Source organism: Cydia splendana, chromosome 14, assembly GCF_910591565.1.
Source record: "Cydia splendana chromosome 14, ilCydSple1.2, whole genome shotgun sequence".
In the NCBI taxonomy this organism is placed as follows: domain Eukaryota; kingdom Metazoa; phylum Arthropoda; class Insecta; order Lepidoptera; family Tortricidae; genus Cydia; species Cydia splendana.
This window is the reverse complement of record NC_085973.1, coordinates 17,666,358-17,738,446: the sequence shown is the minus strand read 5'-3', so window position 1 is coordinate 17,738,446 and position 72,089 is coordinate 17,666,358. Positions and strand designations below refer to the sequence as shown.

Here is a 72,089-nt window from a genome sequence, read left to right as displayed (position 1 = left end):
GATCCTGCCCATCGACTACACGCCCACATCCCCGAGGCCTGCTGAAAGTGGTCCCGGTCATAGTCGAGGGTCCTGACGGCGCGTTCGAGACAACAGCAATGCTAGACGACGGCAGCGTCTCATCTCTCATCGACGCCGAAGTGGCAAAACGCATCGGCGCGAAGCCAACCCGCTCGGAGCGTCTTCGCATTGAAGGTGTTTGTAATATGACAGCGGAACTTAACGTAAGTTATGTTGATTTTTACGTACGTGGTCGCGACCGACCCGATCGTTACCTGATTGAACACGCGCGAGCCGTGGAACCCTTAGGGCTTCGCGCACGATATCCAGACACGATTAATATCATGGATTACGATCATCTGTCAGGTCTAGCAAACGAACTTTCACATGACATTGCTTATCCCACCGTCCTAATCGGCGCGCCTGACTGGTATATATCCATAAGTCGCGAAGTGCGGTGCGGAAAAAAGAACGACCCTGTTGCCTCCAAAACCCTATTAGGTTGGGTACTCCATGGCGCACACTCTTTGTCGTCGAAGCCATTTGAATTTGTCAATCACGTCACGGAAGATCTGGATACACTTATAAAATGCCAATACGACATCGACGCCTTGGGTATCACAAAAAAGGTCCCACGTCAAAACAGCGAGGATCAACGGGCCGTAGACATCATAGAATCATCCACTCACCAACTTGACGATAGCCATTTTGAAGTCGGCCTGCCTTGGAAGGAGGAGCTACCGAAAATTATACCAGATAGCTACCCACAGGCACTCTCACGCTTCAAGGCCCTCGAGCGACAGATGTCAAAGGACCCAGCGTTCGCCGCATCCTTTCAACAATTCATAGATGACATAATCAGCAAGAACTATGCCGAAGAGTGTGATTCGAAGACTTACCACCATCGACCCGCACCAAATGCCTCTTGCGTCAACGCAGATGGCTCCATTCGCTGGTACCTGCCTATCTTTGGCGTCTATCATCCTCAGAAAAAGAAGCTGAGAGCAGTCCATGACGCGGCTGCCACAACAAAAGGCGTAAGCCTCAACAGTCTGCTTCTGCAAGGTCCTGACTTATTGTCGCCTCTACTTGACATCCTGTTCCGTTTCAGAGAAGGTGCGGTGGCCTTGAATGGCGACATCAAGGAGATGTTTCCCCAGATCAAGATTGCCGCAAGGGACAGGGATGCTCAACGTTTTCTCTGGCGTGACAAGAACGGCGACCTCAAGGAATACCGCATGTCGTCAATGATTTTTGGCGCAGTTTCGAGTCCTTTCATCGCCCTCTATATAAAAAACAAAAACGCGAAGATGCACGAAGTCGACTATGCCGCTGCCTGCAAAGCAATCATTGACGACCACTATATGGACGACTACCTTGGGAGCCACACAAACGTTGCTGACGCAGCTCAACTTGCCGCCGACGTTGTCACAGTGCACAAGAATTGTGGTTTCGAGATGCGAGCGTGGACGTCTAACCATCCAGAGGCACTCTCTCTTGTCCCGAAGGAACTTCGTAGCGACGCAACTTCTGACGTTTACCTGCCTCCCAGTAGTGACGTCGGCGTCTTGGGTGTTAAATGGAACCCACGTCAAGACTTCTTAGGGTTTCGTGCCGTACCCCAGATACCGACCGGCACTATGACAAAACGCATTCTTTTATCGAACGTCATGAAAGTTTATGACCCTCTTGGTTTTTTGATGCCGGTCGTCATCTGGGGTCGTATTTTGATTCAAAGATTATGGCGGGCAGGCGTTGGCTGGGACACAGACTTACCTGAAATGTACGTAAGCGAATCTAAAGACTGGTTTGCACAGCTGCAGATTGCAGCCAATATAAAAATCCCTCGCTGGTACATGGTCAGGTCAAACGTGTCCGATGTCCAGCTGCACGTAATCGCCGACGGTGGCGAACAAGCCTACGCCTGCGTCGCCTATTGGCGTTTCACTTACAGTGATGACTCTGTATCGACAGCCCTCATCGGTAGTAAGGCCCGAGTCTGTCCCCTGAAACCGGTTTCCATCCCAAGATTAGAATTACAAGCCGCGCTTATCGCGTCGCGTTTTGCGCAAACAATTCTGCAAGCTCACCGTTTTGAGCCCTCCGCAACTATTTTCTGGACTGACTCAACCACAGTCCTAAAGTGGATCCGGAGTGACGCTCGTGCGTTTAAACCTTTCGTGGCACACAGGTTGGGAGAGATATTGGAAACCACCAATCCATCCGATTGGAGGTGGATCCCTACCTCTCTCAACGTCGCTGACGATGCGACAAAACCAAAACGAACCGACTTTACCGCAACTCATCGGTGGTTCACCGGTCCACAGTTCCTTGTTGAACAGTCTTGCACTTGGCCGACCGAGCGCGTCACCGACGAGGGAGAGACCTCATCAGACCCCGAGTTAAAATCGAATCTGATGGTTCTGCTCCTCGACACCCCACTCTCGAATTCGTTACCCGATCCAACGCGTTTCAGCTCCTGGCTACGTTTACTACGTGCCACCGCCCGTTTTCTCCAGGGCGCACGTCTATTCCGGCTTAAGCTGTCTCGGCCAATAGATCCAAATTCCAAACTCTACATTCATAACACCACGTCTCCCCACCAGCTTCACGCGTCAGACATGATAGAAGCGGAGAAGATGTTGGTCTGTCAAGCACAAACAGAGAGTTTCCCTGAGGAATTATCGAACTTACGATCTTCGAAGCCAGTGCCCAAGAATAGTCGGATTAAGAAATTGGCGCCTACACTGGATGGAGAAGGCCTCATGCGACAAGACACGCGCATAAGTTCCGCACCGGAAGTGAACGACGAGATGAAATCACCCATGATTCTCGACGGCCGCCACTATATCTCACGACTCTTGATCCTCCACGAACATGTCAAAGCCGCGCACCAATTTAATGAGCTCGTTTTGAATGAACTTCGGCAAAGATATTCGATCTTAAGAGCCAGAGGAACCATCCGTAGCGTAGCAAGCGCCTGCTTGAAGTGTAAAAGATGGAACACGAAACCTATCCAACCTCAGACCGGTAACTTACCACCAGAACGTCTTGATCACCACAAAAGACCATTCACCCACGTAGGCCTCGATTACTTTGGCCCGATCCTAGTAACGCTATATCGACGGAGCGAGAAACGATACATCGCCTTATATACGTGTCTCACAACCAGAGCGCTTCACCTCGAAATCGTAAACTCACTCACTGCAGATAGTGCTATAATGAGCCTCAGACGCTTCATTGCTCGCCGAGGATCGCCCACCACCATATTTTCCGATAACGGGACTAACTTTGTTGGCTCTTCCCGCGAACTGCGCTCCCTACATGACAACTCGGTCGTAGAGTATGCCACTAACCACAAAATCGACTGGCGCTTCATACCATCGGCATCCCCGTTCATGGGCGGTGCCTGGGAGCGGCTTGTGCGGACAGTGAAAGCAGCCCTCAGATCTTGCCTAACAAATCAACCACTGAAGGAAGAAGTCTTGTCAACACTCCTACTCGAGGCTGAATCGATAGTGAATTCCAGGCCACTCACATACGTCCCGTCTTCCCCAGATGCACCAGAGGCGCTAACACCATTCCATTTTATCCTCGGCTCCTCATCAGTCGTTCCATGGACCACGTCGCTGACAGACGCAGACCTATCCCGACGATGTGACTGGCGGAGAACCCTCCGCCTAGCAGATCAGTTCTGGGCACGATGGCTACGCGAGTACTTACCGACGCTTCGAACGAGGGGACCCAACAACAACGCGTTAAATCTTAGCGAGGGTGATGTGGTGTTGATCGCCGATCCTACCCTTCCTCGTGGTTTGTGGCCACTAGGAAGGATAGCAAAGGTTTACTTAGGACCCGACGGAGCGGTCCGCGTGGCAGACGTCCTCACCAGAGGAGGCGTGCTGCGCAGACCGGCCCGGAAACTAATTCTGATGGAGGCCGCACCTCAGCCAGTAGCCACCAGTGGTTAGTGTTCCACTGGGGGTCCGGTATGTTGGCGACTGGCTGGCATGCGACCTATTTTATACTTTTAATTTGTATACTTTTTGAATGATTGCTTGTCAATCAGTCTGCCTGTCACCGCCTAACTATTAAGATCTTGTGCTCTGTTTTAAATAAATTATTTATAATATTTGTTTAATATCTGCGTGTTTGCATTATATCTTCGATTCATCATACAGTCCACCCCATTAGCTATCAAGCACAAGGAGTCGTAATGGAGCACCAGATGTAATGTTATAGTACATTGTGCAACTTGGGGCGTAAGTTGAATATTGCAAACGAGAGTAAGTTAAATCGCGACGGCTTGCCGGAGCGATTTATAGACTCGAGTTTGCAATATTATTACGCCCCGAGTTACACACAATGTTTTTCATCACACTTGCGATACAAAAATTAAGTTTAAAGACAAAAAACTGTTAATTATGGCACTAGAAACTTCATAACTCCCTAGGGATTTTTCTATAACTCCCGCTAAACCTGCGTGCAATTCCACATTTACTGAGCGAGTGTGATGAAAAGTCCATTATTTTATTGTTAAAGGTTATTAATTCCATCACTCGCAAGTATATTTCTCCTTTTATCGAGTCTCCATTTGTCACCCACCATTTCATAATAAAAGCAACTTCCCTGAATGTTAATACATTTTTGCATTTTCCTTTTATCAATAATTCGATGAGGTGTCGTGTCAAAATTGAGTTTCGATGTCGAGCTGGGATGAAATTCGTTACCTTACTGACCTACTTGTAATGTGAGCTTTATGTAACTCTTCGCATCGTAACCTTAATTTTGCCTGAAACAAAAAAAAACCAAAGGTTATGCTTTTTCAATCCGTAGTGTTAAAACTACTGAGCTGATTTTCGGAAAAATATAAGTCGAAGATTGGTGATAGGTACCTACGTAAGTATTTTATTAAAATGTGTAACTATCTCGCCCGCGCTTTTTATGCTATTTTTATTGCGAGTGAACTTCACATAATATCAATTGCTCAACCGATTCTCGCACAAAATTTTAACTGGTTTTCCAATAATTGTAATGAGTGGCACATTGTGTCACAATAAAACTACAAATTGATTATTAGATAACGTTTCTTGACCTAGCAAAACAGTACATAACATCAGTTTGTTAACTTGACTGCTACTAAAACGCAGAAAAGCACACTAACTCATTAACTTTTATAATGTATTGCTCCAGCACTTTTATTTGTCTATTAAATAACTGCAAGTGATATCGAAATCAACTTCATAAAAAGCGCGGTTATTTTGCTTTTATTTTACTATTTTAGGTGTTTGCTGCAGCTGTCTTAGAAAAAATATTGTTTGCAGTACATGATTGGGTAGGTCTTAAAATTCTTGGGCCTGTCTTTACAAAACTCAACTTCGCTTCGTAGTACCTATTGTAACTTCGGCCCTTCTTATGTAGGTATCTGTTGCACAAAATACGTACTATTGTTTTTACTTCTTTTATCAATTCAAGTAATGCCTTTTCTGTTTCAGCACTTATGGAATAGTGCCGTGTGGTGCCGTTAAGGGTGTGCTCTTAATTAAGTTGCCATGTCCCGCCTGCGTGACCGAGTCGCCAGACGACAAAAACTTGTAAGTGAAACGTGACGGTGCTGACGCAATAGTGGAGCAAATAGTCGTATGTAGTCGCTAACACAATATTATTAATATTATTATAATATGCTAGCAATATTAATATTATTTAATACGATAAACGTCGCTCGTAGAGACCCGGCTAACTTAGAAAAGCTGATGGTAGTTGGTAAGGTCGAAGGGGAAAGAGGACGCGGTAGATCGCCTACTCGGTGGTCAGACTTGATAAAAACCATCACCGGCTTGCCAATACCTGAAGCTATTAAGACCGCCGAGGACAGGAACACTTGGAAAAGCATGGTACATCGCGCAGGAAACTCTTCAAACTAGACACGACCTTCAGCAATGAAGACGCCGACTAAGAAGAGGAAGATCAAATTATTAACATCATATTATTATTTTAATTCACAACATAAATAAAAACCATCTTATGTTACTTTATATATAGGAACAACACTACAATGCAAAGAGAAATAAATACTTACGTCAACAATTTATTCACAACATTTTACGGCGGCCATCTTAAAACAAATCCCTATCGCGGCATCTTATCTGCGAAGGCGATTTAAATTCAAATGAGCTTTAAAACAATATGGCGCTGGCACTTCCGGTACAACCGGTCTGCTTCCGGCAGCGCGCGCGCCGCTAGCTTTCTGCTTTCTGTAGTCTTTGGCAGTTTTTAAAGCACTATTTAATAGGTGATAATTAGTACTAACGATACTCGGTAACTTAGCTCAGCATAAAGCTTAGCAGCTACAAAACTGTCAAAATAGGTACTTCGTTTTAATTTGTACAGCCCATGAAGTTATAAGATGGAGTGAACTGTCACTTTTTTTGCCATACTAAATTTAGTAGTAGTAGTAGTAGTAGTAGTAAAATACTTTATTGTACAAAAAGAAACATAAAACATGAAACCTAAAACCTAAATTTAACCTTATCACCGAGCCAGAAAGACGTTCTTACCAGACTAGAGAAAACGGTCCACTTGAGATAGCAAAGGTGGGTCGCGGTGTCTCACTCGCACATGTTGCCAATGTTAAAAATATACCATTGTGGTAGTATTTATATCAATATACTACTGAAATTAAATACCTTCTTATATTATTTAAGTGCTATATTTAGAGTAAGGTTCTGATATCTTTTAAGAAATTTGTAAATAATTATGATGTCAATATTATTAACTGATTTAACCAAGCATGTGCACAACAAAAAAAACATTAATTTTGATATGGTAGACATTGTAGTAACTTTGAATATTAATTGGTATCCCTAACGTGTGATGACATGTTATCAAAACACGTGAATGAAAAATTTCTTAAAAATGGTGAATAAATGTTGCGTTAAAGGTTGTAGGAGTGAAAGAATTTCTAATAGTGGAATATTGTTTCACAAGGAAGCCACAATTATTACATTTTGCGATAAAAATACAAGTCAACATTGTCAAACTCATTAGGGTGACCATGATGTCGGCACGATGAGAATCAGTGATACACAATTCTTATTACGTACTTAAAAGTAAGTTTATATGAATAGGTATGTATTTATTTCTGCATGTTTAAATTGGTGAAATGAGAGCCAATACAGAATAAATAATTGCCAAAATTGAAATCCAAAGTCCTTAAACATTACAGACACATTTATACATTGTTATAATAATAAAAAACACATTGATAATAAAAGAAAAATAGAACTTTATGGTAATTTACTGACTTTTGGGACGATACCAGAAACGTTACTGGGAATTTACCCTCTTTGGAAAATTTACTGGGAACGGCACATATTTAAAGCCTGACAACAGTTTATTTAACCCTGAGATAGTGTCGCTGCAAACAGCTTACGTATGGCAATAATGTGCGTACGTCATGTATAGTCGGGGTAGTAGTGGGCAGTGGCTTCATGTTGATACTCGTATAATGTCAGAAACATTGCTTACAGAGAATTCGGTTCTTTCAATTTACCTATTCGTCAAAATCTGATTCTAAATATTCAATATTAATATATTCTTCGTTTTCTGACTCTGACGAAGTCTGATTTTCATCAGATGTCGTGTCGCTTTCAGGACCACCAACCTCGATTATAAAACGTTCAGTCTCCAATTCGATTATAGGATTTTTATCGTCGATCTACGTAAATATAATATAATAATAAATGTATAATAAAATAATAAATGAAATATTAAAGTTTAAACCAAACAACTAAAGCCAGTTCAATAAAACCGCACTATAAAATGTCAATACCGGTCATATCAACAACCAACTTCAAAACATTGTTTATTGGAATGCTATTTAATCCTTCGTCTTTTTTAAGCTGTAAGTATTTGATTGCATTCACTACAATTTTTTCGCAATTTTGGTAAATTTTTTTGGCATATTTGAAATAAAACCGTTTATATTTGAATATATTCGTAGATATTTTCCGTTGGTTTACATCGGTGACATTCGATGACATCCAACGTTCGTTGTCAAAGAGTACTTGTTGCCAGTAAAAGAAATTAGTACCATTGAAAATCCGCAAAATGGCGAGGGTCAAATAAACTGTTGTCAGGCTTTACATTTCACGACTCTTCTCTTTTCGCATAGATGGCCTACCACCGTGAACACCGAGGTTCGCAAATTGCGGGCATCTTTCTCTTTTACTCCTATAAAGGAGTAATTGCAGAGACAGAGAAAGATGCTCGTCAAACGATGCAAACTTCGGTTTCTATGCTCCAGTGACAAGCGTCCTAGTTAAAAACTATAGCAAACGGACGTAGCGGTCCCACGCGACCCTGTGGCAGTGGCGGATTTGCCCTAAGGCCGAGTAGGCCCGGGCCTAGGGCGGCCAGATATATTAAGCGACAGTCTATATGATGGATGCTGAGAATTGGCGGCTAGTGCTTGCTATGAAGGGCCTGGGACCTAACGCGGCAAAGACTGTAAAAAGCTCTCAGGACAGTGGGGGTGTCCTGAGAGCCTACCCCGAGCCGCTTTCGACGTGTTGCCTCTTTGTAGCACTTTCGTACGTAAGTGTGACAGAGGGGCGATACGTCGAACGCGGTTCGCGGTAGACCCTCTGGTTCTGTCAGCATATCTGTCTCTCTATCTCTCTCACTCATACCTGTATTCTTGACAGATGTTACGGCGGACCACCTTCCTGAGGAACGATCATGTTCGTGGTCAAGCATCTACGCCTATTAATAACAGTTTTTAGAACAATTAAATTAAGTACCTAAGGTTGTGTGAAGCGTTGTACAGAAGAGAATAATACTATATCCATCCCTTTTCAGGCCATAATACAGCGAAAAGACAGTATGATTATTTATAACTAATATAACTATGCACGAATAAGAAAAGATCCTGGCCAAACTATATATTCAATGTTATCCTAATATCCCACATACATATGACTTATGGTCACCCTAATTAGAAAGAGATGCAACGGCCCACCTTGACTTCTCATGTGGACACACTTTTTGGCTAATGTACACTATCCGGTTTACTCTCTAGGTCCGTGGTACAGCCATAAAGTACCTAGTTCAAGAAATAACTTCGATCATCTGTCTCACTTTTAATCAAACCATGTCGATGGTACTACGAGATATCATGTAGATTTATTATAAGATTTATTCTACTAATTACAAACATATTAATTTCATGTTAACACAAACTTTCTTCATCTACTCGCGACGTGACAAAAATTAAGTAAAGCGCCTAGTCAAATCTCATTAGCAATGTCGCGTAAAGATAAATTCAAATTAGGTTTTAAAAAGGATTATAATAATGCTAAACGATAATAAAACTTGTTTAAACCTAGTATTTTATACCTACTCATTTAGTCATTTAGTATATTTTGTGTAGATAATTATAAAGTAAACGGTTTTACATGATATATGAAATCTATATTTAAATGTGTACATGCTATCTTAAATAACTTTGTGTTTTACAAATTACAAACACAACGTCATAAAGAAAACTCCGTCTCTTTTATAAAATTTTACATGATTATAATTGTTGAGGCCTAGGCTCATTTCTAGGTAGTGCAGGAAAGAAGTGGATCTTCAATGAAGACTAGTTATTGAAACTTGTTTACAAACATTAATTTTATAAATTAGAATTAAATTACAGTACTTACTACTCGTGTTTGTCGTTCAATGGATTTTTGAAACATTGAAGTTGATTGCTCTCGGCGGTCTTATACAGGGTGTTTGGTACATCGTTTGCCAAATTAAAACGGCAGATAGGTTGAGTCATTTGCTATCTTCTCAAGCCTAAACATTTTTAATTTGGCGCAAGTTTTTTTTTCCAGCTCTATGCCAGTTTTTCGTAAATTTCTAATTTTTACTTGCGCAGTAGTAAAAAAACCATGGTCAATTTTTTTTTCTAGGCATGAGAAGAGAGCAAATGACTCAACCTATGTGCCATTTTAATTTGGCAAACGATGTACCAAACACCCTGCATACGTATCCATCCGTTCGTCGCCGATCTTCGTATTTCGGAGGCAATTGGCCGTCTGTGACGTCAATCCGATGCGTTCTGAACAATATTATACTATTTATAATCCTATAACCCCAGGTATTACTAATAGGTAAGTACACGTTAACTTCAACTGTAACGTTGATAAAACACGTCGCTATCATTAGCGCGATCACTGAATTATTCACGGACTTTTATGAATTTTCTCGAACTTTCCAGCTCCGTAAAAACCTCCACAAATACACCGTATGAAGCTTTCTTTAAAAAAGAAATTGCATCAAGCTGAGACCACTTAGGGCGCGGGACGTGTTCAGAATAACTTTACCGTCGTTGGACATTGCTGTTATTGCTATTATACAAAACACTTGCTATCGAAAAACTATTTTAAGTTTGAGCTCGAAGCTGGTACTGTTAATGGGTAATCAGAGATCAAGCTTATGTTGGTTTAATTGAAAAGAATGGTCAGAATAGGACGAGCTTGCAGACTTGATTCAGATTCTTTCAAGCTTTAACTACACTAATATCTTAACGGCTTTACAAAATGGGACAGCAAAGTTTGCGTAAAGGTTGAGCCAGCATTTTGAAGCGGATCTTTGGTGTTTGATTTGACGCACACACTGTTTAACTGACAGTTCGTTAAGCTTGTATTGTATTTGTATGTTCGCTTTGCTTTTCAAGCGATATCAAGTTTAATTACTGATTTATATGGAGGGATTGATCTTTGTACATCGGGCCTACCCCGAACACCAATATTCGCAAAATTCGGGCATCTTTTTCTTTTACTCCTATTAAGGCTTAGTCAGAGATTTTCGCGGTTTGGCCCTGAATTTGTATGGCGATAACAAGGAATTCCCATTTCCGGGACTTTGTATAGAAAAACTGTCATATTGCGGGGTGGCAAGGTTAAACTTTTCACTACCAATTGTTAATAAGAAATATTGAACACTTGACTTGACACTTACCATTTAAAATCTATTCGCCATTTCCGCACAAACCTCAGGGCCAAATAGAAACGAATTTGATTATGCAAAACGAAAATGAATAATCGTTGTTTGAGTGCCCTCCAAGTCTTAATACATTTCTATTAAACGCCGAAGAAACCTTGGCTTCCTTGATTTTAATTAAAAGTTAGCATTGGGACTTCGGTCGCCTTATTTCTGTTTGAGTTTATTTTTACAAGCTTTTTATTAACTTGCAATGTACCTATGTATGTAAATATGTAGTTAACTATGTTTGTACGGGTCAAATCTTGCAAGCTTTTGACCCACTTTCCGACTTCCAATGAAGCTGAAATTTTGCATACATATGTAAGTCGGATGACAATGCAATATTATGGTACCATCGAGCTGATCTGATGATGGAGACAGGAGGTGGCCATAGGAACTCGGTGATAAAATAACACAACGGAATTGTGTTTAGGGTTGTTATAATTGTCTCGTTGAGTACTAGCTGACTGTGGAAAAAAAGTACAGTCAACCATAAAAACTAGTATCAAAATAATTCTCGGTGATAAAATAACAAAACGGAATTGTGTTTAGGGTTGCTAGAATTGTCTCGTTGAGTACTAGCTGACTGTGGAAAAAAAGTACAGTCAACCATAAAAACTAGTATCAAAATAATTCTCGGTGATAAAATAACACAACGTAATTGTCTTTAGGGTTGTTAAAATTGTCTCGTTGAGTATTAGTTGACTGTGGAAAGAAAAGTACAGTCAACGATAAAAACTAAGTATCATAATAATTGAATTTAAAACAAAAGCTGAAAATTTGCAAATATATGTAAGTCGGATGACAATGCAATATTATGGTACCATCGAGCTGATCTGATTATGGAGACAGGAGTTGGCCATAGGAACTCGGTGATAAAACAACAAAACGGAATCGTGTTTAGGGTTGTTAGAATTGTCTCGTTGAGTACTAGCTGACTGTGGAAAAAAAGTACAGTCAACCATAAAAACTAGTATCAAAATAATACTCGGTGATAAAATAACACAACGTAATTGTGTTTAGGGTTGCTAGAATTGTCTCGTTGAGTATTAAGTTGACTGTGGAAAAAAAGTACAGTCAAAGATAAAAACTAGTATCAAAATAATTGAATTTTCAGGTTTCCAATGAATAGAAGGTGACAATATTGGACACAATATTATTATGACATGAAGCTGATCTGACGATGAAGCTGGAAGGTGGCTATGTACCTAAACTCTGTAGTAAAACGACGTAACCCTCTCAAGTTTGGGCTTGTGTAATTGGTTTCAATGAGTATTTTGATTCTACATTATATTCAGGATCTGATGATGGAGTCAGAAGGTGGTCAGCGGCACTCTGTAACACAACTATAGGTAACCCTACTATATCGAGTTTGGCTCCTTTTGATGAGTAGTTTGGTCTTCAATGGTAGTCAAGGTCTGATTATGGCATCCAGAGTTCTATGATGAAGGCAGAAGATGTCCACCACGGAACCAAACTTAATCAGGCTTGCGCTCGATTGCTTCGTCTTGATGAGTGTTTTGGTCATAGATGGCATCCAGGGTCTAATGATTGAGTCAGTATGTTTGATGAGACAGACAGGCGTCAATAGCATTGGTCTGCAACCTGAATAGAATAGCTATTAAATAAAAAATATTTTTTATTTAAAGCAAAAGTTATTACAATAACATCAGCGCCGGGCTAACGGAACGGACACGAGCAGTGGTTCCCTGATGGTGGCGAAGCGACGTGACGGAATGCCCGTCAAATGAACCCATAGTACCTAGTGGAGCTCGGGTTTTATACAACAGAGGCACACGATGTTTTGGTCATCCAACTTCTTGAAGAGTTATTTGGAAAGTAGTACCCAAAATAGAGCTGATGCTGAGCCCTGGCTGTACCTAGTGGAACTCAGGTTTGGTGCAACATAGGCACACGCTGTTTTAGTCATTCGACACGTCTTTTTGCGCACTTGGGAGAGCACTACTCAAGATAGAGCTGATGACGAACCCTGGCTGTACCTAGTGGGTCTCAGGTTTGGTGCAACATAAGCAAACGCTGTTTTGGTCATCCGACTCGTCTTGTTGAGCACTTGGGAGATACCCAAGATAGAGCTGTAGCTGAACCGTGGCAGTATTTAGTGGAACTCGGGTTGTTGCAACATAGGCACACTCGTCTTGATGAGCACTTAGGAGAGCAAATTATACGTATGTTTATGTACGGAGCAGCGTCATTACCGCCAGTAGGTGTCCAGACGGGATAGTTTTTCGCTCAATTGTGTGGTGTGGACGCATAAATAAATTCAAGGACATTGGCTCGCTGACCCAACATTATGTAGGAAAGCCAGTTGGCTTCCTTACAAAAAGTATTGGGCGACCGTGTAGGATGTAATGCTTCGCTTATGAAATTGTATATTACATTTGGATGATATTGGCAATTTGATTTTGTCGTCTGGAAAAAGTAAAAGTTAAGTTACCTAAGTTACCGTTTCCAAAGAAATCCTTTACGAGAGCGACTGAAGTCTTAGGGCTCATACCTACATACTGACGTTTGCGGGCCTATGCCGCAAACATCGTACGGTGGTTAGAGATATGTGCTACTTTTTATAGATGATTTTTCGCGTAAAAGGTTTAGTTATTTTATTAAAACGAAAGATGAAGTTTTTAGTAAACCTATTGAATGGTAATAGCGCATTGTTATGCCTATTTGCCTTGCAACAATGATGCGTTGAATGAGATGAACAGACTGAGAAACCAGTCCAGGGATAACTAAAAAGTAAAAAATAAAATTAATAGTAAAAAACTTTTTTTAAAACAAGCTTTTATATATGCGCTAAAAAGAATAAAATAAAATTTTCCTTTAAAATTTTTACTATCAAGTTTTAACGTCATTACACAATTTATATGATATAAAAGCTTGTCGCGAGATTCAATTAGGTACCTAGTTACCTACTCGTATTTACGTCGTATGAAAATTTTAAAAATTGTAATCCGTCAGATCAAGTTATTTAAATTTTACTTGTTTATCTACAAAGGTTAATATCGCGACAAGCTTTTATATCATATAAATTGTGTAATGACGTTAAAACTTGATAGTAAAAATTTTAAAGGAAAAATTTATTTTATTCTTTTTAGCGCATATATAAAAGCTTGTTTTAAATAAAGTTTTTTACTATTAATTTTTTAGTTTTGCTTCGAGTTATAAGAAGTTAGGAGGAAATAAGAAAGCAGCGGCATGATAATCTATTATATACATTGTCGTCTAGTACCCACAAAACTGGACTGTGGGACTAGGTCTGTATAAAATTTCCCTATAGTAAGTATTTGTTTATTTTAATTGAGCGTTAGTTTAAAAAAAAAACGGGCAAGTGCGAGTCGGACTCGCGCACGAAGGGTTCCGTACCATAATGAAAAAAAAAACGGAAAAAAATGCAAAAAAAAAAACGGTCACCCATCCAAGTACTGACCACGCCCGACGTTGCTTAACTTTGGTCAAAAATCACGTTTGTTGTATGGGAGCCCCATTTAAATCTTTATTTTATTCTGTTTTTAGTATTTGTTGTTATAGCGGCAACAGAAATACATCATCTGTGAAAATTTCAACTGTCTAGCTATCACGGTTCGTGAGATACAGCCTGGTGACAGACAGACGGACGGACGGACGGACGGACGGACAGCGAAGTCTTAGTAATAGGGTCCCGTTTTACCTTTTCGGTACGGAACCCTAACAAATCACAAAAGCATTCCAATTGGAGCTTAAAAATCAATCTGTTTCAATCTAACGAAAACAAATGGTTATTTTATTCGCAGAGTGTTTTCGTATCAATTAAACGTCGGCCATCGTTTTTACTATTCCCGATTGGGTCTAAAAAAAGTATCCAAAAATGCTACATTTAATTTGTTTGTTCCGTTAGTTTTGATTGCAGAGATATTTTCCATTACAGTTTGTAATGGAAAATATACTAGAAATATTTTTTATTGATTGCTTAGTAAATCACGCGGCGGTAGGCTAAGCGCTGGACGTCGTGATAGGCGACATGGAAGAGAACAATCTCACACCAGAGATGTCGAAGACCGGGCAAAGTGGAGAAGATTGAGCAGGAAAGCGGACCCTGGCGCAAGGCCGGGAAAACGCTAGGTCGAAGAAGAGAAGAAGATTGCTTAGAACGAAGTGGAAGAAGTAACAAGAAGGCTTTGAAAATGACCAGCTTAGGCCGCTTGTTGTGAAGACGGAGAGTTTTTAGGCATACTTCGCGAGTTGTACATATTATATTATACAGGGTGGCCAAAAAATAAGTGCATTCTCGTTGCCAGAGAGGTTTTGGGAATATACTGAACAACTTTTACTATGGGACCAACTCCGAAATCTCGAATAAAAAAATTGGCTGTCTCATACATTTTTGCTGGTCCATTTTCTATGGGAGGGTAAATTTTTGGTTGGTAGTAAACGTTGCTTGGTAGTAATAGTTGCTCAGTATAATCCCAAAACCTCCCTAGCAACGGGAATTAATGCACTTAATTTTTATACAACTCGCGAAATATGCCTAAAAACTCTCCGTGTAAGAAAAAAACAGTTTACTATACACCGTGGGCTCGAATAACCCGATAGATTTTAACCACATATTTCTGAGTCCAAAAGAAGGAAAAAATGTCATAAAGAGTTTATGTCAATTTCGCCAAAAAAAATTTTTTTTGCTTTTTTTTTTAATGTATTTTTTCGCAAACAATTTATTTTATTAATAAAACTACCACTTAACTTGTATATTTACTTTTTTTTCGTAAATCCTAGTTTTTCCAAAGTGTTGCTAGTCACTTTTTGACATCTATCAATAAGCACATTTAGACTATGCCCCATAGCGGCAACATCGCCATCAAAAAGGCATTGTACACTAAGTTATGATAAAAAGATGTTTTTTTTTAAACGGTCATAACTCAGAAACTAGGCAAATTCTAGAAAAGTTGATAGGAAATTTTAGCCTTTAAATACGTTCGGGTTATTCCAGCCCACGGTGTATAACCTCTATGACAGGAAACAATTACGACCAAAACCTATGTTTGAGTCAAGAAGGTCACTGGCATGGTATAATAAAACATGGTCTTCTATTCCCAGAGTGACACAGGCCTACGTCACAATAACATGGCCGCTATATAGCGCTATCGCATATTATCCTATAGCGCTGCCGCATGATGACGTAGGCTTGTGTCAGTTAGGTGACCTAGAAAAGACGGGAATGGCGTACCAGGCGGAGTATATTACTATACCATGGTCACTGGGACATATTTTTACGAACTCGTATATTTAATAGACGAGGGACATTTTTTACGGCATAAATACGACGGGTATCGTATATAGCCAAATTTGCATGTTATATGCCAAAATGCCCCATATATTCTTGATCGGGTTCCGCCATATATTTCTCACCGGGTTCGGTAATGCCTCGTTAAATGATATTTTATTGGGTTTTGTGAAATTTCCTTTTACGTTAAACTGTTTGGTGGTTTGTTTATTTATTACTGTTGATATAGTTTCATGATTACCTACCTAAGTATCTTAATTTTTTGCGAAGTAAAGGGCACTAAAGGATATGAGATTTATCAAGTAGGTAAGAAAAACCAGACAAGTGCGAGTCGGACTCGCACACACGAAGGGTTCCGTACCATTACGCAAAAAACGACAAAAAATCACCTTTGCTGTAGGGGGCCCCACTTAAATATAGTATTAGGGTCCCGTTTTTCTCCTTTGGGTACGGAACCTTAAAAAGACGACTAACGACTGTAATGATTATAAAGCCTTTCATGAATCGCGACAGTTATGCGGGAACGAAAGCAACGCAATTAGCTACCTACACATGTAGGGCATAATTATTTTCCATCGTTTTTACACGGTAACGTACGAACGTGTCTTGCTATTTCAGTCAGTCTCGGTACAAAACGTATAGAGGTTGACTGAAGTAGCATGACAAATACGAAACGTTTCCGAGAAAATACGATGGAAAACAATTATGCACTACATCTGTGCCTAGCTTAGTTTTTAGAAAGATGTCAATCGATGAGATTTATAATTGTTTCTAATCAATCAATCAATCAATCAATCAATCAATCAATCAATTTATTTAATTCAGACCATGTCCATAGTGTTAGTATACATTCCCTTAATATTATGTTAGTACTTAAACCTATACAAAATTATAACAAAATTAATAAATTATAACAACTTATATACTAAGCCTCTGGAGCCCATATGTACATCGTCCCAGTGTTTCCAGAAGGCGCAAGCAGGTGACTCTAACACTAGGCGCAAGAGGCTGTTGGAACTGTCACGCACCTAATAAACCTGCTATCTAATTATACTTCAGAAACTTTGCGAAAATAAGTGTGACGCAGCGCATAGAAAAATCGCACAGTACACATACCGTGTGCACAACGTCACAACGTCAGGACTTCACATGCCGCACGGCTGCGCCAAAATGTATGAAAAGTATAGTGAAACCGCACACAAGCACATCAGCAATTTCATTAAGCTCCCCATTATCGCCCTCTGTGTTATTTTCCCCGTATCAAATGCCCATTCCGTTCAAATTTGCCCACGGCTCTGTCCCGCGGGACACTTTAATACAGTAGAGTGCTTTAATGTCGCTTTATAGAACGGCTAGCAGATTATACCCATTACCTACTTTTGGTCATTTTGTGCCAGTCATTTTACTTCGCGGTTTGTTATCGAGTAGTAACCCGATTCAGACTTGTTACGGTTTTGATTTTGTTTAGATACGAATATCGCTGACGGTGATTGGTGCATGAGAAATGAAGTGATGGCTTGTCTACACGATGGGCCAGCGCCGGCCACTCCAAGGGACGCTGCCATGCGGTAGAATGAGATAGCAATATCACTTGCTCCCTCTAACGCATAAATGCGGCCCTTGGAGTGGCCGGCGCTGGCCCAGAGGAGCCATGAAAGTCGTGCGTGAGATGCGCGCCAATCACCAAGTTCGTCAATCTTCTTCCTTGCGTTTAGGGAATGCAAATCGGTTATTTTTTGTATGGAAATAACCGCGGTTTCGGTTAATAACCGATTATTTCCATACAAAAAATAACCGAAAGTAACCGATTTGCATTCCCTACTTGCGTTATCCCGGCATTTTGCCACGGCTCCTGGGAGCCTGGGGTCCGCTTGAGAACTAATCCCATGATTTGACGTAGGCACTAGTTTTACGAAAGCGACTGCCATCTGACCTTCTAACCCAGAGGGGAAACTAGGCCTGATTGGGATTAGTCCGGTTTCCTCACGATGTTTTCCTTCACCGAAAGGCAAACTGGTAAATATCAAATGATATATCATGATAAGTTCCGAAAAATTCATTAGTACGAGCCGGGGTTTGAACCCGCGACCTCCGGATTGAAAGTCGCACGCACTTTCCGCTAGGCCACCAACGCTTCTCTAGACCAAGATCGTCAATGTCGTATCAAAATGTAATACCCTTCTACTATGTAATAAGCTGCATTTTTGATACCCAAATAAATCATTTTTAGGGTTCCGTACCCAAAGGGTAAAACGAGACCCTATTACTAAGAGTCCGCTGTCCGTCCGTCCGTCCGTCTGTCACCAGGCTGTATCTCACGTACCGTGATAGCTAGACAGTTGAAATTTTCACAGATGATGTATTTCTGTTGCCGCTATAACAACAAATACTAAAAAGTACGGAACCCTCGGTTGGCGAGTCCGACTCGCACTTGTCCGGTTTTTCATTTTCATTTTCAAAACCGTAACAAATTATTAACTTAGAATCGACATCTAGGTAAAACTGCGTGACCTTCGTCCCCATGTTACAGAAATAGATGCGAGGTTTTTCGAGCGAATACAACCATGTGTAGGTATTTCGGTATCTAGGCTGTGGTGTGCTTGTGTCTATCTTGACTTTCTTTTTATCGTGAAGTAGTTAATTTAGGGCCATCTAGCCACTAACTCGTGGTTAACCGGTTAAGCCCGGAGTTACCAGTACAATTTAACCCTGCGTTAACGGTTAACCGAGTTAGTGGCTAACCCTGGATGTGCAAGTGGTCCTTAGGGCGTACTTTACCTACAAAAATCGACGTACTTAATGATCAAAGATCCTTAACCCTTAATTTGGCAGAGACTTTGATAACACAAATTTATATATTTTGCTAATAAAATTGAATAATTGTACCTTCAGAAGCTTCCTAAAAATATAAATAAAAATCTAGATTTTCCAGATCCCGAGAAAAACTATGTCCGCTACACCGGACTCTGCCAAATTCCTGGAATATAATAGACAAATGGAGATGTCCGCCGAGACGGACATTGCCAAAGAAATTAAAAAATATTTAGAAATAAAAAATGTACTTCAAAATTCAAAAATATACATTATTTTGTGTGAAAATCTAGTTGACAATTTCTGGGGTTTTTTCCTGTAACGAAGCATAATCTGACATTGCACTTTATACAGTATACAACTGTTTTTTTGTTGCAATACATACAGCGACCCTCAGATTTGGTGCTCATGAAATGCCCAATATTATCATAACGCACTGAGTCAGCTGGACGAACTGCAACTGGCCTTTTGACAGTACATTCCACATTTTTTTCACGATGATCTGACCTGTTAGACTTAGTCAAAGCTGTATATAAGTCTAGTCTGAAGCCTTTTAGTGGTTTTGATTCTAGATCTTTTGAGCAACAGTTTTTTTTATACAAAAGCCACCCATTGTTTATACATATGTCAAGAATTTGTGTGAAGATATTCAAGTACCACCTTCGACTTTTAAATGGAATTCTGTATAGAGATATAAGCATGTCTGCTAAATCTACGCCACCCATAGTTTTATTATAAACTTTCACCATATTAGGGCATTCCACGTCGATTATAGCTTTAGCAATTTTGCAGTAGCGTTTAATTTTTTGTACCGGTTGAGAGTCGGTATATGAACTTATGAAGGTGACACATTTGTTATCATGCCAACGTAGTACCGCCAATTTGTTGGTATTGCAGACAACTTCGGAGAAACTACCTCGGGCTTTCTTTTTCAGCACCTTCTCGCTAGTAAGTTTTTCATCAGCCCCTCGCAGTCGATTACGACGAATAGTTCCCAAAGAGATAATGCCGTATTTTTCGCGCAAAATGTAGACCAACTCCGGCGATGCAAAAAAGTTGTCGAAACATACGGTTGACGGTTTATTTTTTATTGACTGACAAAGAGCTAACACTATTTGTGGGCCAAAGCCTAAAGTTGCTTCGTCGTCGGTGAAACTATGAAAACGGAATGTGTCTTCTCCGCCGTATAATATAAAGTCATATATCATTCCACTGACACCAGCACGGACGAAATTTTTAAAACCCCACTTATTTGGCTTATCTTTCATATATTGGCGTCGTTTACCAGCTTTCTTACCTTTGTAGGGAATCATCATCTCGTCCACACTAAATTCTTTCTCAGTTTCTTGAGCAAGACAATTTTTCTTGATTTTTTCAACAAGGGGCCGAACTTTATAGTACCTATCCGAAGTTTCGAAATTACTGTCGGCAAAATGTAAATATCGACGGATTTGTTGATATCTTTTTAGGGTCATAAGATCGGCCTATTGGTGGGTATCTTAATTGTTTAGACCAGTAGTCTAAATATGATGGCATTACAACAATTCCCATCATAATTTTTATCGCCAAAAAGTCACGAAATTCGTCAACAGTTAAGTCAATAGATCTTCCAGATTTCTGCACTGAAAATTTATTTGTTTCAGTAACAATGTCTATAAATATATCATCCGAGAAGAATTTTAGAAAATATTTCATTGCTGAACTTTTAGGATCTAAGTCCTCGTATTCGTCATTATCGTTAATAATTTCCATCTCGGCTTTATGTTGGAAAAGCGCACGACGCCATGTATATTCCAGGGAAAATTTCTTGACAACTTTGCGCTTTTTACTGGCAATTTTAGGTTGTCTTGATCGAGTTTTTCGCGTTGTGGGTACTGGTGTAGGCAAAGATGGAATAGACGAAATAGACGGAATATCAGTATAATTTTCTTGATCAATTACTTCCCGCATAATAGGTGTTAATGGGACATTTACATCCTGCAATGTATGTACCTCATAACTATTTACAACATTGTTGTAAATAAGCTCATGGTCATTTTCAGAACTATTTGAAATATTCAGTCGTTCTAGCGAGGATGACAACGAGGGCGCTGATGAGGAAACATATGAGTCAGCGTCAGAATTATCAAGCACTTCATTTTCGTCAGTAGAAACTTCACTGGCTTCAGATTCGGCATGTTCATAAAAATTAAATTTATTATATTAGTAAAGTTAAACTCGGTGTTTTTGGCAGAGTCCGCCACTGCGGACAAATATTACTAAACATCGTTTACAGCTTATATGGTGAAGTCCGGTGAGACGGACAACTGATTCGAGGCAGTTTAGAGAATGACAAAGTAATAAATTGCTATTTTATACTATTATTTCCTTTCAATTATATAACAAAGATTTATATTTTGATTCAAATTGACTCGTTTTTTTGCAAAATAACAGAGATAAACGCATATATACCTTGGTAAAAACAACTGACGTGCGAGGCGGTGCCATCTTACAGATTAACTAATATAATGACATTGAGGGTACTTCAACTATATTTTTCTACCCATCCACAGAATTTCAAAAATCGATTGCCATGTGAAAATATCTATACATATAATAAAGCTGAAGAGGGTCGAAAGTCTGTACATGGAAGATATTTGAAAAAAAGTTGGCTGGGGATACTTAGAATCGATAACAGAACACGTTCCAAAAGTTTTTAGAATTTTTGTCTGTTTGTCTGTTTATCTGTTTGTCTGTTTATTTGAACGCGCATCACGTGAAAACGGCTGAACGGATTTTGATGAAAACTTTACTAATCTGTCGAGAAAATCCCCGGCCAGGTTATAGGCTATAAAAATTTAACCCCTAAAAGGGGGGGTAGCCACAACAATCGATTGACTTAAGTTTGCCCCTGAATCTTATGGCGCTACTTAGGAAGGAGGGGCAAACTTTTTTCAAATATGTGCTACCACTATTGAGTACCCTGGTAAACTAACAGATGGCGCTGAATTTAATACGTTGTGATATGAATAAGCTACCGAGGAAAGATTTTGCCAAATTAACTCTAAGTTTAGAACAGGGGGGACGGATATCAACAAAAATAATAAAATAATTATGTTGATTTAATAAATTAATAATACAACAAAATTAAACGACAGTAAATTAATTGTCCCTCATTGCACAGTCTTTTGGGGAACTGAGTAAACATTAATTAATAAAGAAAACTAAAAATGAGTTTACATAGTTACATAGTGGTAAAATAAACACACATAATTATCAACATGCGTATAATTGCATAATTATTTAAAATTATTAATTTTCTGCATCATGAATTATACCTAATCGTAATTATATCGCACCCATATCAAATCCAATTTTCATACAAGGTGGGTACTTTGAAAAAAAAAAACATTGACCTCTGTCATTTGCTGTGCCGGATTAACCCTTTTAGGCAAAATAAGCAGTTGCTTAGGGCACCCGTCTAGGGGGCACCAAAACCGTAGGCAAAAAAAAGCGCAGGCTGCATCAGCATTGCAGTCGTGGAGTAGGTACCTACATGAAACTTTTATACGTGTACAAGTACCCATCTAATAACGTCCCATCCCTTCTGGGACTAAAAGTAAAAATGTACAACTGTCTATCAAAGTGCGTTTTTTATATCGAAAAATTTTCGCGCTCGCTTCGCTCGCGTTTACAATAACATTATAGGATATGATAAAAGTCACATTCGGGTGGCGACTGCAACAGAATTACTCTGTTGTAACGTTACTGCTGCAGCACTGTTAATTTTCGTGATAAAATGATGTGACTGATTTCCATACTAAAAATAAAAATGTACAACCGTCTATCAAATTGCGTTTATATATCGAAAAATTTTCGCGCTCGCTTCGCTCGCGTTTTCAATAACTTTCAAGGTCAAATTGCGTTTTTTATATCGAAATATTTTCGCTATTGCTTCGCTCGCGTTTTCAGTAACATTCTAAGATATGATAAAGGTGACATTCGGGTGGCGACTGCAGTAGCATTACTCTGTTGCAACGTTACTGCTGCAACACTGTCAAATTTCGTGATAAAATGATGTGACTGATTTCCATACTAAAAGTAAAAATGTACAACTGTCTATCAAATTGCGTTTTTATATTTAAAAATTTTCGCGCTCGCTTCGCTCGCGTTTTCAATAACTTTCTAAGATATGGCGACTGTAGCAGCATTAATCTGTTGCAACGTTACTGCTGCAGCACTGTCAATTTTCGTGATAAAATGATGTGACTGATTTCCATACTAAAAGTAAAAATGTACAACTGTCTACCAAATTGCGTTTTTATATCGAAAAATTTTCGCGCCTCTGTTGCAACGCTACTACTGCAGTACTGTCAATTTTCGTGATAAAATGATGTGACTGATTTCCATACTAAAAGTAGAAATGTACAACTGTCTATCAAATTGCGTTTTTATATCGAAAAATGTGCACGCTCGCTTCGCTCGCGTCTTCAATAACTTTGTAAGGTATGGCGACTGCAGCAGCATTACTCTGTTGCAACGTTACTGCTGCAACACTGTCAATTTTCGTGATAAAATGGTGTGACTGATTTCCATACTAAAAGTAAAAATGTACAACTGTCTATCAAATTGCGTTTTTATATCGAAAAATTTTCGCGCTCGCTTCGCTCGCGTTTTCAATAACTTTCTAAGGTATGGCTACTGTAGCAGCATTTATCTGTTGCAATGTTACTGCTGCAGCACTGTCAATTTTCGTGATAAAATGATGTGACTGATTGACATACTAAAAGTAAAAATGTACAACTGTCTATCAAATTGCGTTTATATATCGAAAAATTTGCGCGCTCGCTTCGCTCGCGTTTTCAATTACTTTCTAAAGTATGGCGACTGCAGCAGCATTACTCTGTTGCAACGTTACTACTGCAGCACTGTCAATTTTCGTGATAAAATGATGTGACTAATTTCCATTCTCAGCTGTAATGCGACAATGAACGTCACTCAACTAACCAAAAAAATTCAATGTACCTAATCTCGATGACCCTAGGGAGAGGGGGCACCATGGTCTAGAAATGCTTAGGGCATCAAAACGGCACTGGTCGTTTGCGGAGTCAAACGATTTGGGACTCTCATTTAATACGCATTACCGCCTTCCAGAAAAAAATTCAATCATTCGCGAAAGTCTCGCAACGCATTGAGGTTACAAGGGGCACGTGGTCTTCCTCAGGAGTCTGAAGAAGACCACGTTGAGTGGCGCTCTAGCCAGGCAGGCCGGTTTGCTTTCGCTCGCGCGCGTATACCTTACTGTATCGTCCGATATACATCTACTACTCTGTCGTTTAAATCACGTGTAAAATTTGAATAAGGGCGAAAAAATCTATTGATTTTGGAGTGTAGTTTTATTTAGTGGTACCTAATTGTAAAATATTTTATCTGGACTGCAGTCCTCTAGCATATCCATCTGTCAACTTTACTTCAAGTTCCGCCTCCAGGAGAGAGGGAGAGAAATTAGGATTAGTAATTAGCAGCTTACTGACACAGACCGAATTCCACGCGGGCGGAGCCGCGGGCACAGCTAGTAGTAAATAATTTCACAAAAAGCTGTCATATTTTTTCAAATGAGTTGACCGCCACACCGGACACCGTCAAATTAAGGGTTTAGATCCGAGGGCCTACAGCGAAAACAGAAAATCAAAATTTCGTTATCTGCCTCTCTATAGCTGTAATTGCCTATTCGAGCGATTAGAGAGGCAAGTAACGAAATTTAGATTATTTTTCGTGGGGCATTTGATAATTAAACACAATAAAATTAATAATGTTATAATCGTTACGAACGAGCATTTTAAATATGTAGGACATGTAGGTAGGTTCTATGTATGTATGTAGGTTACCTACATACATACATAGAAGATACTTATCTTCTATATTATAATAATAATTGAAGCAACATGAAAACTTTTGATGACCTCATCGGAAGTAATCTAAAAGCGGGAACCTTTATATTTAGCAAATCCTGCCGTTAAAATAAATTTGTCGCTCCCCGAGAAAAGAAGCCTTATTGAAACTCGTAATTAAGTGGGAATTTAGACCTTTCCAAGTTGCGTTAAGGTCTATTTTGACAAATATATACGCAAATTTCTTAATCGCACCAATTTTGTGTTAAAGTCGGATTAAATGTTAATTAAAACTCCGTGGAGGCTCTCAACTTGGTAAGGCTTTAGACTATAAACACGCATATACATATGTAAGTACTTATTTACGAATTTGAATCTTATTGCTCAAACATAAAACTCCAAGCGTATGTGTATGAAAGCTATCGCTAGTAAATTTTGGTAAATTGCAATATTACAATGAAATATATTTAAATTTATACCTGGCCCCAATTTCACCACGGTGACAGGCGCGACAATTGTAAAATCACTGTTGCTGACGTCACAGGCATCCATGGGCTACGGTTACCACTTACCATCGGGCGGGCCGTATTCCTGTTTGCCACCATCATTGTATTATTTAAAAAAACTTTATTATATCGGAATAAAACAGATATTTCTTTTGCGTAGTTTCTGACAATTGTGAAGATTTAGAAGAATTGTAGGTAATTCTTGACAGGTAATGAGTTATATGTCGGAATTTCGTGACAATTGTAGTGTTTCTTGTGACAATTGTCATAAACTTAGCAAGAGAAATATCTGTTTTTTTCCGATATAATAAAGTTTTTTTTAATAAAACAATGATGGTGGCAAACAGGGATACGGCCCGCCCGATGGTAAGCGGTAACCGTAGCCCATGGATGCCTGTGACGTCAGCAACAGTGATGTTCTACAATTGTCGCACCTGTCACCGTGGTGAAATTGGAGCCAGGCATTATGCGTATATACAAAGTGGGGTATAAAAACTAAAATTTTGCGTTAGCCCCTCCCTCAATTTCATAATTTGTCCCGATTGCAAGCCACACTCTGTATATCCAAAAGCTTCTTAAATTCCTATTTCTCTCCCCCAAACATAATATCATTTCCATCCACGGACTTCCAATGCACATTATCGCATTACGAGAAAGAAATGGAATAGAAATCTGTATATTTTGCAATTTCCGGGGAATCAAAGTAAAGCGGCGTGGAAGAATAATATAATATAATATCCTTTCTTTCTTCAGCTATTATTTTGTTTTCATAAAAGTACTGTGATAATCAATAAAGATGCATTTTTTTGCAACCTGCTATGGTTAAGTCACGCTTAAAAATGATCATTAAGGTAAGGAGGTAAGACTATATATCACTTTGTATGGAATCCTCATACTGTTTGTCTTGCCCCGAGAAAATAAACTACACTGAGAAAAAACGTACATTAGTTGATATTGTAATAGCAGTAAATCTTAATGAAATGACTTTAATATGTGCTTCATAGATGATATTTTTTCAGTGTGTGTTAGTTTTACCCCAACTTACCTTATATGGAATTTTATGGCATCAAACCGTCCATCAAAATTAATTTTAAGACCATTTATAGGCAATCTACTTATCATGTGAAATCCTAAGGTTAGGTGGGATAAGAAAAACATAGTTTATTATGCTCGGGGCAAGATGAACCGTATGAGGAAAGTCCTTCTTTGTAAGTATTTATGCATTCGTTCTAGTTTTAGTACTTATGATCTTTAATTAGTTTTTAATGTCTTCCAGTACTCTAACTGTTTATTATCCCTACAAGTGTTTGTCATGTCCCATAGTTTCTCTTACCCCACCTTATCGCCATCTTACCCCACCGCATTAAAGCTTAAAAAAAATAAAAAAAAATTAATGAACAAGAATTAAACCTCCAGTGACAGCAAAGAAGCTGCTTTTCGTCCCCTGGCCCGTTTTTGTTTCATAACATTATTTGCGCAAATTCCACCCTAAGGCTTTGCGGAATTTGCCCGCTATATACATTCATAAAACGGGGATGTTTCAGAAGTAGTCTTATTCAATTTTTATATTCCCTGAGGCTCATAGGCCGATTCTCATGAAACGATTTGTTAAAGCTTTGATCCTGTAACGATACGACCTTTGTCCTTACCACGAGTTTGACACTAACATATTCGCTGGCGACTGCGTAAACTAACTCACAATGCATCTCCCTCGTACTGAAATTGGTGCAAGCGAGATGCACTGCGTTTAAGGCCGCGTAAATCTCATCATGGTAAGGGTAGGTACTTGACTTGACACTAGAGATGCGCAAAACGCTTCAGTGAATTGAAAAGATTGATTCATATCTTTCGCTCATTTCGCCCATTGGATCTGTAGACTATATTGTTCACGAGTGAGTAGAGAGAGATGTCAATCAGATACACACAGCCATAAGTGCGACCAAGATGGCGAATCACGCGATACGGTCCCGCCATGTTGTCTCGACACCCTCCGAATTCTTCCGAACCGCACCGAAACCTATTCGCATGGTCGCACTCGCTCACTCGCTCCTCACGCTAGGCCAGCTCATTCGAATCATGAGTGGGAAAGAACGAGCAAGGAATACATCATCAGTGAGTTGAAGAGTGAGCGAGTTCAATCAAAAGATATAGTTCATTTAAATCACTCACTCGTGAACGACACGTCTTCTTGACACCACGCGCACACGTCACGCGTACGAATAAACACAAGCGTGATGCCTAATCATACGACTTCCCAGTGCATTTCGAACGCATCGATCAACGTGAACTATAGTCAATGTCGATCATGACATCATGAAAACATTTTTGTTATATCAGAATCGGCCCCTTGTTCTTGGACCGCTAAAATCATGCTTCAAGGTAACATTTGGATTGAGATTGCAATAGCGTTACTGCTCAAAAAGCACGAATTAACCACAGAACTTGACCAAGCGAACTTGGAAACTGTAGAGGAACATTAAAAAAACCGGCCAAGTGCGAGTAGAATCGCGCACGTATTGTTCCGTACCATTACGCAAAAAACGGCATAAAAATCACGTTTGTTAAATAAGAGACCCACTAAAATATTTATTTTATTTTGATTTTAGTATTTGTTGTTAGGTATAGCGGTAACAGAAATACATCATCTGTGAAAATTTCAACTGTATAGCTAATTAGCTATCACGGTCCATGAGTTACAGACTGGTGACAGACAGACGGACTGACGGACAGATGGACAGCAGAGTCTTAGTAATAAGGTCTTTGGGTACGGAACCCTAAAAACAGCCAAAGTAAACTCAAACAAAATGAGTCCTGCAAAAGCATCTTAGAAAATTGACTCCTCGAGGAATTTATTGCGATTTTTCATGGATACGTCAAACGGGAAAAGAAACGTCAAGAAACGATTTTTACGGTCCTGCATTTTCACTTTTATTGTATCTTTATAATCTGAGCCTTATTACGTTACGTTATAGTTTAATTTTCAATGATTAGAAAGGCGAGATATGGGGTTGCGAGAGTATCTGTAGATAAGTAGGTACTTTTAGTAGCACAAAAGGCGTAATTTATCAAAGTCTGGTATTGAATCTCCTCTACGCCTGTAGGCAGGAAGATAAGACGTTTAATGGATGTTACTTGATTTTTAATGTGTTTTATTGTACAATTTAATTTTGTATTCTGAAATAACCTAAGTGTAATTTTTGGGTGACAAAATTTTGTTTTTATTTGATAGGTAGGTACTGTTTTCCACATTTGGCGGTTAAAGAAAAGACGTAGCTTAAGTACCTACCTAATGTAAATTATGGGACACTTTCTGCTCGCGTTTTTATTTAAAAAAATATCAATTTTCCAAATCGAAAAAAGGGTTAGGTATGATTTCTTTACACCCTGTAAGTAAGTATATATTAGCCTATAGCAGCGGTTCTCAATCTTTTTTTTTAACGGAACCCTTTTAGAAAGCGAAATACTTGATGGAACCCTACAATAAAACAATAGTTTTTAGAAGTGTGTTTTTTACATAGTAAAATTTTTCGAGGCGACTAAAGCATAGTGTTCTAAATTCTTGCGGAACCCCTGCAGGGATGTCGTGGAACCCTAGGGTTCCGCGGAACACACTTAGAGAATGGCTGGCCTACAGCATAAATGCTTTCCCGGTTGCGTCTCAAGTCTCAAAAGAGCCAGGGCAACGGTACGGCACCGGCTGGTTTTAGGTAAATATGTGTGAGAGGAGGCCTGTGCCCAGCTGTGGGACGTATATAGCCTGAATTATTATATTATTATTATTTTCTGATAGGCCATCCTCTTTGTTTCATATTTGTCTATTGCAAAACATAAGTATCTAGTGACATATGTACTTTGTACTTCTAACAATTGACGCAGGCACTTTTTTAACTGACTTCAAAAATATTTCTCCCACTCTGACCTGCCTAAAACCTATTTCCAAATCCCTTAAAGAATTCAAAAGAAATATTTCTAGTCCAAATTACTCCAATCAATAAAGACATCAGCTTTATCAAAGGGGCAGTCTAGCCTAAGTCAAGGTCCAGAAACTTAGGGATTAGGCTAAGACCTTTCCAAATCAAAGGCTTTGGGTAGATGCGGGTAAATCGCACAAAGCCCAAGAAAAGAATTGTTATAATATAATCGCTTAGGTATTCCTATTCTAGACAACATAGGGGGTTTAAGTTCGCCTCCGTTGCCCAGTCAGTAGTGAATCTGCCAACAAAGCTGGAGATCCTTCGAATCCCGGTACCATTTATTTGTATGTTTATGACGAATGTTTATTTCTGAGTTTTCTATGTACCTGGGTAATTCTTATTCTTATGCATTTTTTGTGTAACACGTAAGAATAGCATGTATTTTTGTGAAAATAAGTAAACTCTATATCAATATACTTAGCAATTTACCTCTAGTTTTAGGTCAACCTAAATGTATTGTCCTAAGAGTATTAGAAACATATAAAAAAATAATAACAAGTGCGAATTGTCACGGACCGTGTAGTGTGACTTCCCCAGATTTTGTGATATTTGATTTTTTTTTGAAAAAATATGAAGTGTTTTTGAAATAATTTATATCAAATATAAAACACTAATCCTTGTTCTACAACACTGTTTAAAAATTTTATGGATTTATAACGATTTTATATAATTTTGAACAACATACATTTTGTGATTAGTTTTCGCGTCACCACCGCGTGTGGTAATATAAACATGCGGTACTCGGTAGAAAATTATCTTTACTACTGGCAGCCTTATTAAAGTTTTTTTAGAACAGCAACACTGTGTTGTTGTCAGGTTTACAAATGGCTGAAGGGAGAAGTTTTGTCGAAAATTATTTATTTGTGTTCACTTAAGAAAACGGTCAACCTTAACGCGTCACCGCCGTGTTAGAGTTTTAAAAGTAAGTTGCAGTTTCACGTTATTGTTTTTAACGTAAGATATACCTCATACATTGCAGATTAAGGTAATTATTTAACATTTGCAAAATCAAAGGAGATGTTTATGTAATATCGAACATGTTCCAAATTATCACGACCATGGCCTCAAAAATCTGTCACCGCCACGGACTTTTGAGTCCACGTTCGTGACATATAGACACGTGGTCGTGTCATTCTTAATTCGTTTGATTAATTTAGAGGCACATGCACTTTTCAGAAATGCATTTTTATTAGCTACAGATCATTTGCTATTATTGCCCGACTGCCAAAGCAAAAAAAATGTTTTTCGCTTGTATGTATGTATGATGTGTATCGAATTCTTTGTCACGCTCGACAACCTTTGTAGTTTGACGGATTTCAACGTCTGAGCTGTCATTAGGTTTGTCGTAGCCATAGGAGTGACTTAGGCTATGTTAAAATAACTATATAAAAAGCAAAATAGCCGAGTTGGCCACCAAAATGCCGAAATTTCACGACTGAGGGACACTTTGTCACAACCGTGTTTATGTACTCATTTTATTTACCTTTCCTGAGGGTATTAAGCTTGACCATATGAATCAAAAAATTGCTTTTTGTATGTTCTTTTGATATATGTAATAAGAATAAGAATAAGAATGATTTATTGCAGTACTGTGTACATTTGTGGATGGTAATCATGATACAATTAGTTTCAACAGTTACCCATTTCGGGTATGCAATACTTAAATAACTTATGAACTAAACTTAAATAACATTGCAAAGATAATTACATACCAATTAATGCTCAAAATATTCTTTCAGACTATAAAATGTTTTATCTAATAGCCAGTTTTTCAACCTTACCCTGAATCGGTTGTCTTCAAGTGCCTTAATATCAGCTGGAAGGTGATTAAATACTCGAATAGCTGTTACAAAAGTGCTCTTTTTGTATATAGACGTGTTTGTTTTTGGTAGTATAATGTTATATTTATATTGGGTCCTAGCATTGCACTTAGTTGAAGAGTGAGCTGTAAAATAATTAGGCTGTTTTTTTACAAATAAGCATACTTCTAGGATGTAGATTCCGGTCAGTGTAAGGAAGCGTTTCTCTCGGAAAACGTCTCGAAGTGAGTCTCTAAAATTCATGCGATATATTATTTTTAGGCATCTTTTTTGCAGGATGAATGTTTTATTCACATCCACAGAATTACCCCAGAATAATATGTGAAAAATAAAAACGTTTATGAAAAAAAAAAGATTATGGACACAATTTAAGAATCACCCGCCTATATCGTCGTCTAGTACCCACAACACGATTTAATGAGCTTTACTGTGGGACTATATCGATTTGTGTAAGAGTGTCCAATATTTATTTATTTATTTACAGGTGATTATCATTGTATTAATAATGTCATAACGACACTTTATAAAATGTTACCGTCGCGTAAAAAATATTATGTCCAAGTGTATTTTAGAACAAGTAGTCGACCGAGCGAAGTGAGGTCTTGGGTAGGGGTAAGTACATTTTTCATGTTTGTTTGACGTCATTTTGTATCATCTTACATAATACTACTAAGTATTCTTTCTTATGTGACTACCTATGGCTCTAGAGAGTCTAGAGTTACACCAAGAAAATTCTGGAACGATTTTGATAGCACACGCAGTGCAAGTGTTATTTATAGGTCATAATTTCATAGAAGTTTGACGTTTAAAATAACACTTGCACTGCGAGTGCTATTAAAATCGTTGCAGACTTTTCTTGGTCTAACTAGGCTATCTACACGTGTAGATAGACTAGTCTAATGCCATTTCGCCTCATCCCTAAGTGATTTAGATAGGAAGTGCAAGCACTTAGTTAAATGCGTATTAGCTTAGCTAGTTAGCCTTTAGAGGATCGCTAGGACGATAAAAGCCTTTCGAAGATTGAATATACTCTAAGTTATCTACAAAGGAAAATACGAGATCGTTAGCGAGAATACAACGAGTAAGTAAGGCGCTCACGTGCGTAGCTTATGCGACCGTTCAAAACGTACAGTAAAAGTGTATTGGCCGCCTAACTATCAATTATTACTCTGTTAGGTACCTCTTTATTGGCACACGTCACGCTAACGCCCGCCTTTGTTGTGTATCGACTTTTTGACAGCACTTTCACATACATAATTTTTGTATTATTAAACGTAACGTAACGTCTGCAAACGATGCCATAAAACATAGAAAGAAATTAGAAGTGGAACATTCACTGTCTCGGGTGAGGCTTGAACTCGTGAGTCTGGATCACTAGCCCATCACTCTGCCAACTGGGCTACCGAGACTTCACTCGAGGATAGCAAATATTTGCTATAAATTTTGTATGTATTTATATCCTTTATCTTTCTGATACCTTGTTGTACATTTTGCTGCATTTGTCACCCTCTTTACACTCTCTCCTCTCATCTACTCATCGGTTAACTGAAAGAGATCTCTCAAAGGGATAAGTTCGCCTTTGTACCTACTTCTTATAATTTTTTTGTTATCTTTAATATGTCTTTTTGTACAATAAAGAGTTTACTACTACTACTACTTCCACCTGCGCGCATTATAGTTGAGTTGCTCGCGGTGCAATACACCGAATACACGTGGGATAATTTTTGAGCGCTAGTCAGCTTGGCATTACATTCGTTGCATTCATGCACTCACTGTTAGGGAATGTAAACAAGCACCCAGTAATGTATTGTGAAATTACCGTTATTCTAAAATTTACCGGTTGCATTCCCTCTGTGCATTTTATATATTGGTGCGAGCGATATACCTACATTGCAAGTAATATCAGAGTGATATAATAATCGATTTGCAAAATTCGAATGCCGTTTTGGTATAGTTGACGTCAAATATGTGTCAATCATTCTCTATAGATCCAACCAGTAGATCCAAGATGGATCTAGTGAGAATTTTTTTATTCGTTAGATCCAAACTTCTGGCCGATGGATCTAATGAGAAGTTTTTTTAGTAATAGATCCAGTTGAAATGATAAACGCCTTATTACATAGGAGTAAGGTGCAAAAGTGTAAACATAATATATCTTTGAATTCCACTGTACTATACAAAATCCCCAAACACATTTGCCGTAAAAGCTACGAGCATAGATAGGAAGGTAATATCCAGGAGTGCTTGCACCGAGTTCTTGCAACTACGTGCATAAATTATCACACCAGTAAAGTTGTATGATTTGTGCTCCTGCCTGCCACAGATACGTACTAGCAATAGTAGTTTGGGACTAACGCAAGAATAACGGCCTGAGATTCGAATTTCGAACTTTAAGATCTTTGAGATTCGAATTTCGAACTTTAAGATCTTTGAGATTCGAATTTCGAACTTTAAGATCTTACGTCAAAAATTTGCTAGATACAATATGGATCGGACATATCAGACTCAAAAGTGACGTCTTTGTTTGGACTTTGGAGAACCGTATTTTCTGGACGTTTCTAGTTAAGGATGACTCACTTTAGACCGGGCCGACGGGGCCGTGTCCGGGCCGGGGCTTCCGGCGCTTACTTTTCTATGACAGATGACAAGTGATCACGTGATGCTTTCCATAGAAAACGAAGCTCCGGAAGCTCCGGCCCGGACACGGCCCGGTCTAACGTGAGTCATCCTTTACTTATATACCATCAAACTAAATTCAGACGAAACTAAGAATATTTTTTCCAAATAAATTAAGAATTCTATTCAATTCAATTAGAAACTCCCCCGTTTCAATCGCACTTACCTTATCTTCGTGATTTATGAACTCGTTTTTCCAAGTTTGAGGTCAATTCTCGAATAACATTTGGCGGATTGGTATAAAATTGTTTTTTTTTTTAAGTTTTCGCGTTTCTGTTTCCGCTAAAGAACAACAAGGAGGCCAATTCATACTTATATGTTCTGACATCAAAATGATATCTAAATTATGTTATTTAGTTCTCATTTGCCGGTAGACAAATGTCTAGCACGAAATATTGATGGGTTATATTACCAATCATAGTCTAATAAAACATGGTCTTCTCTTCCCAGAGTGACACAAGCCTACGTCACAATAACATTGCCAATTTATATAGCACTATCGCATATTATCATATAGCGCTGTCGCATGATGACGTAGGCTTGTGTCAGTCACGTGACCACGAAAAGACGGGAAGAGAGTACTAGGCGGAGTATATTATTATACCATGTTACCAATAGAGAACCTCAAGTTATTGAACTTGAAATAAACAATTTTAATTTATATCAAGGTCGTTTAGGTAGTAATGCGCCTTAATACTAATAAAACAGAATTACTTGATTGATATTAGATTTGAATTAAACCTATACAATCAGAATAATCCTGCACTCTTATCTTAACTCTAATCATTCTAGAAAGTGAAGTGTTTGCTTAAAAAACGCTCCGTTACGTTTTTAATTAAGCTCACTGGAATTTATTGTCCTGACATGACAATGAAAGATCTCAACGTGGGATTTGTTCGTATCTCTGCGAGATACCGATTGTGTTTTGTGCTTAGTAACAGGAAAGTTCAGAGCGTCGACCTTGTCTTGTACCGTTTATTTCACAGATCTAGAATGTACCTACAAAACTGCTTCTCGACGATCAAAAGCGTGACGAAAATCGGATTTCCAAGTGTCGATAGAAATATAGAATACAGAATTAATATGCTTAGTTAAGTGCTTTTGTAAGAGTAGGTAGGTAGGTACTTAAACATATTGCAAGATATAATCACCCAACGCATCTCTTGAATGCAGATCCGTGAATATACGAAATGAAGAAATATCCCAATCACAAAACAAAACGAAGAAGTTTATTGGTTTTAATAAATACCCCAAATATATTGTAAATTTCATCAAATCATTACCAAGAACTATTTTTTAAGTAATTGATAATATTATACAATTGTATTATTTCTTGCTTAACTATTAAGTATAGATATAAAAGCACTCTTTTTGTCATTTCTCTGACAGTAGGTAAGGTGGTGGGACTAGTGCTCGACGCGGTCCCAGTACATGTCATCTTAAACTTAAGTCATTGCCAATAGAGGTGACAGCAGGGTGTCATCTATTATTATCGAGCATTAGCATGTCGAGCACTAGTACCACCACCTTATCCCAAACTTTGTCCATTCGAAACCCTGTCATAAAATACCTAGCTTTGCTTTTAAGGAACTCATAAATCTTTCAGTTATCGCAATATTATTAGTCTCACAAACGTACTCTGCAGTCAATAATACTTAAGTATTCCAAATATCCGAAGTTTCGTAATAAACCCGTGTTGGTTAAGATCACTAAGACATATGCTCCATAAACAATGTGTTTATGAAGACGAATGTTGCGCTGCAGTCAACATATATATATATACATACATAGTGCTCAACAGTGTGGTATAGGAGTGTCTAAACTTCGGTTAGCGTGTCGGATAGAGTCTGCCAGGCTACCAATTCGGTCGGTCAAAACAGCTAAGTTCTACACAATCTGGCTCGCGAAAAGAAAGTTAAGTTCTGGCTCTGGCCTTCGGGTCAAAATATTTGAGGACCCCAGGCACCCCAGTCTATGCAATTTTTAAAGACAGCAATTTAATGTCATTTATATGTGCGTGAGGCCATGAGGGTACAAATCTTTTTTCACATCACCTATTCGAAAAAGTGGCACTTTTCTTCCCTGTTAGGAGGGATCAAAGTTGTACTTTTCTGTTCTAGGACACGATTTTTTCTTTCTTGCATACTATTTTTTTTTTGTCAATTATTTTATTACATATTTTGAAACATAACAATTTCCTCATAGTTGATGTGAAAAGCAGTATGTGTCACACGGTATCAAAATTATTTCGTCTTGGGTGTTAACACTTGAATCCCTCATTACGCTCAGGATTCTACTTTAGAATCCCTCACTACGTTCGGGATTCTATTGTAGAATCCATCGCTTCATTCAGGATTCAATGTACGCCCTTGACGGAAATATATCATTTTGATCCCTTGTACTTAACACTAACTACCTACTATTTAGCTTTTTGGTACGGAAACCTAAAAAAGTATGATAAACAAACTGAACGTCAATCAGTTAAATATCAAATCTCTGCAGATGATATAAATCGCTAATGTAAATTGTATAATATTATTATTGTGTCAAATTGTGTTTTCGCCACATCACATTTTAGGGTTCCGTACCCAAAGGGTAAAAACGAGACCCTTTACTAAGACCCCACTTTCCGTCCGTCTGTCTGTCTGTCTGCCACCAGCCTGTATCTCATGAACCGTGATAGCTAGACAGTTGAAATTTTCACTGATGGTATATTACTGTTGCCGCTATAACAACAAATACTAAAAACAAAATATATTTCTTATTCATTTTTAACAAGCAGAAACGTCTGCGAACGATGCTTAGAATAAATTTAAAAGTGGAAAAGTTACTCTCTTGGGGAGACTTGAACTCACGGCCTCTGGATTCAAGTCTCACCCAAGACAGTAACTTTTCCACTTTTAAATTTATTCTAAAATAAAAAAATATTTAAGTGGGACTCCCATACAACAAATGTGATATTATTGCCGTTTTTTGCGTACGGAACCCTTCGTGCGCGAGTCCAACTCGCCCTTGCCCGGTTTTTTTCTATTCTAAGTGAGTTTGTACGTGTACATAAGTAGTGTACACACCGTTCAAATATTCAGGCAGAAGGCATGCGGGGTGGTAAGGGGTTGATGTGGCATCCATCTTGAACATTTATGAACGTTTAGCTTGAGCGACGGCTCCACGAGTATCGGTTTAGATAGAAAACGAGAATATACAAGAGCGGTAGGTAAGGGAACTTTAGAAATTGTGTCAGAAATGAAGTTTTTGACACATTTTTGGAGTAGGTAAATATTCATTATTGAACCACAAAACAAAACCAATTTACAGTGTAGGTAAATAAAGGTAGCAATAGGCGGTACTATCTCTGTAACCAATCTCTTCTAGACAATAAAGATAATTAATTTTTCACCTCAGCAGCTCGAACAAGGGTACTTTGCTTCTTAAAATCAAGTGAGCAAAATGCGATTTTGCTCACTGAGTCATTTTGTCTCACTCAGTGAGCAAAATCGCATTTTGCTCACTGAGTGTGTCTCAGTCAGTGAGCAAAATGCGATTTTGCTCACTGAGTGAGACAAAATTACATTCAAGTTACCTTTATAGTCAAATGTCATTTCAACATGCGGGGTCTAATACAAGTTCGATATACTTGGGTTCTATTATCTCTGTCCCTCTATAGGTATGTTCTCACTGCTTAGGGTGAAAAATTTTGTGTACTACACGAGATCAAAGTTATTTACATCTCGTGCGCTTTTGAATCCCTTACTACGCTCAAGATTCTAAATTAGATTCACTCGCTACGCTCGTGAATCTATTATAGAATCTTTCGCTTGCACGGGACTCAAAATAAGCACTCGAAGAAATATCAAACTTTGATCTCTTGTTGTACAAATAACTATTGCCAAGTTTTTTTATAAATTAAAACGTAGATCGACATAAATTAAATCGACACTTGGTCGAGGAGCCCGAATTTTTAAAAGTGCGACTACACAAAAACTCAAATAAAAATGTTAAAAAAATTTATTTGATTTGTTCCCTAAACTGTAAAAATCGTTTAAATCAGTTTAAGCTAGTGACTAATATCGACAAAAGGGAAGTAAATCAGAGTAAATGAAAGACACCAATGGCTACCATTGTAACGGCGTGACGCGAAAATTCTGAGAAACTGTCGCTCCAGGGACGTGGAATGAAAGGGCCGACGTGGTAACTAATGTGTAACGTCGAAGATCAAGTGGTGTAAGTGATGGGAAATGTCATTTACTTAAGTATGATGGATTTTACCGTACCGATCGAGTTCAGACTAGACCAGTAATACTGCAGCAGTATTGCAGCGTGACACTGCTGTCGACTGCGTTGCTGCCGTAAATGTCAAAAATCCGGCAGCAACATCGATTTTGACAGTCGATTGCTTTGCTGCAGACAACGTCAAAGTAGACATTTTATAGAGAAACCTATATTGAATTTGACGTTTTTGCAGTAATGCAGTCAACGTTAGCAGTAGCGACATTGCTGCTGCAAATGTAAATATAAATTTTGCTGTCATTCGCGAATTTTTGACATTTGTGACAGCAATGCATTCGGCAGTTATGTCACGCTGCGACGCTACTGCAGTAATGCTGGTTTAGTCTGAATTCGAACTGAATCTTTTGACGGAATCAGGAAGAAGAGTAAAATTTCCCTCTCAGACCAATAAAATATTTATGTACCTATCAAAAATGTCACTCTCTGCCACACACATTAACATTGTGTTGCAGTGCAAACTATCAATGACGTCTCTTGAAAATGCCCTCGAAAGAAGCCGCTGAACTAATTTAAAAAAAGCTCCGCAGAAATGAATGCAAAATTAGTTTGGGATGCAACATCATACCTATTATAAAGCCTTGATAAAAAATCCAGATTGATCAAAAGGATAATGTCATGATATTTAAGATAAAGTATAAATACTTTTAAAAAACTTATTTTGACAATATTGAAGTAAGTTGAAGTTGTATGAAAAAAGAACTCTAAATTCATTACATGACATGATTTTATATGTTTGGTTTATATTCTGGTGTCAATATCAATATACAATACCTAATACTTATTGACGTTTAAATCAAAGCAACGGCCGCTTCGCCTCCTCTCCTGCCTCGACCCGTGTCAGCCGAAGAGGCGTGACAGTGACAGATAGGGGCTAAATGTCGCTTGAATGTCCCCAAATGGGGCACAAAGGATTCCCGAGACTAATAAAATATTTAACCGAGGTTACAAGTCGACTAAGTCTCATCAATTATGCTACATTCATTTATATTGTTATATACAGGTGAATTTCATAATAAACTCGTTGGTGTGATGAAAACTTCTGTGTTTCCCTCGGTGGGAAAGTTTGTTTAATCCTCGTGCCTTGAAAATCTCGCGTTTATCAAGTCCACTTTTCGAACCAGATTCAATTTAGTAATCTTTCGCTTGCTCGGGTATCATATCAGCACGAGGGCTTAAACAAAAACCAAACTTTAACTTTGACCCCTTGTAAACCAATAACTATTAATCATAAACGAAAATGAAATATGCAGGAAATACCACAATATTGCCGGCCGTTTATTGTTACCACAAACCATGGAATGTAGGTTAACTCCATAAACTAGTAAGTTTACCTCCTAGACCCGCAATTTAACCACCCAATAAAAACTTTGATGGACGCTTTGTTTGGTGCAGTTCTGATTAACTGGGAAGGAACTGCTGTTTTGATAATAAAGTTGCGGTTTAAGTGGCCTGCAAAAGTGTTTTACGTATTTTTATAAAATAAAGCTAAAGATCTTGATGATGAGGCCAATTCGACCCTACATTTTGTCATCAAAATGTGCGTCTCGCTCGTGCCAATACATGTACGGCCAAGTACGAGCAAAATGCATGCGCGAATGATAACTAAATGACATCATTTATATATCAAATACGCTCGAATTGGCCTCCAGTGTAATATGCTGACTTAAAAAGCATGAAATTTAGTTATTTATGTAAAAGCAGAAAGTCAAAGTATGTATCTCTCTCTTCTTCTAAGTGGGTCCCTCACTGCTGAGGATCGTGACTCCGCTTGCTAATATTTCCTATGGCAGCTCTCAACTTCTCCCTGTCAGTTGTTTTTTGGAAAGGTGTGGGTGGATATTTGGTCACACTATCTCGTTGGACTTGGTCCTCTAGGCCAAAGTATAGACGGATACAATTTGCAATACATGTATGAAACGCGTTGAAATTGTGAGATTTTCATTTCAAATTTATCATTCAGAACATCTCTCCCGCTTTTAGAATGATGCGAATATTACCTACCTACCATTCTATTTGATTATGGCTTAACTACATATTATAAGCCCTTGAAAGGCGTAGAGATAGCTACGTCGTAGCACTAATAGAACCTTCACCGTAGATTAGGGTGTTTCATTTTTCCGAATTTTCGATTTTCATCTGACTTTGCTCGAATTCTTGTTCTAACTGATAAGAAAATATTATACGTTAAAAAAAATTAAAATCGGTAAACATTTAGAGGTTGCACAACTTCAACAAAGATTTTTCAAATAACCAACGACTCTACATCAGAGGGTAGAAAATGGTTTAAGCGGCTACCATCAAAGCGGAGAGTAGTGTGATACTGAACCTTCTACATATAAATAAATTTTAAAATTAGTAGTAAACTTGGATTTTGGTTACTCGATAAATGTTCTAATTAAGATTTTCCAGTTTTTCCACCTGTTTCCAAAGGAAAAGTGCTTTTATCGTGTTTTAGATGCAAAATTCAGTTTTCTCTTTCGATTTTAGTATTAGATCATTATATTTTGTCATTTTAGAGCATAGTTCATTTTCACGCAATGTATGGGGTTCTCACTCTACCTTTTCAACTTGTGCAACCTCTAAACGTTATTCGATTCTTTTGAAAATTTAAATAGATAGTTTTTAGTGTGGGGAGACTCCATTGGTGAGCAAAGTCAGGAAAAATATTACAACTTTTTTTTCTCCATACAAAAGTGAATCACCCTACCGTAGATATTAGTAACTTCATTAAATTAACCGTATACGTACATCAATCAAAATCCATTCACAGTTATGGTATTAATGCGAAGGCATAATGTATTATAATGAACAGTAGACGGCATACTACAGTAATATTATTAGAATTGGCGTAAGGTTCTCTAATCGACTATAGCTATGTATGTTATGTATTTTACTAAAAACATCCGTGAGGCCCACACATTAAAAATATTTAAAATCAGGTAGTTATTGGCATCAGGTGTAACTGAGTTTGAGATTTCATACAATTCAATAACAGATTTAACTCATTTAACCTTGTCTCTGCTCGCCTTAGGCCCACTTGCATCATCCCACTAACCCGGGGTTAAAAGGTTAAACCGTTAACCCAGTGTCAAATTGTACTGGTAACCATGGTAACTCAGGTCTCACCGGTTAACCCCGGGTTAGTGGAATGGTGCAAGTTATACTTAATGGTTAGAAACATATCGAGTAACGTGATATCCCATCTAAATTACGTAAGTGCCCATTTTTTAAATATTTTCAGACCCGCACGGATATGATGGTCATTCTTGTCTACATGACAGCGTGATAAAACGGTATCCGTCACTTTCTATCCCGCGGCATTAAAAAGTGACAGTTATTTTATCACGTGTATAAAGCCATCCATAATACGCCCGCTGGAAAGTATGTTTGAACTACTTACTTATACACTCGTAAAAATATATTGTTAGAGACATACCATAACACATCGTGTAGACACATCAGAGAGAACCGCAACTCTTGCTCTGACAATGCTCGCGGTCGCGACGATTAAGGGGAGAATTATATCACAATGGGGAGTAATTTATTGTTTGCCTTTTGTTTACTGTATGTATGTTGAATTTATAAGATCTTACGAAGTGTATTAGGAAAAATATATGAAATTGTGGTGTCATTATTCAAATGCCGAAATTAAATTAGTGGTCGTTTTACAAAGTGGCAAAGTTGTTGTTTAACCTATCTTGCTAATATTGATAACCGAGCAAGCGAAAGATTAAAAATATGAACGACAAGCATAGCGAGTGGTTCGAAAAGTGGGATATTGCGAGGGTTTCAAGGCACGAGGCTTAAACAAAGTTTGCTACCGAGTTACGTGTAAACACAAAGTTTTTGACCACACCAACGCAAGGAAAATACTAAATGTAAGGACATTATAAATCAACTCCAAAGGAACGCTATTAGATATTTATTTAAACTTTATCGCACAAAACATAAACATACTGTACAAATGGCGGACTTAATGCCTAATGGCATTATCTCTACCAGACAAACATCATCGGGCCAAACGGATTAACAGATTTATCATTCAAAATCATTTAAGTAAATGTAATATCTTATCTACTAGTCAACATGAGGAAACTGGCAACTCTTGTGGATAAAATGCAACTTTCTCATTCATTGTGAAGAATAAAGAGAGCCTTTACTTAGTCTAGTGGTGTTGCAAAGATTTTTTATGGTTTGTTGCATATAACAACTGTACCTAATATTCACTGTATTCACTACAATGCTTATAGTATAGTATACAACTATGTACAAGAAGTGTATTGAGATGTCAACTGCTATGAAACTGCAATAAAAAGTTAATAAGTTCTAGTTATAAACCTATTTAAATATATGTGTAATATGTGTGATTCTTTTCTAACAATGGGTATCTTCGCACGCTATAAAATTTATTACCTCAAGACAAAAACTAACAGCAATCTTAGTGCGAAAGCGACGTTTATAACATTGTTGTGTTTGTGCTATTGATACTAGTGCTATAACTAACACGGGTTTTCTCGAACGTTAATTATATATATAAGGTGCTAACAAATTAGTCACGAATATTTTTACAGCTGATAGTACTCGGTTCTCGGAGTGCATTTAAGTATGAAACATCATTGGTTTTGTTATGTTTTTTTGGAGAAAACTAGGAAACAAATTTGCTACGTTAAAACACCCTGTTAATAAGATAAGTAAATGAGACCTCTTTAGACATTCTAGAACCCTACTCGTATTAAACTTGACGTGACGTGACATGACAGACAGTGTTAAACATCATGACAAGTACATATTAGGGGTGATTATTTTAAAAATTAATTATAATATTTTTTTTTGTTCGGTAAATGAAAACAAAAAAATGATATACCTACAAAGGTTCCTTAATTACAGTTAAAAGTTAATTGTTTTAATGTAATGTATTATCTCTTAAAATATCCGTGACTAATTTGTTAGTCACCTTATATAACGGTAAAACATTTCGGTAAAACAGTTGCGTCGCGAAACGGGCTTATCCCTAGAAAGCCTAGTATTATTTGGGTAAGAGGATCAAATTAAAGTCACTTTTGACATTTGACAGATCTGCTCCAGCTCGAATTTATATCCTTTAATTAAAATTGATCTCAATTGCAGTGAAGCGAAGGGAATGCTACAGGCACTATGGGGACTTTTGAGCCAGGTACGATGCAGAGTGGAGGCGCATATTAGACGTTTAGTTATTGTGTTATTAATGTTATTATCTTTATTTATTTTTCGTCTTAAGTTAGGTTATTTATAATATGAATATAAAAGTAAAATATTAAAACACAAAACAATAAAAAATACATATAAACACATTATAAAAAACCTAACCTAGGGTGCCGCCAGCAGCGGGGCAAGGCCCAAGCTACCGGTGGTCAGGGCTGCAGAGAGAGGAACCGGCGGACTATCCGAGCCGTGTCCAAGATCACCGCCTTCTGCATCTGAACCTTGATCCAACCACCTAGCGAGAGTCTCTCAAGATGTTGGTCGAGACTCTTCGCTATTAGACCGTTCACTGAAACGACTACCGGGACAATGATCGTCGAATCAACAGCCCACATGGCGGTTATCTCGTGAGCCAAGTCTAGGTACTTACTGGACTTGTCCTTCTCGGCCTTCACGAGATTCTCATCATGGGGGATGGTGACGTCGGCGAGCACGGCCCGGCGCTGCGATCGGTCTATCAGCACGATGACAGGCTTATTGGTATGTTATTATACTCTTTATTCATTTCTCATCTTAAGTTAGGTTATTTATAATATGAATATAAAAGTAAAATATAAAAACACTTACAAAACATTAAAAATTAATATAAACACATTATAAAAAACCTAACCTAGGGTGCCGCCAGCAGCGGGGCAAGGCTGTATGTTATTTATTATTAATGTTTGTTTGAATAAAAGTTATTAAAATTAGAATACGCCTGTTGCGTAGGTACCTTCTATGGTACTGCTGAGGTTCTAGATATTCTAGATGCAGTCGAAAAAAACACAATTTAGAAAAAGACGGTGGATAGTGCACATATTTATAGTGTGAATAATAGTAATAATATAGTAGAAATTAAATAAAATGGAACTAAAAAAATTCAATACTAAATTGTTGCCATGTTTAACCCTTAAACAGGCCTGACGCATTTTTTACTTTTGATTACTGATTCGGGTAGCTAATAGCATTAAATGAAAAGTAATTTCTTGTTTTATTTTTATTATCATTAATTCAATAAAAAAACCCCGGTGGTTTTTATATGCGCACTGCCCGTTAAAAATGGTGCTACGTGGTACATATATGGCCACTGCCTTCTTAGCTATAGAGAGTAGTTTTAAGGGTAAGTCATGTGCATGTCACATTTTTACTTGCGTCACAAAATACACTAACTGCCAGCACTTGCTTGGCTCACGCGGATGCTTTGGCTCGTAAAACTAACCGTTGAATAAATATTTTATTTAAAAACCAAAGAAAAATATGTTACTTTTGTACTATGAGGGTTCATTCATAGTCATAAATCTTACCCTTGAATGATATGTAAACTCCTTGCAGGGCAGTGGCCACTTAATTAGATACCACTAGAACGTGCCCCAAACGGGCAGAGGGTTCATACGAACCACAAACTTTTAGAGCGAATATTTTGTCAGAAAACAATAACTAACGTAAATTATGACTTACTTTACAACACATACATTATCTAATAATGTACCAAAAAAATACAACAATAAATACTTACAGGACTTTTTTTCGGTGTAGCGTACTTTTATAGCGGGAAAAACGTACAAAAACTACCATTTGTTGTCGATTTGAACTTGACAACTAAAATGTCAAAGAAATTTGTTTAGACACCTCCCATTTTTTACGTTCGGAAATCACCCACTTTATAGACTTTACGGCAATGACATTTAGTGGTCGTTGTATTTATTCTGCTCGTCAAAAAAAAAACATTTGCTATGTGGTACCTATAGATACACAACCTGTTTAAGGGTTAAGCATTTTACGTCAAAAATGTGACAGTTACGTAGAAAGTGGTGCCCTCAATAATTTTCTACAATTTCCTGTCGGACTATAGTTCTATTTTGATCTTACAACAGATCTTCATACGATATAAAATACGAAATCTAAATAAAAATCTAAGTGCGGAAATACGCGTAAAATGTTAACATTGTTGGCTTGCTGTTTCTATTGTATTATCATGATATTTCCCATGCCAGGGTAATGTTTTAGCGAATGTCAGATGTTAGATAATGTTCTTAAGGTCGTACACTGACATACTTTCTTTTGTTTCGAATGCGGCGGGTAATTTCTAACCCGTTTAAAGTTCATTACCTTATTGTAACCTCGTAAGGCCCAATGTGCATTACAATGTACACTCTGTTTCAATCTAATTCGAACCTTTCAAAAACTACATAAGGTAGCATTTCTTTTGTTTCATGGCTTTTTAAAACAAACGAAAGTCACCCTAATTTACTAATACGACAGGGTTCAAATTAAAAATAGGGAAACTTTGTATGGTGGGCCTTACGAGGGTAAGGTTCAACAACTTTTGACATTATTTTGACGTGAAAATGTAAGTTACAATTCGCCTCACAGTTATTGAAGAGTTGAAACAGTCGCCGTGGTCGAAATCGGCCAGGAGAGTATTGAAGAGTCAGATCAAAGCCGGCTGATAAAGCGTTCGATTGTCGGCTTTCATAATTTGAGTACCCGTTGATAACCGTCATTAATGTCTTAATACTGATAATAATAATATTATCAAATAGGTACAATAATGCGTAATTTAGTTGTGAGGTAGATACTGTGGTATTCGTACTTTTGATTGTAGTAGAGTGTAAATCCATCTTAATAGTTGTTTGTATAAAGGATGACCACGCTTAACGTCTTTGGAGTCTTTGGGAGACCAGTTGGAATTTGAATTTTCCTGCACGAGAATACGGCACACAATTGAATGAGTATTCCAATGGCTCTTACGGCTGTTATCCATAGGGTAGACTAGGGACCGGTACGAATCTAGTTTTGTTCCGCGAAGGCATAAATAAGACATGGGGGAAATATACGAATATACGAACGAAATTAGGATCGGCAGTTGCGGGTTGAGTGATTTATGAGTTTATGAGTGGGTCGGATATTTGAGCAGGAGGCCTATTCGAACCTAGTTCAAGTTAAATTTTTCTCATTTTAACATCATTCGCCCTTGCATAGTACTCACAGATCTAGAATGACCCTTGCGCTTAAATATAATTGAGTATGCAAAAGGGAAGCCATCACGTAATATGAAAACATGAGTGCGAAAGAGGCCGACTACAAATGAAAAAGGTTAAGTACAACTTTTGAGCTTCATTTACGAAAAACTGTATTCAGGAGATACGGTGGGTAGTTGTACCTTAGAATATACTGTTACTATAGCAAATAATTTAAGCAATCACATAATTTACATAATACCTATATTGTTTCTGAATTCAGTTCTTCCAAATGACACTTGACATAATTCCTATTTTCGTCGCACTTTTGATATTTTACAGGTAATCTTGTAAATTCTATACATGTGGTTCTACTTATATGTATTCCAGAGAGATGCGAGATTTTGTAAATTCGAATCCCTCTTCAGGTAAAACAAAGTGCTTTCGAGACCGGTAACTATTTGTACGGTGAAGAGGTCCAAAATTGATATTTTCGGGAGGTTTCGTGGAGTATTGTATCTTGCCTTCGTCTCCGACTAAGGTTAATATGGGAAAACCGTCCGTCCATAAGGGAAAACCGTCTACAAGCTCATTCATCGCTTTTAACTCTTGGGTTTTTACACATAGGTACTTTCTCATTAAAATTAGATCACGTTACAGACGCGGCTAATCCAACTGTGATAATTGAATCTGTGGTTACAAATATAATAAAGTTTTAAGTGGTAGTTTACACAAAGCAATTAAACGGGATTGATTGAGTGTGTGTGTGTACATATATGACACAAATGTTACCAGTTTTAATGATAAGAAATAATTTAATTACATATTATATTTATTTATTTGGGAACAGAAAAGAGAAATGAGAATACTAAATCTATATGACCTGGCTACGGCTTGACAGTAACATCAAGAGCATTTTTTTCCGTTCTCGTGCTAGCCGGTAAAACTCACTTTGCATATTCTGCCTCACCATGTATAGCCCTAACACATATTCGAAAACACAATCAATTGTTTACTTTAAAGCCGCTCAATAAATTCCAAATTCGAAATGATTTTCCAATGGCTGTTACGTTACGGCTGTTATGCGTGATGGGGTATTGCGTTGATGTGTTGTCAGGTTGACGTAAAAACATCGAGTTTTCAACGATTGATAGCTGTGTATACTTTGGTTTACTGCAGTGGCGATGGACAGAACTAGTACGGTTTAGCTCACAAGACAATAATCCAAAAATATATTCACAGGACCTTATTGTCTGTGTATTAGAGGCTTGTTATATTTTGGGAACGTAGGCTTGTATCGATATGTTTGTGCACCCGATTGTACAAATGATTGATCCTTGCCGAAAAGTTTTGAAATGGCGACCACGTGTGGAAGAAGCGTGGGTCGAAAGGGGCCGGGAAACAGAGTTCCCACAATGATCGATATACTTAAAGGTTACGCAAGTCCTTTAAATAAATAAAATATTATTAGGGAATAATGCCCAAATCAACTTTGACAAATACCTAAGCTTAAAGCAGTTTGTGTTATAAAATAAATAAGTATTTGGGGACAATCTTACACAGATTGACGACTACAGCCAAGTAAATATGGCTCCCGGATTCAAACCCATGGCCACCATGTTCCCAGGCAGGCTATCGACTAATTATACTTTTAATTACCTACCTGCCTTACTAGTCTTGTCCTAAGTTAAATGCTCTCAGTAATGCTGTGCATCTGAGGATCAGTACCTAAATTGCAAATCAGTTCATAAAAATCCATTAACAGACTTTAACTTTTTCGCCAATTCCACAAACTTTTATTTGTAACTATTTAGGTACTGTAATTCGTATACCAAAACAAACGAAAACAATTAAAACTCATTAAAAAATCCATGAACTTTTTTTGGCTTGTTTCTATTAGAATATAGCCTGTGCAGCTGTGCTATAATAAACACATTACGTAACTACGTCGAAAATTTAAAGGGCCATAATTATGTAAGTACTGTAAAACATTGTATGATACTTACTTACTTACTTACTGCTGTGGCGCGACGACCCGAAGTGGATCTTGGCCTCCGACACCAAAGACCGCCATGCTACTCTGTCCAAAGCCGTTTCTGTCCAGTCGACGGCGCCGAGTTCGCTAAGGTCTTTCTGCACTTCGTCTCTCCAGCGGTACCTAGGGCGTCCAGACGGCCTTCGGCCACTTGGTACTCCAGAGTACGCCCTCCAGACTGCGCGATCTTCCCCCATCCGGACTACGTGCCCGAGCCATCGCAGTCTAGCGGCTTTCGATTTTCCAATGATGTTCGGCTCGGACACCAGATCTTCAATCTCCTGGTTCTTGCGGTGTCTCCAAGTTCCGTCCGGTGCGAATAGGTAATTCGCAACTAGTGTCGATTTAAAACACTCCCTTTGGTCGTGTTTTAAAATACCCCACACTTGTATCGTAAATTATAAATATTAATTCATTATGTTGGTTATTAATCTTGTATACAATGTATACCAACACATCTTACTCAAAACATCATTAGTGAAATACAAAAGAAATACGGGTAGGTCCTTGTTTTCTAAAGTCGGTCAAATTTCTAATTTCTCAGACTTGTTTACGTTGGTTCAGTTGTTTACCTTTGTTTACGAATAACGTTGTTTACGTTCTAACTGACGGCACCGAGGAAGATGTTAACGTGTTTGGAGCGCGCTGACAGACGGGTAAACTGAACAATGTGAGATCACACTTGCATTTACCCTACTCATAGTGTTGTGTTAGTAAGGTGTGAGTAAGGTTGCCAGAGCTCAACGAGGTTACGGGGTGTTAAGGTCGGCAACGCGCATGTAACAACTATGGAGTTTCAGGCGTCCATAGGCTACGATGACCGCTTACCATCAGGCAGGTCGTATTCTTGTTTGCCACCAACGTAGTATAAAAAAATTGGTGGAATCATCAAGGAAAAAAAGAAAAGTTCGCTGACTGTACTTTTTTTTCAACAGGCAACTGATAATCATCGAGTCAAGACATTCAAGACAATTGTAACATACCCCATGAGGTTACGTTGTTTTTATCACGGAGTTCTTATGGCCAACTCCTGTGTCCATTATCAGATCAGCTTGATGGTACCATAAGATTACCCAGCTAAGATTTTTCTTGATTTGCAAATTGTCAACAAGCTAGGGATTATTTGCTATTAACGTGGTATGTTAAATGTATTTATAGAAAAAAGTTGTTAAGCAAATATGCCAGCTGCCGTCACCAACCATGCAACGTATCATGTTATGTCACGTCAAGCAATATTCTCTGATGTCGCACATTCTGACGGGAAAGTCTGAGTCTGTGAATGAAGTTTCCTTTATTGTTGTGTTGATTAACCTCATGTTGTGTTGCTGATAGTAGGTACCTATATTATTTATAGGCATAATCATGCGACCACGGATTTAATACGCATAGAAAAAAATGCTAAAAAGTTATGGATGTAGGCCTTTGTCACATTTATACACCTATGTTTCTGCAACGCTTTCCTCAAAATATTTCATCGAAGATTTTATTAATTTTCTAACAAAAACTCTATAGCTTGAAATGTTTATTGCCACCTGGCAGTTGAAGTGCATAATCACAAGTAAATATCACTTAATTAATTTGATATTGATCTGTGCCATATAAATATAAAATTGTTAAATTAAATCAAGACAAAGATAGTTTTTTCATCAAGTAGGCATAATTTTACTATGCGGTTATGAACGTTAAAAAAAACCTAACACATCTAATAATAATTTGAGAGATTTTTTATTTATTTTAAAGGTTATCGTAACGTTGGTATGTCAAATAAAAAATGAAATATAGCAAAGAATCTGCAGCCCGTGCGTTGATACTCGTAATAGAACGCCTGAAAGTAGGGCGCGCGGAGCGGCGTAACACAAAGGGTGCTGAAACCCTTCGTTTATCTCATGTAAAATGTGGAACAAGTACAGTGAGGTGCTTGAGCGTTGCCTCCATGTATACGGGGTTTTGTTTTCTAACGCATACTCTGAAAGGTGAACATGTAAGCCGTATCCATCAACTTTTGGGTTATTTCTACTCGGAATCACAAGGACTATATATTTTAAAAGAAAAAAAATGTCCCAAAAAAAATGTCAGTTTTGTAACGCATTTTCACATACATTTTGTATAGACCGTTACAAAACTGACACCCAAAATTTGTAAGAAAAACAGGAGACACTTTTTTCTTTGTCCCATTCAATAGTACTCCGTGGTCTAAATAACCCAAAAGTTGATGGTTTTTCGAATAAAAATTAATGGTACAATTTTTTCTGAAATCCCCCGGTTTTACCATGCTATGAAAACTACGAAGCATACATTTTCTCCCCTCAGAGTTTATGTACCTCTTCTTCAATTTAAGAGGTATCCTCTTGTCGCCATAGCTTTGACCTCTTGATACGACACGACACCAGCTTTTTCTTTTATTTGGTCTATATAGCTACGTCTTGGTCTGCCCCTGCCTCTCTTTCCTTCTATCTTGCCTTCTATGATGGTTTTAAAGAAGTTGTCGTGCCGTAACAAATGTCCAATCATTTTTCCCCGTCTGTTGTTGATGGTGTTCAATATCATCCTCTTCTCTTTTACCTACCTTTATGTACCTACTTATACATGTAGGACGTGGATGCGAAACTAAAACTCACTTTTTACTGAACTTTATATATTTAAAAGAAGTATTTAAAGAAATATCAAAATTTAACATAGCGGCACGTCTTGTGTGTTAGCTTTCCCAAACATATCCCAATGGCGGACGGCCTGCACCTTATAACTAAAACGACTTAACTCACTCATGCTATCCCTTTCATACTTGTTGACATGATCTTCATTCTGTCTCACTCATTCACAAAACGTTCCATTTCACTCAATCCTACATACACATATATACGAAACAAACACAATCATTTGGGACCGTGCAGAATTTCGATTAAAGTAACGTATTTTCACGGAACAGATCGGAATGCGGGAAAAATAAAAATAGAAGCATTTTTCATTATAACAAAATTATGTTCTGAAATATTCATCATTGGATTCTTTTCATATAAATTTTGCCAGGGTGCTATAATCCACGTTATAAATTAAGATTTATAGTTAAAATCCTGACGTGTTTCGATTAAAATAACCAAATGCGAAATTGAAAACAAGTTCCTGAACACATTCGAACGCGTCCCGAAAATGGTACACAATTCGTTCAAAAAACCTTTTATTTGTCCCGCTAGCGAGATGATATTGATATAATCCCATTTTCCGGGACATCGCCCTGGCACTCCGGGGCGCGGAGTTCCCATTTTTTATTCCAGGGAATGTTAAATGATCCCGGAAAGATTTAAGGGCCCGACCTAAATGAGCAGCCGGCTTAGCAAGTAAATTAAGAAAACCGAAGTTTTTTGGTATCGTGACAAACTTAGTGTTACATACAAGAGTTAACATTATAAGGTTAATTAAAAATTTAAATGGTCTTACGAGGTTATAACTATGACATACATACATATGTATGTAGTTATGTATTTATACGTATGTATTAATATTTTATGGATATGTAGTTATTTTGTATATATAGATGTAAATGTAGATGTAGATGTAGTGCAGGGACGCCCGGCCGGAAGCAGGCGGGCTATCGATCGCGTGTCGCGTTCATTCAGCCCATCAGTTCCCTGGAGTCGGAGCTGCAGGTTACTGTCCCGGCGGCATTCCCTCACCTTTGTCCTCAAATCTTCTTGTTTTCCTGCAGAACAGAAGGATATCTTTAAGTTCGACGTCCTTTAGTTCGTTCTCTTTTAGTGTGTCTTTACCGAATGTATTATATCGCGGCGCCGCATACATAATACATTCTGCTAGTAGGTGTAAGCTAGTCTCCTCCTTACCACAGTGTGGACAGGAGGCGTCTCTGCTAATCTCCATTATCTTAAGGTGTCAGTTAAGGGTGTTATGACCAGTAATAATACCTGTCAGAAGTCTCAGACTGCTCTTACCTAGTTTCAGAAGATACCTGGTTCTCCTGTGGTCTATGCCTTTGATCATCATCTTTGACAGTCTACATCCAGTTTCTTCTTCCCATTCTCTTTGTGCTTCCATCTCTTTTACCTTCTCTATGACTCCCTTCTATTTCTATTCCTGTATATATAGATACAAAATGGACCTAATGCATCGTATCGTAGTTAGTTATGTTTTATGTTTCTACTTAGGGTTAGCTAATAAGTACTTCTTTTACGGGTAAATCTCGCCGCCATGTACCATTTCGTATGAATCGTATGTATCTCTCTCAGTTACTTAAAGGTTAGCTGGAAGAGATCCCTTAAGGGGGTAAGTTCGCCTTTGTACACATTTACTGTATTTTCTCTGTGTTATGTACTTACTTGTTTTGTGCAATAAAGTGTTACTACTAGGTACTACTACTGAATGGTCCACGTGGGCCTAAGTATATTGCTATAAGTAGGTGCTCTCTACCACCGATCCGCTAAATGTACCATCTTCCCCAGGCTAAGTATAGTAACTATGCATTGTTCAAGTATTAAATTTCACCGTATTCCAATAATTCTAACAATACTTTATTATAAATTGAAGTCGACTTTACCGGGAAAATGTTATCAATACTCAACGCTTTCAAGCTGAGGGCTGAACCATCTCGAGCACCAAATAAATAGGGGAAATAAACCTGCGAGTCGGTTTTATACAACATTTAATGCCGCCATTAAACAAACAAGTACCTTTCATACTCCTTTACAAATCATGATGGATCCCAGCAATTGTTTACTGTATTTTCGTGGAATAAATTTTAAGTTTAAGCTATTTACAATGTCACCAACGGTTGTTATGCGTGGCAGTTCATCTAGTTTAATTTCATCTTTCCATGACTTTGTTTGACCATTTTCAGGCGTGGCTCACTCCGCGATTTCGTCGCTTTGCTACAGGTAGCTAAAAGTACATCCGCTCGGCCCCAATTTTGGGGTTTGCCATAAGCCGCGCGTGGCGCTGTCGCCACCTAGCGGCCATATCTGTGCTGATCGTAACAGACGCGTTTTGTTAGAGAGTGAGTCTTCTGTACCTAGTACTATTATTTATTCTGTGCCATTTTCCTCCCATAGCACTTATTGAACTCTCAACGCCCAATATAGCCGACGATAGCAGTTGGAGAAGGTAACTGGTCTACTGGCGCCTCGCTCGAAACCGCAGTCGCCCCAGCCTACTAGATGCCCATGTGCGAAGCCCTCGACGAATATCTTCAACCGCCTCGCGATAAGGAATAAACTACACGATTTAAAAAACTGACTTTTATTACGCGGTACAAATATAAAAATACTCCTACAACGATTAGGCGGTACAGCTTCGGATCCCTCAGGTCTTCCTTGGTTTTCTTCCTTTGGTTTTCTTCCTTTTGGTTTTTCCTTTTCGGCTGCTCCTGGTGTACTGTACGATCCGAAGCGGTTCCGTCTTACTTTTATACGAAAAATCAAGAAAGAGAGTCACCTACGATAGGGAGATAAAATCATGTCTTAATTCGCGGAATTAATCGGCCTGTGATTGGTCGCTTACGTCATACGGTCATTTTCGGGTGAATTTTCATTATCCCGCTATCGTTCTGCGACTCATATTACATACATCCGATTAATTACTGACTTAAAACTATTACAAATAGTTAACTACGTTCATTAGTTATAAAAACAAACGATAACAAGTTCACTAGTCCTTACGACTTGGCTTACAATAGATAGGAAAGCGGCCGAAATGAATACAATGGATGGTTTATGGCCCTTTTGCCGACTCGCAGGCCTTTGTCTACCTGTGACTGCCTTATGATTCTTATCTAACTAGGTGACTAGGCTAACGACCTATAATATCTACAAATATTGTTATGATGTAACTTTAACAGGTTACGAATTAATTAATGAAACGTGTATGTTTCTAAGTGAAAACTACGCTGTATCGGAGCGCTGAGCTCGAATTTGGCCGACCAATGAGAAGCGGTCATTCTGTCCCTTTCATATTGAGACTTCCTTGTCTTGATCCGCCTTTCTTTGGTTAACCAATGACAGAGCCTACATTATTTTACTAAGTTTATAGTGATTACTTGGGAATTGGGAAATAGGTTTAACCATGTTTTTTCCTAACTTACTGGGTGACCTAAAACTTATTACGAACCTACGAGTTAAATAACGGATATTTTGAATACTTATGACTACTGACAATCTAATCGCGGTTTTCCCTACCTATCAAATAAATCTTTATTGAGAATACAGTCTTAATCGAATTTGATCTTAATCTAACTTATAATTATCCGCGTCTTGTCGTAGCGTCGCTAACATTTTGTCCCCGCAGTCGAAGACTCCTGGTGCATGGGTTGCGACGCGATGACCGCCAGCTTGCAGCTCGGCCTGCGTAGCGTCCCGTGCCTCGTTCTGACGTCTGCGGAGCGAACCCTCCCGTCGGGTCCATGATAGACGGTCTCGACGACTCCTTTAGGCCACACGCTGCGTGGTCCGTTGGGTTCAGAAATGATGACAACATCTCCCGGCTGGATCTGTCGCCCTCCGTCGTCGGATGATTTGCGTGGTGCCAGCAGTGGAAAGTACTCCTTGGTCCAGCGCCGCCAGAAGTGGTCTGCTAGCGCCTGGGCAGCCCTCCATTGTCGCTTGTCGTTTTCCTCGTAAGCGCCAATCATAGGTAAGTTAGCGTTATGAAGTAGAAGAAAGTGCGCAGGTGTGAGACTTTCTTCGCTCTCTGGGTCGACGTTCACGTGTGTTAACGGCCTTCTGTTAACGATATTCTCGATCTCTGCCAGTAGAGTCTCGAACACTTCGGTTTTCGGTGCTCTAGTGTTGAAGGTATAGAGCATCGCTGTCTTCACGGTGCGTACCATTCGCTCCCAAGCTCCGCCTGCAGATGGGTTGCCGGGGGGAATGAATTTCCAATCCATTCGTCGCTGCACGCCGTAGTGTTGCAATTGCGGAAGCCATTGCCTGTAGGCCTCGCGCAGCTCGTTCGATGCCGCCTTGAAGCAGGTTGCGTTATCGCTATACATAACGCTCGGCCATCCTCTTCGTGCGGCGAAGCGCCTTAGCGCCAGTAGAGCGCTATCCGTAGACAGGCTATGTACAGTTTCGAGGTGAATAGCCCGAGTTACTAGGCATGTGTACAGACACACCCAGCGTTTCTCTCGTCGTCGTCCTATGGTCACGTACATAGGCCCGAGGTAGTCTTGCGCGGTGTATGTGAATGGCCTCTGGTAAGCCTGTAGCCGCTCGGGTGGTAGATCGCCAAGGGGCTGCGCTCGCGGTGAAGCTCGACGTAGCTTACACAGCGCGCAGTCTCGCGCTACAGCTTTCACGGTAGGTCGCAGTTGTAATATCCAGTAATGTTGTCGTAGCTGATTTACCACTGCCTCGTTATGAATGTGCGCCATTCGCCTGTGTGCGCGTTGGACCATTAGTCTGGTAAATGAGTCCTTGCCGTCCAATATTACGGGTCGTACCGATGTGTACAACACTGGAGCGTTTCCTAACCTCGTCTTCATTCGCAGCACGCCGTCGTCGCACAGCTCGGGTGCTAGATTGTATATTCGCGATTTCTTGTCCAAATCGCGTCCTGCGCTTAGAGTGCGCAGCTCGTCCGGGAAACTTCTTCGTTGGCTATTCTGTAGCCACATATGCTCGGCTCGCTTTATGTGGTTCACTTGCAGCTGCAGCGTCTTGTTCTTATTTTTCATCTTATCTATGAAAAGTAGAACGTAGGCCGTCGAATTCATTAGCCTATCGTAATTACTGAAGCGTCGTATGTCAGGTAGCACGCTCGACGGATCTGACTTTGACGTAGTAGTAGATAACGTAGTCTCTACTGTGACTCCGCTTTTCCTTTCAGGAAGGTCTTCAGTCGGTCTGCCTATTTCTTGACTCGGCCACTCCACTTCTGGTCGGTGAAGAAATGACGGTCCTTTGTACCATTCGTCGTGAGCGGTGATTTTCCTCGCCGGCTTCCCTCTCGTAGCGTGGTCTGCGGGGTTCACGTCGGTTGGCACGTACATCCACGCCCGCCGGTCCGATTTTTCAGCTATTTCAGCCAAACGGTGCGACACGAACGGCTTGTAGTTTCTTGCGTCGTCTTTGATCCATCCTAGCAATACTCGAGAGTCCGTCCAGTAGATAATTTTCTTGACGTTGTATCGTTGCTCCTTTTTAATCGTCTCGGCCAATCGAACTCCGATTACTGCGGCTGTAAGCTCTAGTCGTGGTACTGACAATACTTTCAGGGGGCAAACTCTGCTTTTGCCCGCTGCTAGGCTGACTCGTACATCTTCTTTGTTCTCGATACGCCAATACGCCACGGCGCAATAGGCTTCAGTTGACGCGTCGGTAAAAACGTGTAACGTGTATCTCGTAGCTCCGCCCGGTGACTCATACCTTCTAGGTATGCGTAGCGCCGCTACGTGTTTCAGTGCGTTCTGCCACTGAAAAAAGTCTTCAGCTTCTTTATCTGGTAGCGGTGCGTCCCACGTAGTGCCTTTTGTCCAAACTCGCTGAAATATCATTTTAGCGCTGATGACGTAGTGAGCGATAAGTCCCATGGGGTCGTATATGGACATTATCGCGCTGAGAAGTTCCCTTTTTGTCGGCGGCCGTTCTTGCGTCTTCACAGCCTCGGGAACTCGCAGCATTTTCGTGTTGTAGCCCAGAGTGTCCGTCCTAGGGTCCCACGTCATGCCTAGAACTGTGGGTTGACCTTCGCCCAGATGCGTCGGTCCTTGCGCTGCGTGTAGTTCGTGCTCGACGCTTGCCAGCATTCGCGTACTGTTGCTCGCGTAGCCTCGTAGATGAAAACTGCCCTCCGCGTGCGAGTCTCGCACTTGTTGTGATACTCGTAGCAGCTCATCCTCGGTCTCGTACGATGCCACGTAATCGTCCATATAATGATTATTGTGGATGTCGTAGACCGCGTCCGGATATTTGTCCTGGTTGTCGAGCGCGTTCCTATTACGCACCGAATGCGCGAGGAAAGGCGATGACACGTTGCCAAAACAAACTCTGTTTAGTTTGTACACCTGGGGCTCCATATCTCTTCTAGTGCCGCGCCACAGGAAGAGTTGGCTCTGTTGATCTTCTTCTCGCATTTGAATTTGCAGGAACATTTCTTGTATGTCCGCGACCACCGCGAAATTCCATTCGCGGAATCGTAGCAAAATTCCTAATAGGCTTCGTAGTAGGTCTGGCCCCGATAAAATATAGTCATTCAGACTATTTCCTTGACTTTTTGCCGCGCAGTCAAAAACGGCTCTTCCTTTGCCTTTATTTAAATTAAATACATTAAAGTGCGGCAAAAACCAGGTTCGGTCGGTCTGCGGCGGCTCCATGATACGTTCCGCGTATCCTTTCTGTAGTAACTTCTGAATTTGGGCTTCGTAGTCTTCAGCGAAGTCCTTGTTGCGCCGCATTTTCATCTCCAAGTTGTGTAGCCTCGACCGCGCCATTACGTAGCTCGGTGGTAGCTTCACGTTGTCCGACGCCCACAGTTGACCGACCTCGTACCGGCCCCCTGCAGTCTTGCGTACCGTAGCGTTGAAAATGTCGATGGCTCGCTGATCGCTCGGACTGACGTTTTCTTTATTCGTTACTCCTAACGCTTCGATCGACCAATGCTTCTTAACTTGATCGATTAATTCGTCGTCCTCTGTGCGGCAATGAAGTACGGTTTGCTCGATCGTGCGAATGATGCGCGGTATTCGCCCAAAAAATACCCAACCCAAGGGTGTCTTCATTGCGCAAGGCTCGTCCTCTCCGCCCTGCCTGATCTCGATGGGAGTCTTCAGGTGGCAGAAATCGCCTCCAATCAGCATCTGCGGTACTCCTGTACCCACGTAGCATTCGTCGCCCAAATCTTCTAAGTGTTTGTGCTTCATCAATTCGGCCTTGTTGAGTGATTGCGATCGTATGCCAAGTCCTTCTACGGTCTTCATGACGATCTCGTGCACGGTGCCTCCTCGCAGCGGTCCCACTTGCGCCTTTACAGTTTGCGTGATAGATGTGTGCTTCAGGTTTCTTATCCCACGTAGACAGAGAGGTTCGTCTTCGCCTACTGCTCCGATTTCATCTGCGACGTCTTGATCTATCATGGAAAGCGTTGACCCGTCGTCGAGGAAAGCGAATATTTGAGCCGTACCCTTCGGCCCCGTGACTGTTACAGGCAGCACCTTCAGTAGCACGTTGAAGTTTGGGGTTGACGACACGTAGACGCGCGGATCGTTGTCCTCTCGTTCTGTAGGCCGCGACTCCGTTTCGGCCGCTGCCGCAAACGATGACGTCACTCTCGGTGAGGCGACCGCTCGATGCGTCGACTGAGCTACCGCTATTGTAGCCCCACTGCTGTTGTTCGCCTGTGTAGGCTCGGTGTGCAGCAAACGGTGATGCGTGTGCGGGCAGCCTGTCACGCCGCACCCTTTCGCGTTGCATTGCGACTTCAAATGTTTCGCGTCCATACATCTGAAGCATATACGATTGAGTCTTGCCCATTCCCATCTAGCGCCTATACTCTGTGCGGCCAGCTTGCGACAATCTGTAGTAATGTGATTGCCACCGCAGTACAAACACGTGCTCTTCGCTGTGATTTGTCGAGCCGCATACGTCGCCTTCTGCCCTCCGCTGCATCGATTTGCGGCCGGAGCTGGAGTGGGGATGGGATAGCGCGGCGCGGGCGCGTTCAGTCTAGCGCCAGGCGCGCGCGCGTACGGTGCTGTCATCGGTCCCTGCGCGCGCTTCGCTGGTGCGCGCGCGTGACAGAATGACATCTCTAGCTCGCTCTCTTCCATCAGAAAATCAGCCAACTGCAGGATCTCGGGGTCGTCGGTATCGCGATGTCTGTTGGCGTAGTCGCACCATCTGCTTCGTAGATGAGGCGATAATCGATCGGTTACTTCCCGTATCAGCATCGGGTTGTCGGCGTAGTGTCTTCTATCTATGTCCATGATAGTAGATACGACGTTCATAATCTTGATCGCAAACGTATTGAGGTCGTTCGCGCTCGGCCCCAACGGTGGCAGTCTTCGTAGGTCCTCGATTGCTTTATCCAAAAGCACCTCGCTTCGGCCAAACTGCTTCTTCAAAATACGTATAACCATGTCTGGACGAGTAGCTGTAGACAGGACATGTGACACGCACATCTTAGCGTCCCCGCGTAACGCCATACGCAGTCTTGCAACGTTCTCGTAGTCGGTGAACTTGTAGCGCTTCGATGTCTCGATGTAGGTATTGTAAAAGCTTCGCCATTCGCTCACATCTCCGTAGAAGTGAGGTAGCTCGAAGATATCTTTAGGTGCTGGACGAGCCGCCATCTGCATCTTCTCGAACAAATGCAGCATAGACTCCGCAACTGTGCCTTCTTGCGTGTGTTGCGTACGCGCCGTGTGCGGCGTACGGGGCTCCTCCGGTGGCGATTCCGATCGCCGTTGACGTTCCACGCGGCTCGGTGAGCGGCGTCGCATATGTCGCTCGTCCCGCAGAGGCCGTCTAGGAGTCTCGTAGTCCGGTGGTGGCTCGTTGGCTAACCCCTTCTTAACTGGCTCGGTTATAGTCTTGTCATCCTGAGAGTCGTCCATCCACTTCAGGATTCGTTTCTGTTGTGGCTCGATGTCACCCGCATCTGAGACTGCGCCCGTGCTTCCTTCCGCTATAATCTGTGATTTCTGCGCCTCTAGCCTCTTCTTTATTAAGTCGGCTTCGATCCGCAACTCTTTTCGCTGAATTTCTGCTAGACGTTCGCTCGCCTCAAGCTCCACTTGAGATAGCCTTGCCTCGATGACCGTACTAGCGCATGAGTGCACGGACTGAGTAGGGGCAGGTGCATACGGAGTGCTCGACTCCATAGTGCCTCCCTGCTGCGTAGCTGCGACGTCCTTAAGTTTCGTTCTCGCCCGTCGCAGTGGTAACGGTGTGGGCCTCGCAAGTCGTCGTAACCGCTTGCGGAGCTCTCTGCTCCACAGCAGTGTATTTACTTGCGAGGGAGACCCCGGTGGCCTCGTGAAGTCGTCCGCCCTGAGGGAGTGCTGTGGTGCGGCCGCTACGCCAAACGGCTCGGCGCTAGCGGCGCGCGGACGCTCGCTGAGCGCGTCGGACGACGTTACAGGGGTGAGGAGGGGGCGCGCCGCCTCGGCGCCCTCCGACCTCTCGGCGTCCGCGCGGGCAGCCCTCTGAGCCGCTGCCGCGCCCTCCGCTAGGTAACGCCGCCTATCTTCGTCGCTCTGCATCGACGCAGCCTTTCGCGAACGCGTACCGACCATTTTATCGGTCATTTGTGACGTTTCTTCGCAGCAAGTGTAGACTTGAGCACGACGTCCCGGTGCGCTGACAGTAGATCCGGCTCGAAGGACCAGAAAATATTGAACTCTCAACGCCCAATATAGCCGACGATAGCAGTTGGAGAAGGTAACTGGTCTACTGGCGCCTCGCTCGAAACCGCAGTCGCCCCAGCCTACTAGATGCCCATGTGCGAAGCCCTCGACGAATATCTTCAACCGCCTCGCGATAAGGAATAAACTACACGATTTAAAAAACTGACTTTTATTACGCGGTACAAATATAAAAATACTCCTACAACGATTAGGCGGTACAGCTTCGGATCCCTCAGGTCTTCCTTGGTTTTCTTCCTTTGGTTTTCTTCCTTTTGGTTTTTCCTTTTCGGCTGCTCCTGGTGTACTGTACGATCCGAAGCGGTTCCGTCTTACTTTTATACGAAAAATCAAGAAAGAGAGTCACCTACGATAGGGAGATAAAATCATGTCTTAATTCGCGGAATTAATCGGCCTGTGATTGGTCGCTTACGTCATACGGTCATTTTCGGGTGAATTTTCATTATCCCGCTATCGTTCTGCGACTCATATTACATACATCCGATTAATTACTGACTTAAAACTATTACAAATAGTTAACTACGTTCATTAGTTATAAAAACAAACGATAACAAGTTCACTAGTCCTTACGACTTGGCTTACAATAGATAGGAAAGCGGCCGAAATGAATACAATGGATGGTTTATGGCCCTTTTGCCGACTCGCAGGCCTTTGTCTACCTGTGACTGCCTTATGATTCTTATCTAACTAGGTGACTAGGCTAACGACCTATAATATCTACAAATATTGTTATGATGTAACTTTAACAGGTTACGAATTAATTAATGAAACGTGTATGTTTCTAAGTGAAAACTACGCTGTATCGGAGCGCTGAGCTCGAATTTGGCCGACCAATGAGAAGCGGTCATTCTGTCCCTTTCATATTGAGACTTCCTTGTCTTGATCCGCCTTTCTTTGGTTAACCAATGACAGAGCCTACATTATTTTACTAAGTTTATAGTGATTACTTGGGAATTGGGAAATAGGTTTAACCATGTTTTTTCCTAACTTACTGGGTGACCTAAAACTTATTACGAACCTACGAGTTAAATAACGGATATTTTGAATACTTATGACTACTGACAATCTAATCGCGGTTTTCCCTACCTATCAAATAAATCTTTATTGAGAATACAGTCTTAATCGAATTTGATCTTAATCTAACTTATAATTATCCGCGTCTTGTCGTAGCGTCGCTAACAGCACTGAATAGATGGTGTATTGTTTGTGCTCCAAATTACAGATTATACAGTTTTTGAAAGCAATTTTCTCATAACAGTGTATAAAATATGGTTTCCAACGAATAATCATTAAACTTTGATAGCTAGAGTTTTAATCTGGCTTTAAAAACATTTTTATACTTCTTTCTCTCCACAAAGCAATTCGAATAGCAAAAAAAATGACAGTTTTCTTCAATGACGTTGTAAATTTCTTCAATAGGTACTAAGTGTACTAACCAATATTTTCCATGTCATAAGTTGTCGTTAAAACAAGTCGAATGTGCCTCTAGATCGGTTTTAAACGTTACTGGCGTCGCCATTAATATAATGATGTCGAAAATAAACTTTATTCGTGAATTTAGGTACTCATTGTTTTAGTGACAATATTACCTATTGAAATTTCAAATAAGTATTGTGTTTTAAGGGAAATATATTAAGCAATTGTGGTCAAATTGCGCTAAATAGAATGTACTTTAATAAATAAATGTTAGAAGCATTGTTAAAGCATTCGTAGAAAAATTTAACCCTTAAACAGGCCTGACGCATTTTTTACTTTTGATTACTGATTCGGGTAGCTAATAGAATTAAAAGAAAAGTAATTTCTTGTTTTATTTTTATTATCATTCCACCCGGTATACCGCCGTTCAATAAAAAAACCCCGGTGTTTTTATATGCCCACTGCCCGTTAAAAATGGTGCTACGTGGTACATATATGGCCACTGCCTTGTTAGCTATAGAGAGTAGTTTTAAGGGTAAGTCATGTGCATGTCACATTTTTACTTGCGTCACAAAATACACTAACTGCCAACACTTGCTTGGCTCACGCGGATGTCGTGGCTCGTAAAACTAACCGTTGAATAAATATTTAATTTAAAAGCCAAAGGAAAATATGTTACTTTTGTACTATGAGGGTTCATTCATAGTCATAAATCTTACCCTTAAATGACCTGTAAACTCCTTGCAGGGCAGTGACCACTTAGATACCACTAGAACGTGCCCCAAACGGGCAGAGGGTTCATACGAACCACAAACTTTTATAGCGAATATTTTATCAGAAAACAATAACTAAGGTAAATTATGACTTACTTTACTACACATACATTATCTAATAATCTACCAAAAAAAAACAACAAAAAATACTTACAGGACTTTTTTTCGGTGTAGCGTACTTTTATAGTGGGAAAAACGTACAAAAACTGCCATTTGTTGTCGATTTGAACTTGACAACTAAAATGTCAAAGAAATTTGTTTAGACACCATCCCATTTTTTTACGTTCGGAAATCACCCACTCGTCAAAAAAAATCAGTTGCTATGTGGTATCTATAGATACACAACCTGTTTAAGGTACGTTCTTTAAGAAAGAGTACCATTAACTGACATAACGCCACCCATCATCAATATGCCTGCTGGAAAATATTAATGTAAGAACCTACCTCAACCCGATACTAAGCTGTAAAAACACTTGTACTTTATCCTGAGGTAAACGATGTCCTGTTTCTGACAGTGAAAGAGGTTGCCAGAGCTCCCAAGAGTGCGCTGAGTTACGCAGGCGGAGGGAAACGTACCTATTTTTCATTTTACCTGTGAGGAAACTACCTATAGTATTTTTTTCTGTAACTCGGATTTGAGACAGTAACAAAAGTTTACACTAAGTAAATATTTATTCAGTTCATATTATTGTAATCACGATTATATTTAGAATTACTTAATTGTGGTTAAAGCAACTATCATTTGCCATCGCACTACTTATTTAACATCAAATCAAAATTACACCGGGTGATTATGAGCAATCGGTATTGGTACCTACGTTGTATATAACTGGCAAACAAATCAAATTATTTTATTAAATATTCTTTATCATATTCATATAAATAATAAACTAAAATAGATGTCATATAAGATCCAATTAGGGCCTCGGCCACCGGAGGGCTATTTCTTCCTGGCAGGATCGCCATGTAAGGTGAGGAGAAACGAATGTTCAGCTTAAATGATGCTTTATTACTCTGCCGTGTCACGCCTAACTCCGTTAACTCGAGTTACATGAGTTACGGATAACCAGTCTAAATCGTCTTAAAAACCATTAAAGATATATCTTCTAAAAGAAAATTTTTAAATTTCTTCATTATTTACTGAGAAAAGCATATGACTAACTCATGTAACTTCATTTTTTTGCCGATGGCGTCAGGCACAACTCAGTTAACTTGAGTTGTATGACTGACACAACCAAAATATCACCATCGTTTCTTAAGTTGCCGGAGTTAGGCATGACTGGCCGAGCGCTAGGTTTATACGACAACAATATTGGTCAAGTATTACGTGTCAAGTTTGATCACGCGTATGTCATGTAACTTGACTTACATGACTTCGTGTGACCACTATAGTATGGAAGAGTTGATCATGCGGAACCATTTAATTTGAATAAAATGAAAACTATTCAATTATGCGAAAAAAAAATTAAAGGGCCTATTCTGTGACCATATTTCCTACATGTAGATTAGAAAAAATACAATGAACCGTCAACGATAACAGCATTTGAATCTTTAAAACTTTAAACGTAATTATTTCGAAACGCAACTTTTAAAGTTACATGAGATGCGCGTGACACGGCAGTACTGCACTGAATACCTACATGAGTAAATGGTCCTTATATATATATATCCTACGAACTACGTACATAACTATATCTAGTATACACTACAGTACATATAATATGAATATGACATCTATCGGCCTGATTCGAACTTTAAGACACGTCAGAAATTTGCAAAAATATGATATGGATTTATGTCAGTGTCAATAGTGAAGTTTTGTTTGAAGAAACGTTTATTTTGACACTGACATATCCGATCCATGTCGAATCTTTAGGTAATTTTTGAAGTATCTTAAAGTCCGAATCCGGCCGTATTTCAATTTTAATGTCGTTCATACTGGTTTGTCTAATATCTTTGCCTGTGAAAAGATTATTAACAATCTTATTTAAAAGACTTATTACCCATTTGATAGACTTTCTATCTCAGTAATTCTAAATTAGAAAAGTAGTAAATATGTAATTTCAAAGCAATTTTTTTGCTCATTAAGAAAGCAATTTAGAAAAATAATTTTGTATTTTCAAAGTATTAAATCGGATTTTGACTCTTTTAATATTATAATGAAATTTTGATTCATAAACACAAGAAAATACACAGAATTTTCTTGTGTTTATAAATCAAATGTGCCTTTTCAACCAAAAGGGTACCTAAGTAGGCTTCAATCTGAAATTAACCCTATCAACAACCGACAATGTGGTACCTTTTGGTTGAAAACTTCACAAATTTGCAAGCAAAAGGATCTAAGGACGATTACTTTTCGGAATTTAAACTCTATTTGTATTACATTTACAGTTCTATATTGGCGTACCGGCGCAGACTGCTCCTGACGATACTCCTCGGTAAGGAGTAACATAGCGATTTTCGATTTATATTACGTGAGTGATCCGTTTTAGTAAATTTAATAAGAGTTAGAAGCATTTATTCTTATTATATTCAAAAAACCGAATAAGTAAAGTCATCCGAAGGGGCATAGCCATGGCTAAAATACATCAAAATAAATTAAGGTATTTTTCATAATTTTAATATCCAGAGAGGAAAATGAGGACCACTTTTAAATGGACAAGCGGTCGATCCCTTTCCTCTTAACAGTCAATTGGTGTAAATCCTAGATCGGTATTTACATAAATACCTCCCCTTACCTACCTCCTCTTTACCTCTACCTCGGTACCTCTTCTTTTCTGTAATCTTTGCATTGTTTTCTGTAATGAGGTGTGCAATATAGAGTATAATTTGTATTGTATTGTACCTCATAACTCTAAAGCGTCATCGCCATCTCATCGCGATAACATTGCCATAATACTACACCTACACATAAATAACTATTCACAATAATACAACAAAGAGCGTCCTTAACATAACAATACTAGAATATCAAGATGGCGGCTAATGAGGGGCTCGGCCGTTAAATCCTATCCTGAACAGATCCGGTGACGTGGGCAAATTGCGATCATCTCCTGGACTAGGTATCTCTATGCCTACGTACACCAGTAATGGCCAATGTGGTTTCTGAAGATGAAATTGACATGGTAATGCTATAACTTGTAAATTATAAAATAATTTGACATTGATTAAAAGCTTACTTAAAAAAATGTAGGCAAGGTGTATTCGGGTAATTCCGAATGTCGAAAACTGTCGGATAATTCCGAAAAGAGACTTTTATTATGATGGTATTTTGGGTGATTTTCATCTGAATTTCGGAATTATTCGAATTTCGGAATTACCTGAGTAAACCTTACATAACTAGTTTTGTAAAAAGAAAGTATGCTAGGAAGACTATTTTGACATTTCAAAATTACAGTGATACATATATGAAGTAGGAACTCTTAAGTTACTTAAGAGTATTTGTTTTCAATACATAAAACTGTTGCCAAAAATCCCTAATAGGTATCAGTCAATAAATAACACTTGAATTGGAAGATACCTACTTAATCCAAAGCACGAATCTGTTATATTTAACTGAAAATAACTGGAAGTAATTTTTTCTTTCAGCAGGCAGTTAACGTGCCGCACTCATAAACTACCTATACATATAAAAATTAGATCATCTACCCATTTACAGACTATAACATGCACATGTTACGCGTTCAGAACCCCTAGTGAAAATTTAATTCGATAGCGTGGCGGGATTTTGAACAGAGCGCCAGCGGGACGTTTTGGAAACTCAAAATCCCATACAAAATTACACGTCAACCTATCAAATGAAATTTACACTGTGGGTTTTCCAACCCAACTTGGCACGGGCGAGACGCAATACCTAACTGACATCATTCGTACTGCCGTATTCGAACTTCAAGATATTCACAAGAGACGACACGTACTAGATCCATTCTAGATACGTTATAGTTTAAATATCAACTAGTTCTCTTTTGCAGCGCAATTCGGGCAAACAATGTCACTTTTACGTTAGATAGAGTAAGATATCTATTAGATGTGAATTGGATCTCTAAGTCATATCCTGTGGAAATCGTTCAACAGTATCCCAGAATCGCGCAAATGTCAAATTTGACAGGTTAGATCTTAAACATATCATTATCGTATCTTTGTGATGTTTAAAAGATGTCTAATAGATGTCTATTTCAAAATCCGAATCGGGCCCAGGCGGCGTAGCACGGTCGCGTTTTTAGCCCTTGTCACCATGCCTGTCACGTTCTAACAAGTATGTAAGTGCGAAAGGGACGCGCATAGTGATAGACGATAAAAATGGAACCGTGCTGCGCCCACAGATATCGTTTTAATGTCAAGATTGTCAAGTGTACGTTCGAATTGGCCTGTTCGGTTAAATCTTTAATACAGACTGCAACTGAACAATCTGACGTGATAAATCCATTCAAGAGTCTAATTTATATTCCATTGTATTTTAAATGTAAACAGAACAGCTAACCCATATTGTGTGGCGTTCTAACTTTAATACTAAAGACAAAGAGAATAGATAGTATAGAGGGGTCCTGTCATAATAAATTTTGTAGTCACAGTAAATTTACTGCCATCTGTCGACACACCACTAAAACTCAAAATGAAAACGTATAAAATTATAAAAAAATGTATATATGACATTTTGACCCATGTTCATTCACTGATATCTATGTGTAAAAATTGTTAAATATGAAACGGTGTCGTCACGCCATCTAGCCGAGCATAGGCCAAAGGTGTGTGCGCCATCTATCAGAAAATGACTTTTTCTTAATTTCCGAGGCACGTATTTTCCTTAGACTTTATTCATCTTATACGAAGTTACATGTCTTTGCTAAAGATAAACATTTCCCCGCTTGTTTCCTGTACTGTAATCTGACATTTATGAGCCCAATTCAAACGTACACCTGACATCAAAATGATATCTAAATGATCATCATCGTCATCTCAGCCATAAGACGTCTACTGCTGAACATAGGCCTCCCCCTTGGACCTCCATACGTGCCGGTTGGAAGCGACCCGCATCCAGCGTCTTCCGGCGACCTTAATAAGGTCGTCTGTCCATCTTGTGTGAAGTGGAGCCTGCGATGCTGCTGCCCCGGGGATAAATCTGCGGTAAAAATTAACCATCCCCAAGAATCTGCGCAGCTCCCTCACGTTCTTTGGGACCGGGAATTCTTTGATGGCATCGACCTTAGATGGGAGGGGCTTAGTACCTCCGGCTGAAATGCTGTAGCCCAGGAACTTTACCTCCGATGCACCGAAGACACATTTGGAAGTGTTAACCACCATCCCATACTCCTGGAATTTGGCAAACAGCTGGCGCAGGTGCTCCTTGTGAGTTACTTCGTCTTTCGAGTACACTAGGAAGTCATCTAGATATGCATAACAAAAATCCAGCCCCCTTACCATCTCGTCCACAAACCGTTGGAACGTCTGGGCAGCATTCCTGAGCCCGAACGTCATATACGGGAACTCGAAGAGACCAAACGGTGTGGTGATCGAGGTCTTCTGGATGTCTTCTGGGTTGACGGGGATCTGGTGGTACGCCTTCTCAAGGTCGATGGTGGAGAAAATCTGACAACCAGAAATACTGTGAGCAAAGTCATGTATATGCCGAATGGGATATTTATCCGGAATAGTTCTGGCATTGAGCATTCGGTAGTCACCGCAAGGCCTCCATCCATTATTCTTCTTGGGGACAAGGTGCAGAGGTGACGACCAAGGTGACTCTGAAGGTCTGGCTGTTCCATTCTGAAGCATTGCGGAGAATTCGTCCCGAGCAATCTTTAATTTATCCGGAGCCTACCGTCGAGGAGAGCAAGACACAGGAGGCCCTGGCGTAGTCCTTATAAAATGGAGGACGTTGTGTTTTGGAACCCGATGAACGCCGAATGGGCGAGTAATGTCGGGGTATTCGAGTAGTATGCGATGATAATCTGACTCACCCGACACCACTTTGACTGAAGAAATTTCGTCCGTCGAACATCCAGGCAAAGCCACGACACACAAGCTAGTCATCCTGTCGATGAGCTGTTTATTCCTGCAGTCGGGGAGAAGGTCATAATATGCCAGGAAGTCTACGCCGATTATAGGCTTCGTCACATCCGCAACAATAAATTGCCAAGCAAAGTCGCGGCGTAAGCCTAGGTTCAGTACTAAGTGAATGTAACCGTACGTAATTATTGGTGAGCCATTCGCTGCAGCTAACTCGTAGTTGGTAGGATGTCGCCGATATTTTAGTTGAGACCTAGGGAAGACACAGACGTCGCTACCAGTATCCACGAGAAACTGTATCTTCGTTGTATGGTCTGTAACAAATAAGCGACCGGGGCTAGGGCAAACGGCGGTCGCCATTATCGAGTGCCCCTTTCGTTTCCCGCCTGGTAATCGCACGGTTTCACGCATCTTGTTGCCTTCTCACCGAACTTCGCATGTTACCAGTACTCAGGAAACTTGCGGTAATTCGACTGCGACCTCTGTGAGCTGGAGCGATTGCGGGACTTGCTAGACGCACGAGCACGAGATCTTGATCGCGACGGCCTGTCACTATCGAGCTGACTTTTTAGTGTTATCATGTTTAGTCAACTCACTCACTTGACGTATGAGAATAGCCATTTGAGGATCAGGCGTCGATGCTGCGGCTACTTGAGGAGTTGCTACGTCGTGAACACGGTCAGCCAACTCAGCGAGCTCTTCAATTGGGTCATTGTGCTTCGACGCGATCACAAATTGCATGTTGCTTGGCAGGCGAGACGTCCAGATAGATAATAGGAACTCATCGGGTATATTCGGCCCTGCCAAATGACGCAGGTGGCGGAGAAACTGGGAAGGTTTTCTATCACCCAACTCTTCCTGACTAAGTAGCTGCTTTACTTTCTTCTGCCGAGACACCGACAGTCTTTTGATGAGCTCATCTTTAATCTTTTTATATTTGTCAGTGGCTGGTGGCGAGACAATTATATCCTCCACCTCGGCAGCATATTGGGAATCGAGCTGCGCGACGATGTAATTGTATTTGGTCGCGTCCGCGGTAATATTGGAAACAGTAAATTGAGATTCCATTTGAGCGAACCATACTGCAGGTTTCTCCGGCCAAAATACAGGCACTTTTACGCCGATGCGGTAAATTTCCGTGGGTATGCTGCCCTCTTGAGTACCTTTTCTTGGTTTGCTCGGCCCAGGCATCTCCGTGTCTACGAATCCGTCATTCTCGGTATCGCTCATTCTCAGTGTTCTACGTGGTCACCAGTATAGATGTGGAAGGTAGAGTTGTGCTAGGCGTGGTAAGCGGGTGCGGATGCAGGGGCAAATAATAAGCACTAAACGTTCGTTTTCGCACACCGATTTATTGTCCGTAACGGCACACAATGCACATCTATATAAAATAGAAGGAGTGAGAGCGAAAGCCAAACAATTATTTAGAAATACAAATTTAACGGGAAAAAGCAACTTAGTATGACATCTCGATAACAAAGTTCGTCTCTAAGGGCTCACTGCGCCTGCGGGAGGCGGGCGCAATACATCGCTGTCAGCGCTGCAGCCGAGGGTCGATCGTTAGATCGTCAAGCACGGCGCGCAGCGCTTACAGCTGCTCTAGGATTATTTACACAGAACAGAGCTCATACAACTGAATATTATCTAATAATAAAATCGGTCGCTCTGTCCGCGATTAATTAAAATATATTTGGGATAAACTATAAATTCATCCCTACAGACCCGAACATATTTACAATTTTATAATTTTTACATTGCGAGTTAAAAAAAGCTTATAAAAAAAATAGGAATTTGGTCAATGCATATTCATCACAAAATTAGTACAACCGGCCTGATTCGAAGTTTAAGATACGTCAAAAATTGCTAAAGATACAGGATCGGATATGTCAGTGTTAAAAGTGACGTTTTTGTTTGAAGAAACGTCACTGACATATAATCCATATCGTTTCTAGATCTATTAATTGACGTATCTTAAAGTTCGAATCAGGCCGTAAGTCTTTGTTATTCATGAAAAAACAATAGAAATTTCATCAATGAATATTCATCAGAAAACTAGCACTACGTCTTCACCAAGTTTATTCTACATGCCCCGATTTTAACCGCCAAAATGTATTCAGCAGGCCATCCCCATTACTCGCATTTTCCACAGCTGTGAGTGCAGTAAAATTCACTTTGTGGCATAGAGTACAGATTATAAAGTCAAAGAGCGAAAATGGTAAAATAACACTGAGCTGGGGTAACAGTAACACTCGGAAGGCCGTTCGCCCGGGTTTTTACTTGAAACATCTCAATTACTCTGAAAATATAGTTCTGGTTTAAATTTTTCATATCTCATGCTCTGTAAGTGGGTCATTGGTGAACTATGAAGTGCGCGGAAATTAACACGTTTCTGCTCTAGTGCTGAAAAGTGGTGTACTCCTCTGTGTCCCCGTCCCATGAGCAACTAGGTTAAAACTAATGGATAAATATTGTCCTAATTTGCCGCCTTGGTAATTGTTCTAATTTTACCAATCCCGCACTGGTTCTTTTTTATCAAAAATGTAGGCAAGTAAATTTTTCAAACAAATTATTTTTGTTGATGAATTGAATTTACATGGACAAGTTGCTCAGTATAATAATTCCAAAACCTCCCTGGCAACGGGAATGCACTTATTTTTTTGCGACCTTGTAAAAAATAAAATATAATAAAAAAAATACTTTATTTAATATTCGGTCCCTCCGTTTGAGAGCTACGTTGCCACAGACAAACACCTGCCTGTGTGGTTGACATTGGTTGGCGTCAAACATATAAATAACACCCCTCTTCTTTGCGTCGGGGCGGGGGTTAAAAACAAATAACTACCTACGTCTTTTTACAAAAAATCCATGTAAATAATTATTAATACTAAATAAATAAAGACCTTTTACTAAAACGATATGGAAATTAACTTTCAGCTATTTTCGCAAAACAGAAAAAAACATTATTCTAGAAAAACTATCACGAACAATATCATTACAGTAAATAGATTCCTCAAACAAGGTATTATTACTATTATTGGAAGTAGCTCAATAATTATGGCATTTTCTAT

At 39.6% G+C, this 72,089-nt stretch overlaps 2 protein-coding genes and 1 pseudogene across 2 annotated transcripts; all 3 read right to left on the bottom strand.

The window, feature by feature from the left end:
- Positions 1-19,406: 19,406 nt before the first annotated feature.
- On the bottom strand, positions 19,407-21,292 carry LOC134796960 (piggyBac transposable element-derived protein 1-like; annotated as a pseudogene).
- A 33,441-nt stretch (positions 21,293-54,733) lies between these two features.
- Positions 54,734-60,697, bottom strand: LOC134797003 (uncharacterized). Its single transcript, XM_063769199.1, has 2 exons — positions 60,226-60,697; positions 54,734-56,145 (listed from the first exon to the last, which is right to left on the bottom strand). The coding sequence occupies exons 1-2, from the start codon at positions 60,695-60,697 to the stop codon at positions 54,734-54,736; spliced, it is 1,884 nt and encodes a 627-aa protein (XP_063625269.1).
- An 8,876-nt stretch (positions 60,698-69,573) lies between these two features.
- On the bottom strand, positions 69,574-70,251 carry LOC134797002 (uncharacterized). Its single transcript, XM_063769196.1, has one exon. The coding sequence runs from the start codon at positions 70,249-70,251 to the stop codon at positions 69,574-69,576; it is 678 nt and encodes a 225-aa protein (XP_063625266.1).
- Positions 70,252-72,089: the final 1,838 nt, after the last annotated feature.

What these genes read in the sequence shown, in the direction of transcription:
- LOC134797003 (XM_063769199.1), bottom strand. Translation starts at nt 60,697, where the DNA reads ATGGTCGGTACGCGTTCGCGAAAGGCTGCGTCGATGCAGAGCGACGAA. An exon ending in GTCCGTGCACTCATGCGCTA is followed by an intron (nt 56,146 to 60,225) that starts GTACGGTCATCG and finishes TACTTTTCATAG; the next exon opens with ATAAGATGAAAAATAAGAAC.
- LOC134797002 (XM_063769196.1), bottom strand. Translation starts at nt 70,251, where the DNA reads ATGAGCGATACCGAGAATGACGGATTCGTAGACACGGAGATGCCTGGG.